Source organism: Rhopalosiphum maidis, chromosome 3 (assembly GCF_003676215.2).
Source record: "Rhopalosiphum maidis isolate BTI-1 chromosome 3, ASM367621v3, whole genome shotgun sequence".
Taxonomy (NCBI): domain Eukaryota; kingdom Metazoa; phylum Arthropoda; class Insecta; order Hemiptera; family Aphididae; genus Rhopalosiphum; species Rhopalosiphum maidis.
In genome coordinates, this window is record NC_040879.1 from 5,498,201 (window position 1) to 5,570,289 (window position 72,089).

A 72,089-nucleotide genomic window follows, 5' to 3' on the forward strand; every position below is an offset into this window, starting at 1 on the left:
TTGGGTAATAAATTAAAATGGATGTATCATATTAATAATTTGATTTCTAATTTCCATACATTTTTCAATTTCTTTAAAGATGTAAAACAATATTTTAATATTAAAATAAAGAGAATCATTGACATTGATTTGATGCAAAATATTTTTAGTTATGGAATAATGTTTTAGAGTTGTGCTTATAATATACATTTTTAAAAATTAAAAATCACAATTAAAAGTATAATTAAACTTTTGTTGCAAAAACCAAAGTTTTATAGTACAAATCTTATTTTTAAATATTTGATGAACTTAATGTACCTGAGGTATTTTAGACTAATGTATTATTACTAGAGCCGACAATTAAATACCCTAAAAATCTATTTTAATATGTATGCAGTTATGTTTTAATAATAATTGCCAAAATATGATCTAACAAAAATAAAATAAACTAAAATAAATTCTAAAATTGTACTTTCAATTAAATGATTACTTATTTTTTATATATTACACTGCTAATGATTTAAATTATTAATTATAAAAAAGGGCGTATATTTCGGTTTTTAAATTTCTGTTCATCTGAAAACTAAACAAAAGTATTAAAAACCTTGAAAAATTTATTATTTTGTGAAGATTTTCGATTCATTGAGTTAAAAATTTACGAAATCCTAAATATACTCTATAAATACACAAAATCATAAAATATGCCAAAAAAATTCAAAAACTTCAAAATATGAATAATAAAATGTACCTATACAGGACCTTTAGGCCACAAAGTAGATTTTGGTGCAAACTAGTTATTTTTGGACCAATAACAACACGCAAATGCATACAAATTTAAGCCCTAATTATTACTATTTATAAACATTAATAGTAATATCAAAAAAACATAATATTATGAAATGTACTTAGTGATATAGACTGACAGACCATCATTGCTCAAAATTGTTTTTTTGTGTATAGCAATGATATATCATTGAATTCAAATTCACAGTGGACTCACTCAATACCTTTTGTAAAGTATAGTAGTACCCACTTTTCTACCTTTTGTAATTCCTGATTATTAAAAAAAAAGTACAGATGGATTTTCAATTTTTACCTATCAAAAGTTCTAACTACGATATTCGTATATTCAACTGCTACCAGAGACTCCTTTCAAAGTTTATGATTGGAGCACTTTTTTTACTATACAAAGTATTGTTAAGTTCAAAAATGAATAAAAAACACACATCACCAGTGGTGCAACTAGAAAACAATTTCGGGAGGAGGGTAAAGGGTTACATTATTAGAATATATATACATAAAATAAGTACCTAGGTTAATATACTAGGCCTCGGATAAATTTCGGGAGGGGTTACAACCCCTTAACCCCCCTCCCCTGGTTGCGCCACTGTATATCACAGTAAAATAAATATTACATATCAATACAAACAAAATAATATATTTCTAAAAGTGAAAAAGAAGATCAAAATTAATTTTCTTATTAAGATTTAAAAAAGAAATTAATTGAATTTTCATAGATAATTATTTATTAGAAAAAAAAAAATTTCCCAAGTTTTTGTAACAACCAAAACCAGTTAATTTTATACTATTTTTAGTAGAGCTCAAACGCCTCAAACTTATGAAAATCCTTGATATAGAGTAAAGACTAAATGTCTAGTCTACTATTATTACATATGAAGTGTTGTCAACCACTATGAGGTAGGTGATATAAGTCATGGGCGGATAGGCAAGTTTTGGCCTACCAGAAAATATTTATAATGGCCTCATAGTAAATATAATGAAAAAAATATATATAGAGGTATTTTTTTTAAATATATTGTTTTTAAGCAAACAATCCTTTCTTACTTCTGTTGGAAAATAAATTTAAAAAAATCTATTAAAATATTATATTACAGTATTTATAATGTACAATTTTTTACCTAAGCCTTAAGGTAGTCCAAATAACACTTTATTCTTATATCGATAAACCCTTTGGAAAATGGACCGATTCCATCACCATAACAGATACAAATACAACAAAATGAAGCTTTATGTTTGAAACTATAAGATACCCATTTACGATTCTCACCATCATGTCGATTAAAAGCTTTTGTTGGTGCAAAAGGAACATTAATCTTCGGTTGAATATGATGGAACAACCAAAATTTTGAAAAATTTGACAGTGTTGGTTTTTTATAATAGTTACCTCTTTTAAATAGGGCCTCAACATTAAGCATAGGCGAGGACCTAACCTACCGGGAAAATCCCGATTTCCCGGAGGGCCTATCCGCCCATGGGTATAACTGGTATGTTACGTAATTAAAATTACAAGTATAATTTATGTTAGATGTACCTATATATTTTACAAAATTTGTTTTTTTTTAGAAAGTTATTTATAGCTACTGGTTAATTATTTGATACATTTTCTTTTGGTTTTGAATGTAGATACATTAAGATAAGATGACATTAGGTTATAAAACTAAATTTATTATATACCAGAAAGGCAGAAAAAAAAGTTAATGAAATGTTAAAAAAATGAAGATAATTATTTTCATTTGAACAGATTTTCTATTAATATATTTTGTTATAACACTTATAACAATTAAAATTATAATTTAAATAAAAAAATAAAATAAAATTGAGAAACAATTTAAACACAATGCAATTTTTCTACTTACAGCCAAATAACTTTGAAACTAGGATTTAAAATACAAAACAAAACATAGTTAGTGATATTAATATTTTTAATATTTCATAGTTTCTCTTATAAACGACGAATAGTACAATATAAAATCAAAGAGTAATTAAGTATTTATAACTTCATATTTAGACTAAACCTTACGACATAGGTAATTTTAGCGTATAGGTAGTTTGTAGTTTCACGTTCAAATGTTATTTCACATAAATATAATAATTAATACAATATAAATACGTTATAAATTTAAATTATGCAACCTTAGGTACTACTTATTTTTAACTCAATAGAAATAATAATATAACTGTGGATAATTTATTATTTTCTAAATATCAGACCGAATCATATTAACGTCTAACGGATAAAGTGATAACTACTATACATGTCAATATCAATATTGTGCCATGTATACAAATGGATTATATAGGGCACACAATATCTTATATTAAATGAATGAGGCCTATCAAAACTGCAGAGTCTTGCGGCAGAGTATTCTAATTAGATTTTTGACTATTTTGAAAGGTATAGTGTTTAAAATAATTATAATATTATATTGCGATTTACTTGTTTTATTTTCTAAAATCGGGTTTCTACGGATGTACAATTAATTACATATTACAATTTCAAATAGATCATGCGCGAATTACAAGTCATTATACGACATTTTTTGTTCGGTATAGTATAATAAGTAATTGTAATAATTATAATAATGATGCTAATGAAAAATACACTTGACACATCGATTTACTCCAACACGATTGTACTCTATAGTCAATCTTAGCTTCATTCGACGGGTTGCGTGGTGGCAGAGAAGATATAAAAAGTCGAGAGAGAATGAGAGCGGGAGGTTATATGAGTGTCTGTAAAGGAGAGAGACATAGAGACAATTTAATTCCCCGGTTTGAAGCTCGGATCATAGTAGCTCGTTTCGAAATTCTCCTTAGCCATCTGCTCATCGATCCAGTTTCTGAACAGAGCCACGTTCACGTATATTCCGGGTGTCTCGTCTCCGCATCCGATTCCCCATGCTACTATTCCAGCCTGTTGATACTGTTCGGGATTATTATCAAGTGGACACGCCAGAGGACTACCGCCATCGCCCTGAAAATATATTTTATTATAATATTTTATATTTATAAATAGTATATTAGACACTATTTTATAAATTAGTTGTTAGGAATATACATAGAAAATAAACTCGAAACTACGAGTATTTAATAGTATTAAATATAATAATTTGTATTATTAAAATATAAACGGTAACATGTTTGATGTTTCACATGATTAGGTACATTTCTTATTCTGTACATGAAATATTAAGTAATTTAGAGGTTAGGTAGAACTCAAAATGGCTGAAGACCTGCAGATGATCACTTGTCGGGAGGGAGGACCTAGTATTGTAACGCAAAATTTATTGATTAATGTTTTTCGATTATTCATATATTTTATAGTTTTTAAGTGTCATCTAAAAAATCTATTTTTTAATATAATCTACATGCCATCCTATACGTAATAATGTCTTATGTAGGTATTTACAGATTTTATTTATTACTTAGGTTGGTAGAATACTGGCAAAATAAAAAAAACTATTTTAAAGATTCGCTTTTTAATGGTTTGAATGATTTGATGAAGAAAATTGAAATGACATTTTGAGAATCTTAAATGTATTTAAATATTTATTTAAAGTATTTTAAAAGTGATCCAATGTAATTGCCATTGTTTAATGTTGTGTAATGTATAGAAAAACTTTTTCGAAAATTAACCACTTAAGCTACAGTCGTAGTTAAGAAACCAAATTTTTACACTACAAGGAAGGAAATAATATTAGCTGTGACATGTTTTTTTTTTAAGTAATTGTTTTAAAACCCATCAACGATGTATACGCACATAAATACTCGCACATATAAAAATATATAAAACAAATATTGTCATCTGTATCGACTGTATCATGTATACATATTTTTGTTTCTCCTCTATGACTATAACATAATAAAATATTAAAATAATACGCATGGCTTGCAGTGTGGGAGAAATAGGTTAAGTACAACTCAATAAATATAACTGTGTACTGTGTAAACCTATTGATGAGTTTTAAAAAAAAAAGATAAGAAAAAACTTAAGCTCAAACAGCTACATTTTTTAAATACAAGTAGGTATCAAATATTGAAAAAAACCATTCAAAAAATTACATAATCAAATAAAACTAATGATTTGAAAGATTTGAAAAATTTGATATGTTTAATGCTAAGCCCTATAGTAATTAGTTTTAATCATAATTAAATAGTTTGTTTGATAATAAAAAAACGAATTATAATTAAAGAACAAAAATCTCAATGCACTTAGTATTATTTTTCAATACGAAGAATAATTATAAGAAATATTGAAGAGTAAAAAGTATACAGATGTATTTACCTACAACATATCTAATCTAACCTACTTACCTAAAACATTTTACTTTAATTATTTTTTTTTAATTTCTTGAGAATTTTTAATTTTTTAAGATTTTTTAATTAAATATGTTTATTTATATTAACGTATTTTTTATTTTAGGCAATAAAATACTAAATATATTATAATTATTAAATATATACTAACCGTGAATTTGTTGTAATTTATAACACAATTATAGGGAGAAAATGATTGAGACACACACTTACCTGGCAAGTATCTCTGCCTTTTTCCCCGCCGGCACAAATGAAACTTTCATGCAATTTGTATTTCATTCCCAACCTGGTTTTTCTTAACAGTTCCAAGCATGGATCATATGGTACGATCGGCAAATCTATGCTTTTCAAAATGACTTGATACTCGCCGGTTTTACCTAACGACGAATCAAAAAGAAATATTTTAAAATAATTAACTATACGTAAATAATACATGTTTTTTAATTCGTTATCAATGTATATATCTTATTAGTTTATTATTATTCAAGTTCAAGTTTATATGTTTAAACATAAAACAAATATATATCATTATACTAACCACTATTGTCTACTCTGTTACATCGCTGTAAGTAGATCATCTAATATCAGCGAAATTACTAGTTTAGCAAAGTTTTACACGAAAGTCAACTTTTAGATATTGGCATTTCAATTTATTTGTGGTAAGTTCCAACATAATGATAAAATAGTTTACACAGTTAAGTTCCCACAAAACAGATATGTTATTTTATTTACTTTGTGATTCATAACAAGTCGTCGGACATTGATTATTTTGGAAATATCCACACTAGTTATGAGAATAAATGAAATTGTATATGAACACTAAAATGTGTCCAAAACTTCAGTCTTTTCTTAACTCTAACATGACTATTATGAAAAATTCAACAAATTAATAAATCGATCTTTGAAGTTTTAATTGATTTAAATAATTTAGAAAGTTCTACTATTAGTATTTAGTACTATATTAATACATGTTATTTATACATATTTTTTAAGACAATTGCAAATTGGAATATAAAATAAATTTAAATACGAAATATATTTAGCGTATATATTGTTATAGCCTATAATTATATAATATTTAGAAATTAATGAGAAATAATAAATGTATTCTCTATTCTATATAATATATATATATCATAATACATTATTCACAATATTGAATATATTATATAGACTAGGAGGTAGTGAGGTTCCTACCATACTACATACCTATTGTATGTTTATTAAATCGCCTTATTGGAACTTAAATATGTATATTTTTACCTGTTATCTCTAATGTAGGAACTTACCTAGGTTGGCCCGTCCACCACAGATGAAAACCCTTATCCCTTATCTGTTACTACATATACCGATAATTCTATAAATTAAAACAAAAAATGTATTGATTCGTTAAAAATAGTAACTGAAAAAAATCATAAATAGACCATAGAAAAAATCAAATTTTAATAAAAATACACTTTTTTATTCAATTAAAACTAACAAACTATTAATTAGTTATAATTGCCATTTGGCTTTATACGTCGTATACGGGGGTAATTATAATAGTGTTAAATGCTTATAATGTAATATTACGAGTATATACAACCAAAAATTTGTATAATATGAATTCTAAAAATGTTTTATCAAAACGCTTTATCGTTCAAAAACCAAACTTATAACAAATATTTGTACAAAATGTCTCAAGTAATCATTTCTTTTTTTCTTAAAATATTTAAGCACTAAAATTATCCTACAATTTACGATGAACACATGAGAACACCTCTTATTGTAGCTTTTTATGTTCAATTAATGTATTATACACGTTTTATTATATAGTAATCCTTTTTAAATGGCATCCTTTAAATTTTACTTCAATATCTGCGAAAAATATGAATTAGAAATTGGGATATGAAATCATCTTTTTTTTAAAGTTCTTATTGCATAGATGATAGATGACATAATTCATACTTACATTAAATTATTGCTTATCGTAGTAATTTTAGACCAACACCCTTTTTTTTAGTAAGTAGTAGGCAGTACTACGCACCCCTATTTAAGTTGGATACCAACAATTTGGCGTCTAAATTAAAACATTAAATTATATAATAATTTTGACTTTTTTTGAACTGCATATTTGTGAACAATTAAAATTTTTATTTTTATGGAATTTTTTTCTTATATTATTTTATAAATGCCTACAAGAAATTTATAAATAGGTGAAAATGCTTAACAATTTAATACACAGAGCTCTCAATAAGTTGTTCATTTTCTAATTAAAAAATTAAAATTTTTAAAATTTAAAGCCTTATAAGTATCTTTTTGAAATTAGACAAAATTCGTTAACATTTCGGAAATTTCAATCAAAATACAAGTCTATCAATAATTTAAGTTTTCTCTAAATTTTTATACCTATCATCATTTTCTATACAGAGTATAATTTTAAAAATATTTTTAAACTTTTTGAGCGATTTGAGATATTTATAGCTATAGGTATAAGAAAATTTCGATTTTTTTTTTATGAATGCCAATAAAAAAATATTTGATGGATCAAAATTTTTGAACATTTAATACAAAATCACACATAAATTATAAAAGATTATTGAAAATACATTTATAAATATAATTTTTTTTTATTCATTTTAACTTTAAACTTTGAATTCTTACAAACATTTTTCAAAATTACAAACTATAGTTTGTTGTAAGAAATGTATAAAATTTTTAATTTTATAGTTTAAGTTTAAAAATATAATATATCCTCAAAAGTATTTTATACTGGAACTAAAAAATCTAAAAAATGGACAAACAAATATAATATTATTATGAATTTCACTATAAAACCACATAATGACATTTTTATTTATTTTAAAATATTATCTATTTATATTATGAAACTATATTTTACTGGTTTACTGATTTTACAGAAAGATGTTATTATATTTTTTAGTTATATAAGTCAAACAAATATTATTATATTAATAAAATATTAATAATGTAATAAATGTAATATTTTCGGAAAAAATTGGTAAAATAGATTACTTTAATAGATGATATATAAAAAAGCATAATATTATGAAATATACATAGTGATGAAGACTGGCAGACCGTCTTCGCTCAGAATTATAATTTGTATACAATGATACATTATTGAATTCAAATTTAACATACTTATACATTGGCTCACTTAACATCTAATATTCTAATGCATACAGCAGAGCGGTACCCATTTGCTCGACTTTTTTTTATATTTCAACTACATTAATTTTAGCGATTGCAAAGTTAAAACATATCATGTGATTCTTTTAATGAACCACACATTAAATTAAAACAATTGTAAGAAAATAAAAAATTTGTCTCACAATTCAATGGCTCCCTGTAAAAAATATTGAAAACCCTACCAATAATTTTTTGTATAATTAGCTATTAGTTAATGATATTGGGATTAATGTCATAGACATTTTTCGCAGATACACCTTTACACAATTATTCTGAACGATCAAACATATACTAATGATTGTAACAATATTTTACAAATAAAAAACGGAATGCTTACCGAATACATTTTTGCCCCAACCACTAGCAATGCATCTTTCTTTAGAAAACACGTAACTCTGGCTAGGCAAACAGAGTGTACCCACATTTTCTCTGAGTATGAACGGCTGGGTGATAATGATCAGTGCCACGTCGTTGTAAAGTGCACCACCGTAATATTGTTCGTGTTTGATTATTTTCAAAACCTGACCGTCTTGTGACGGTAACAGTTCGTTTTCCGTTTGTGTATCCCATTCACCAGCACGAATTACTAATTCGTTTGGGTCTTTGCTTTTATGAGAAAAAGAACATTTGATTACTATCAATAATAGTTTAACGTTGTAAAAGTATAAGTAAAAACAAGAGTCATGCAATGAAGTCCCAAATTTGGAATAATATTTTTAACCAGAACCTCTAATACCTAATACAGTAATATACTAATAGGCTTGATTATTAATTCTCATACTGATATAAATCAATTATCATTGATTACCGTCCATTATAGGTGCTCGATAGTGATATTTGAAATTAATAATAATGATTAAAAAAAATTTAATTGCAATAAAATACATGTATATCATCTCTTTTATTGATATCATTAATTACTAATAAAATTATATTAATATTTTAGCATTTGATATTCTGACAATAATCTGCTTACTAACAGTCCAAAATCTGTAAAATATTTTGTAGACTCAATTACGTTATTTTTTGGATCAAATTACAGAAATATAGTTTTTTTTTTTAATATTATAACGAAATATTTATGTTTTATTAAATTTTTCAACAGTAACTCTTTTAAAAAAATAATTTTATTGTCTGGTTTAAGAAATATGTTTTAAATCGACTGAATATTAGGGTATGACACAAGTGATCTCAATTTGTATAATCAATAACAACTATTTTATAGTTGTAAACTTGTAAATTACAATTACAATACTATTTTTAGTTTACAGAATGTTGACTGATGAAAATTAAACATTAATCGACTAATATAGTCATGAATGTACTTAACCAAGTACCATGTATTAAACAACTGTAAAAATACAATTTTCAATTGTAATACATAATATTAATATTATAGATATCGATATTATTTTTATGATAAAATGAATCATTAGAATAATCATTAATTTTAAACTATTTAACAATTTTATACTATGACATATTAATAGCAATCAATTAATTAATAATAGCAATATTAGTAGTAACCAGAAGATTATCTGTAAAATATAGTTTTCTGAATGTTCGTTAAAGATTTATTTTGTAAAGGTGTGAATAAATTATAGAACATTTTGACAGAAACTATGCCGATTCTTGTTAATGTACTTATACTTGAAAGGTAAAAATCAATTTGAAAAATATATGTATTAATAATATCTAATATAATATGGTATTTGGAAGTTGCCGTATAACTTTTTAAATACAATAAATATTAATAATTGATTAAATTTTTACCCGTGTATGCAATGGACTGCAGTCAACACGACTTGTGGGTGAATCAATGAACCACCGCACAGGTAAGTTTTCGATTGGTTGTATGAATGTAATTTGAGGATCGCCACCATCCAGGGGAACTCGCCAAATTGCGCTTCGTTGTGGTAGTGTCCAGTTATTCTGAATCCTACACCAGAAGGATTCCGATGGCCACAGGTCGTGCGCTTTTCTTCGTAAGAAATATTTGTAGTCTCTGACGATTTCATAGGTTCCCGGCAGCACACCTTCAAGTAGTCAGGACATGGGCCTTCTTTAAACCTGTAGATTAAATGTGAAGATGGTTATTTATGAGTTTATGGCTAACATAATAAAGATAATATAAAAACATATTCACTCCTCATTTGTCTATTTTCCGCGAGGAACAATATTTGTTATTAATTAAAATATTTGTATTTATTACATATAATTCAGGCGTAAAATTTTGAAAAATTTACGCCTACTTAGAATAATCGGATTGAAATATAATATTTAAACATATTTGAGTTATTACTACTTACTTATTAGTAGTGTTGGCCAACGATATCGATAATTCGATACGATATCGATATCGTGGGTATTTTTTCAATGATTTCGATATCGATATCTAAAAATAATTATCGAAAATATCGCAATATCGGTGTGATTAAACACTAAACTGAGTATATAATAAATTATTATATCTGATAGATATAATAAAGATAAAAACGTAGATTATGATAGATTAACTCAAAGTCCTACGATGAAACAACTTGAAGAGTATAAAAATTTGAAAATCAAAGTTCCCTACGATCAAGATCTTTTAAATTGGTGGAAAGAAAACGAATCTAAATACTCAGCTGTATCATTACTAGCCAAAAAATACTTAAGTATAGTGGCCACTAGTGTTCCCTGTGAACGGTTATTTAGCGAAGCTGGAACAATCATTTCCAAGAAAAGAAATAGATTATCTCCTGAACGACTCAATCAACTGTTATTTTTGAATTCATATTTCAAATCGAACCCAAGTTCTGAAACATTGATGGAAAAACTGCTCGAAGAAGAAATTTTTTGATTAAATACATTGGATACTTTTCAGCTTATACAAAATAATATATAATTGTTAATTAATAATTAATTTACACTCATAATATAATATTAAAACAATATGTATTCTATACTTTTAATATACTTTCAATACACTCATAATATAATATGCATTCTATACTTTTAATGTTTTAAATTTTTAATATGCTTCGATATCGATATCGGTATTTTTCCGATATCGCAATACGATATCGGGGGGAAAAATACGATATCGATATTGAAAATTATATCGTTGGCCAACACTACTTATTAGTTATATTATAATCCTTATTTCTTATTGGCTTACTATAGAAGTAGATTTTAGATTCGAAGTAATAATAAAATTATAATATTATAATAAAATATTTTAGAGCTGAGCGAACTTTTTTTTTTTTTTTGTAAATGAGTATGCACGATTTTTGATTTTCATTTTTATAGTGATTTTGAATAGAAAATTGTATCTAATTTTTACTTTGAAAAGGTAAAAATTTCAAATTTTTTTTTTTAAATAACCAGGAAAAAAATAATATTCTTACGCAATTCAATTTTAAAAAGTATTAAAGAATACATTTTTACTTCCTTGATTTTTAATCAAGTAAGTATGGTAATTGAAATGAAAAAAATCTAAATTCTTAAAACTTCAAGAATTTTTGTTAAATAGGAAAATAATAAAAATGTTACTCAGTTGTAATGAGTAGTTGGATAATTAAGCTAGTTTTAACATAAAATATTAACGAGAGAGATCCGATATCACACCCAAGCGGTAAACCGATTTAAATTCACAAAAACGTCGGCGTGAACAGTCCCAAAATTTCTATTTTTTAACTTTTCTCCAAAACTATTATATCTAAAACATTGGTTGATAACTCATTAAAAAGGGATTTTCTCAAGTAGATACAAAATATAAGATTAAAAATGTTCAAAAAAAAATTATTTGATTTTTTACAATTAAAAAAATAGCTATATCTTGCTAGATTCTCATTTAGCGTGGTAGATTACCGAAACTGGAGAACGGATTTTGTTATTTGGGTTCTTGTTAGATTCACATTGGCTAGGAGAAGTGTTGTGAAGATTTTCAGAACTTTATCTTCAATCGTTAACTCACTACAAAGCTATAAAGTATAAAAACATAAAAAAATCGTGTTTTAATTTTTTTGAAGCTCTGCAGTAAATTCAACTATAAAAGATAAAGTTCTGAAAATCTTCACTGCACTTTTCCTAGCCAATGTAATCTAACAAAACCCCAAACAACAAAATCCGTTCTCCGATTTCAGAGATCTATCTCACTAAATGAAAATGAAAATAAAATACATTATACATACATATTGCACACAATTAATACATTTCTAAAAATTAAAAATCAAGAATGTTTACATGGTGATCTTTAACTTGACAAGGGTTTTTTATAGACATTTGACGTTACAATTTAAACTATAAATAATGATAGTTATTTATTATTATTTTTTTATTAATTCAAAAATATTATTTGTGAAGACATATAACTTGTATGTATAAAGTTTATTATTATATTTTATATACATAATAATATTTTAAAATTTAGTGTTTTTGGCAAAAATTAATCGAATCTATTACTATATTACTGATAATAGTAAAATAAATTACTTTATACTTAATAGCAATATCAAAAAAACATGAAATATATTTATAGTGATAAAGGCTGATAGACCGTCTCCGCTCAAAATTGTTTTTCGTATCTATACAATGATCATTATAGTACGGTATAGTATCATTAAATTCAAATTTAACCATAACAGTATCTAACTCGACCCCTATCCTATCGTAGCAGAATAGTATTCATATTTGTCCACTTTTTTGACAATTTTGATTGTGTTAAAATCCAAACATTTCTTATTTTTATTTATCAAAAAATTCTTAAATTCTGGATTCTTACTTCAGACTTATTTTTTTTTTTAATGAAAAATATATATAAAAACTAACTTTCACAATACCCTAGAATATAGGCTAACGAATATTTTTACACCTCAGTTTGAACGTGCTACATCGTTTAAATAATTGTTTTCGTATCTAATGGTCACAGTGTCCCACACACAGCGATCACTACAAAATTCAAAATATTTTCCAAGTACTTTATTAAAAATATACGCATGCCTTTAGTTGTTGTCCTCACACTAATGAATAATATAGCAGATCTTACGTTTATCTATTTTACTCAATTACTCTATTATTTTTAATATTAGAATGGATTTACTTATTATACAATATACTAAATATACTTAGTATTTTTATATTTAAATAGTACAAAAAAGGTCAAAAGTGTTATTAAAGTATATCATGTATCAAAAATGCTAATATACACATTTGGTGCAGGACATATCGAATATCTATTTTAATCTGTTTATTCGTTTTTGAATTATAAAAAATTTAACAAAATCAATTTTCTCGAAAACTGATTTTGCATAACAATGCATTTTTTACTTTGTCTTATCTAAACGACTACACAAATTGCGTGCGTCTTTAACTAAACTACTACATGAATTGCGTCCGGTTTTTAAATTTTTAAGTGAAGTTGATTCAATATTTGAGGATGGAATTTTTAAAAGTTGCCCAAAATTGTGTAAACAATTTTTTATAATCCTGACTTGAAAAATAATAATTATATACCATTGGTATTTTTTTACTTTTCAGGTTTGAGATGTGTAAATGTTTTAGTATTAATATCGATATTTTTACTAAAACATTTACACATCTAAAATCTGAATTTTTATAAAAATATCAATTTTTCACTTAAAATAATAATTGCTGAATTTCAAAAGCAATTCACTCATCATTATTAATCATGTGGCTATCAGTTTAAATGAAAGGATGCCGGTTTCATTTATAAGTCAAAGTTGATGGTATTAAAATAAATTCAAACCGTTATAGTTTGAGCCAAGAATACAAAAAAAAGTTTAGGTTTTCCATTCCAAGTTTTTAATTTTATATTTATTTTTAATTTTAATTATTATTATATTACATTCCTATGTATAATTTAAAAGTACACATTTTCATTTTACTTACTTCTAATTGCATAGCAACAACAAAAATCAATATTTTTAACCTACCGACAATAATAATTTGTTATTGACAATCTCAAGTCTGTGTAAAATGGAAGAAAAATAATCGTTTTACATTAAGTTTCAATTCGTGTATATGTATTCGTTAAATATCACCGTAACGTAATTTATGTGGAAAACGGATTTCGGACGCAATTCGTGTGCAGCGATGAAGAGTAGTCACGCAATATACATTTATTTGAACTGTATATTAAAAATAAAAAAAATCATTTAATAATTATTAATTTAAATATTGTATTTTGTATAGTATGCGTGAACGCTTAAACAATACTTATGTATGTGCTACTCAGTAGTCAGTACCACACTGTCACACTCGAAAACGTTTTTTTTTCACTAAAAATATCTACTTTAGTTCGTCATAGCAATGTATTATCAAATACAACTTTAGAAAACAGATTTTAATTTGTCACTAACTTTACTTTAGAACGATTTTCCTTTTTCATTTAATGTCCTAACTCATATTACAATTTCAACGTTTTAGTCATTCTAGTTATAATAAACGATAAACGTATTATGGTTAAAAAATGATAAAACATACCTAATGTCTATTAATCCTTCACCATCTGTATTAATCGTGTTGTTTTTGCACAAATAATATGGTACACATACACATTGATCCGCTGGTAGTGGAAACAATTTATCAATTACTACATCAATATTTGTCGTTGATGATGGTGGTGGAAACACTTCCGAAATTACGTCATCAATGCTTGTCGTTGATGATACGTCCTCTTGGCCAGAAACGCTAATCATTGTCACTTGAAACAACAGCGTGACAAACATCAATACAGATAACTACAAATAAGGAACAAATTAAAAAAATATATATTATTATTATGTATTATGTATTAGTTATTAGGTATCAAAACAAAATACTCTCCTAGAATTTAGTTTGCACTTTTGTAGCAAATATGTTTCTCGATATATACATGTATTATAGGTAATCATCATTTATTACTATAACTGTTATTAAGTATAATACAGTTCTTAAATTGTAATAGTTTCTATAATGTAATGCTTATAACCAGGGCTAAGATTTATATGCAACAGCGTGTTTTTTTTTTTTGTGACTTCTGATTATTGATTTTGTCAGTAATGTCCACGAATCACCTAATGATGAGATAAAAGGTGGTGTTTTTATTTTGCATGTTTTTACATATTTTAGATAAAATGCGTATTATTGCATATATTGAATAAAATGAATATTATTGTATATTTCTATTTTAAGAATGCGAAAAATGCATGTTATATAGTATATTTCTACATTATAACTACAGATAAAAAATGATGTAAAAAAATATAAGCTCCAAGTCAAATACTTAAATTACGTGAAATGTTTCCAAATTTACCTTAACCTACAAAACCGGTGTTGATACGATGGACAACGTGGTTGACTGCAATAACGTATTATGTAGATAATTTCAATTTATTTAAATCTATGATCTCAGAATTAGATGACGAATCAGATTCGATAAAAAAAGAGCTAAAGAATTGTTTAATAATCAAAGTTTAAAAAAAATGATTTAGCATATATTAAAAGTAATTTTTGCTTTTTATCCTAAGTCTGAAGTCATAATCAAACTACAAAACAAAAATGTAACACTTCATGAAAGTCTATAGATTATAATAAATGCTATGGATCGACTTCTTGAGTGTAACGGAAGAGTCGCAGATAAAGTTAAAAACAAAATATCCTTGGTTCTACAAACAAATAAAGGATATAAAAAAACTGTAGCTACAATTAATAAATAAAATATTAAATGGCAAATCAGAAACAATATTTCAGTAATAATTTAACACCAGGAAAAATTTCTTTTTTTAAATTGCGACAACTACATCATGTGACGTTGAACGGAGCTTCAGTCAATATAAATGATTAATTACTACGATCCAATCGCCGATCATTTATATTCGAAAATTAAAAAAATATGTGGTCATAGCATGTTATGTTTGAATAATATTGAATGAGTATTGAAATTTGGTTAAATTCTAAATTTAAATATTTATAAAAAAAATACTATGACTATATAAATTTTCAATATTTTTTTTAATTTGAGAATGAACCACTTATTAGGAACCTTGTATTAAATATAGCGTAAAAATTCGCGTTTTTCTTTAATTTTCATTTGTTTTTCCCGATTAAATGAAAAAATACTGGTAATTTTATTTTTGGCCTCTACCTATAAAGTACAAATTAGTTAAAATTTTCTATCTAAACCATCCTCAATGTTAGGAATCTAAAGATTTTATCAAGAACTTATAGTGTACTCAAAAAACAAAAAAAAACACATCATTGTAAAAAATTGATCTTCTCGCTTAGAATCCAAAACGTTTCTAACAAATTATAATCGATAATTTATATTTTTTTATATATTATATTACAGTAGGTACCTACATCTTAAAAACAATCTGTGGTTGAAAATTTCTAAATAAAAAACACGATAATCGGGTTATTTATGATTTGCAATTCATTTAAAATGTATATATATATATACGGATATAAGTATATACACCACATTCCGTCATTTCAAGGCCAAAACAAGTATAATAACATAATTATCTTATTATTGTTATTTGTAAGCATTAAATTTTTATATATTGATTATTATTGTAAATTATTTTTAAAATTAAAAATAGTAAAGTTTTATAGAAACATGTTTTATAATTTTATTAAACACAAATTACTGTACAATATATTACCTACAGATAAATATTTCAGTTTATTATGACTGATTAAGAAGTGATGAGTATAAAATGATTTGATAACAATTTAGCTATAGAAATTTATTTTTATGTAAATTATCCCTTTCTATAAAAATAATGAATTTAATATTACTAACTAAATGTTAATACTTTTGATATTTAATTCGAAGTATGTATACAGAATGATTTTCTGATTTTCAATATTATTTCTTTTCAAATAATACATATGTATTCATACGTTAAACTGTGTTCCAACTTAAAAGAGTTTGAGTATATATAGTTGCTAATACCGCTCATTTTCTAATAAAACCCACGTAGCATTAATTTACTCACAATTTTGAATCCAAGTACCTACATAACATACATATTACATATATAAATCATGTACTATTACATTAGATTTAAATACCTATACCAATTTAATGATTAGTAATTTAGTATATTAAATAATTAATTAGTAATTATGTAATAATAAACTAGGAAATTATGTTGTATACAAACAGGAAATACGGTCTGATACTATTCAATTATTAAAAGTTCATTGAAAATAAACTATGTAAAAAAAAAAAATATCTAAGAAATCACACTTGTTAACATTTATTGAAGTTCTGTAGTTTTCCCTTACACTTGAAGAAACTACGATAAACTTATAATGTAATAATTGAACAATGACAACTTTCAAATTGATAGACTACCATATAAACAAATATTACACAGTAAATAATATAAATTATTAAGTTTGACGCATTCAAGTATATAATAGTAAAATAATTTTAGAAACTTTAAGTTGAAAAAGTTGACATACACTGCACATTGGCAGTTCAAACATATTACGAACAGGATGGATAAATGCTCTTATCTAATTTTTAGTACCCCACTAGGCCAGTTATAAAAACATTGTGTTTTGAGTATCAATAAAATTAAATTCACTGTAGTACCCGGGTTGCATAAAAAATTGATTAATTTAATATAATTCAATAAAATGTAATAGTTCAATCACGGGTCACTAAACTATGTCTAAAGAATTATTATTGATTCATTAAATATTTAGTGATAGTTCATACAATCCAAAATAGATATGTTTATTTAACAAAAGATTTTTGCTTAATATGAATTATATTTATTTCATATTTTACTATTTAGATAAACTAAATATAGTTATGATATAACTATATATTAAATATAGTAGTTGATTTAATTCCATTTTGTTTTAAAACAGCAATCCGTGTATGAAAAGTATCAGAAAAGTTAATTCAAATAAAAAAGTATATCATTCATGACAATTATTAGTAACATACACAATTCATTTAAGTATATTATGTATATATTTGAAAGTGGGAATGAAATCGGTACGACTTCATCAGTAACTCGATCAGTACGAGTGATATTGGTTTTATCAAGGCTCTTATACAGTTTATTTCTTAGGATATATACGAAAAACATGTGATAGTGGTATACAAGATTATGTTTATCATTTAATTTCGCCTCCAGAACGAGCGTGGACATAATACATATTTCAATAGACTGTCTTTCCATTTTAAATTAAAATTCAATACCTATGCATTAATATTATACAGGGTTTACATCTAGTTTATGTCCACACGCTACGCAGTAAAAAATATCACAAATTTAGTTTTATATGCTTTCAAGTAGGTATACTTTGCAGTTTTTAAATATATAACCATTCGTATTCTAAATACCGAGTGGAATAATTTTAGTTAAAATTTTTTTAATAGAATATTAATGCGATACTGCCGATACTTGATACCAAGTTTAGTATTTTGACATACATTTTTTTTATTAGATTTCACAAAATATTATGCTGAGGCGTCGGTAAATTGGTTAATAACCTACGATATTCTGAACAAATTCAAAAATGTAGTTAGTTTTTATAATCATACAATGTATGACAACGTCGAATTTTTATTTCGTATATCATTATAAAAAAAATGAAAACATTTTAAATACAAATTGTAATATAATCTATTTAGAATTAATATTGTAATTTTAAATTTTTTATTTCTTACATATCCTTTATTAAATCTTAACATTTTGAAATTTCAAATTAAGGTAACAGTCCAATGCATGACGATTTTTAGTCTAATACTAAATTTATTATAAACAAGTATAAAAATTTTACAATATAATAAAATTCTACAATTTTAGAAGCCATAAAAATATAGTTAAATATTATTACTACTTAAATTAGAACCATATTTTCAGTATGTCGAAAGCATAATTGAGTAATTCATCAACCAATAATTCAAAATAAAATAAATTCAACTCGGGACAATAAAATATTCGCATACTCAATACTAAAAAAGTAGGCAAATAGCTGAAATGGATATTGCTCTGTTGTACATTAGGTGTCGAGTATAGCCGCATAGGTCACTATTATAGGTGTGTTAAATTTGAATTCAATGGTAGATTGTTGTATATGAAAAACGATTCTGTGCGGATCTAAAAATTCTAAATCGTCTTATTTTAATTAATTTTTTTATAAAAAATTGCATTTATAATACTATAAGTATTTAATTATTATAATTTATAATAATGTACCTATATTTTTAACAAATTATATCAATTTATACAACTCAAAATTTAATAAAAATCTTTCTGTAAATAGCGTAAAGCTGCAAAAATATAGATTCATTTAGTATCAATTACATAGATATCATACAGATATCTTAAAATTAATTAAAAAATGCCATTGCGTTTGCGTTTTATTAATTTCATAATTAAATAATTTATCTAAATGTTTTAGGTTCTCACGAATGATGTTTTTAAATTATATCAAAATAATCAACATGTTTATCGGTATAAATAAGAAATTTCACTCAAATTTTAACTTAAAAAGTCTATAAAAAATAATTATCTTCATGTATTTTTTTAGATTTTATAGTTTTAGTACATATACGTAAACTACTTATGAGGGAATCTTGTATTAAATTTCCAAAATGTTGGCATAAAAATTAAAAAGAATAGTTGTCATGAATTTCTAACTACAAACAATTGGTACATTTTCGTAATTTTGACAAATTTTATCAAACTTTGAATTTGAAATGGTTACAATAAAAAATGAGACTATGTATTGTTAATATTTTTATACAGATAGAAAAACGACTTTAATAGTTTTTGAACTTAATATTTTAAGAAAAAAACAAGACCTTAAATTATATTTTCTAAAAATGATTTTACTTTTACTTACACGATAATTTTCAGAGCCCAACAATTTTAATAACCATCATTTGATCATCCAAAGTCAGTTTTAAAAGTGTCAACAAGGCATAAATGAAATCACCAATATTTCTATACTTCTAATTTGTATAGACACCAAGCACAAATGTATTTATAATTTTAACTTTTCAAACACCAGTTAGGTAGTACTGTTATTATTAAATATTATTATAAGTAGTAAAAAATATTATATCACTATAATAGTTTACTAGACAAACAAAACCAACAATGGTATTTCAATGTGCCATTAAAACTAATACATGAATAACATTTTTTTTTTGTCTGTCTGCTGTTAAAAGTAAATACTATATTATAATATATTAATATATAATTAAAAACTATTTTAATTCTTAGTAACAAAAGAAATATGAGTATATACACTGATGAATATACAAAAATAAATTATTATAAGTCATAAATTCATAGTAATTAATAATAATTAATAATAATTAATAAATAATAAGTATAGAGCGTAAGTAATAGAAAATCGATAATGACATAATAGAAAATTAAAAAACAACCAGTTTTATGTTGAATGTGAATATAGTTATATTAACCTATACAAGTTAGAGTTAATATACACTCGTATTAGTCGTACTAGTAACTATATTTATCTGTATATAAAATATATAAACATATAATTATTATATTTAATACCTATGATATTGCTTTATATAAAAAATAAATTCATAAGCATAACCAATGATGAGTATGATCTGTAATATTATTAGTCCAATTAATATACAAATCAGTACAAATTATTTTTATTAAATATAGTCATACAAAATAAAAATTTTAATGTGAAACAAAATATATAAAATCCTTTAATGATTTAAAGTTATTATTTATAAAATAATTCAACAGTCAAACATTAAACATTGGTCAAGGTGTGTATAATAATATATTAATATTAAGACTCAAGTAACATAATACCTATCTAATAATTTTAGTACAGTTTTAAATTATAAAGTTAATGTTACGAACTTATCACTTTATTATGGAGTATATCAATTTTATATTTATGAATATGAAAATGATTTGTTCTTAAGGCAATTAGGCGATACACTATTATGTAAATAAGTAGTCAAGTAAGTTGTAGGTTACTTATGGTTTAAAGGGTGAAATGATTGACGTCTGTCAGTTATAAAAAAGTAAAAATAAATTAATATAGAACCGTTTTTCGTATGAAATGGTTGAACACTGAATAAAAATTTAATACATCCATGACAGTAAATTATTTGACATCTATTATAAAACAGAACGTAACTTTCGGTTTTTTTTTTTGCGTTGTAAATCTACTATTAATTATGTAATAGGTTTCGTTTAATAGTTATAACATTATATAGAAATATAAAATCACTTGAACTGCTCTGTATACATGGATCGTGGGATATATTGGTTATATTTTTATTTTACATATTCATTTATTTTCTATGAATAAGTACATTATCATCATTACCTGTAATTTACTTTTGATAAAATATTATCCACCCTGCTAAACGCCTCGAAAGGATACTCAAGAGTCAAAGATCAAAATGATAATGTATTATAACTGATATCATTATATCAATGATAATAATTAATATTTTTTTCATGTATAAACTGATTTTAAATTTAATCGATTTTAGTTAAAGATCTACTTCTAAGTTTTTAATGATAAGACATATAAGTACGTACATGGAGGTATATTAAAAAAAAAATGAATGAATGTGAAAATGTAAATAAGATGACACATCAGTCAGGTGAAGAGTAAAAAAAAAAAAATTGACCGCTATTAAAATTAGATATATTTATGACGTAAATAGCAAATGTAGTATCCACATGATTAGTACTATGCTTTACCTATTAAAATTAAAAATTGTAAGAACTAAAAAATAATTAATCAAATTTTTATGATCTTAGATAATTTTGACAACATCTTAACTCCGAACTTATAAAAAGTTAAACATTTACATTTTTGATATTTTAAAATACCATAAATGCAGTTGAAAGTTACTTTCAGTATAGAAAACTATAATTTAAGTATTTATAAAATGTTTCAAGTTTCTTCAATAAATATTTTTGAATAATAGAAAGAAATAACAAAAATCGCTAAAGTATAAATTATTATTATACATTTTAATTTCCAATATTCTCAAAATTCGAACTTCTAATGTTTATAAAAATAACGTACCTATAATGTGGCTTTGGCTTTACACCATTATTATTTTTTTTTTAATCCCCAGAAAAAAAATATAAGAAAACTTGCATTACCGTAAGTGTAAAAGTTAGAAATTGTATGCATTTTTAACTACATAATAGTTTTTAAATTTTTGAGATATTCATGAACTAAGTAAGCTTTTGAATAAAAAATATCACTGTAATTTAAATATTTTTTAATTGAAGGAACCAAAAATTAAATTGAATTTAAATTGTCAATTTTTAGCTACAATAATTGAAAATTTGAACTATATGTAATTAAACTACAAAATAATTAATACATTTTTGCATGTTTATCAAAATTTTAATTTCAAACATTCGTTAAGGAAAACCTTTAAAGCTTTTAACTGCAGCTATAACTAATTTCATCAGATAATAAAATCATAATTCATTTGATCAAACAAACTAATTGCTACACTCAGAATCTAAGACATTTTAAATTGTATTACTTATATTAAGGTTAAATCTATTTAATGATTATCATATAAACATTATTTGAATATTCTAGGTATGAACTCATCTAAAATTTATTTTACTATATGAAATTTAAAAACTAATTATAAATATATAAAAACTACATATACTTAAAATTAAATGTTTTTATTTCTCTAGAACATATTGTATTTAATGTGTTAATGTGAACTACGAAAGACGCGTAATCGGTGCACATAATATACTTATAAGTTATAACACATTTAGGTAAAATATACATTAATGTATTTTTAATTTTAGTTGGTTCCGTAATTAAACAATCACAACATTCAGTGGACTTCGGAATACTTCATTAATTGGACTTACTTAATTTATACCACATTACCATTATTATTTTAATATTGTTTATGCTGGCTGTAGATCATATTCAGTGTTTAATTTAATTATTGTTATGTTCAAGATAAATATTTAATTTTTTAAAATGCATTGTATAAATTTATTATTTTCCTCTACAAACATGTAATTAAAATAATAAACGTTATTATAAGATTTCGCTTCTTGAACCAATGCACACGCTATGTATGAATATTAGAAAATAATTTAGCAATAAATATTCGACTTCAAACTAAAAAGTGGTAACTATATAAAACTAGATTTATAACACGTCGTAACAGTTACATTTGTCAATGTTCTTGTGGTTTTATAATTTTGGTAACTCGATTGGAAAATTGTATGTAATCGTATTATTTCAAGTTTTTATTTATTGACCGTAAAATAAAACGTAACATCAACTTCAAAGGCCATTAGTTACAAAGAAATATTACATATTAATCAATTAAACAACTAGATAACAACTACTTTTTTTTTTAATATGATTATTGATTATATAATTTTTATTTCAAGTTTTGTATATGATATAATTGTATACAAATATATAATATATTTTTTTGAACTAGTTCTTATAAATTATAATAAAGAATTTACTAAACTAGGCGCGATTATTAAAAATAAAAACTATGTAAACAAATGGCATATAGGTATTCCTTAACTTGATTGCAATTTGTAATATAATACATTTTAAACTTGTTCAAGTATAGTAAATATTAATATCTTATTATAAATAATTGTATATACGAAACCCAAATAATCACTTTATAGATATCAGTTTGATACATAAGTATCGGATATACCTATACCTAGCTGCTATACCTGTTTTATAGACATTTGATTGCATTAATGTTCTTGAATGTACCTAATGTATTATTTACATTCCACTCATTTAATTATATTATTGTGAATACTCAGTAAAAATAATGAGTATTTTAGAAGTATAGTACACTTGATGTGATTTAACAATAAAAAACTCTCTTATTTTTTAAAATTAATTTCAGCGTGTACCTATTGAATATTACAATATTGCTGTAGGTGGTACAACATGTCAGCTATCAATAAGTATCTTTAAATATTAATATCACATTATCACTTATATTATTATTTTATTATTATTATATATCAATATCCATTGTTTATCAAAACTTTACGATTTATCTACGACTTTTTTAGACATCTAGTTTAAATTGTTTTTTTTTCTACGGTCATCCTTAGACTACACATTTAACTTCTAAAGATAACTTGAAAATCAATTTTTTTTTTTGTCACCATATTTCTAAAGCTACCTTACTGTCTATATATTTTTTGGAAAGTAAAGGATATTTTCAATTTTTGATGCATGTTAACGATCGCTAAAAGAATAATAAGCAAAGGTTTTTGAAATGATTAGTAAGTTTGACGAATGATGGCGATCAATTTTTAAAATGGCATGTATTATGTTCAAATTCACTGGTAAAAAGCAATTATATGCTGCCTGCGTAGTTATGATCCATACTGACAATAAGACATCAAACCTTGAACTGCCGACTTTTTAGTATTTATTCAACAAAATGCCGAGTGCTTATCAAATTTTAGTTCCTTAAGTCAGCAGTAAGTGCGATAAGCGCTATCATTAATATATTATATATGTGTGCGTGATTTTTGTTAGTTTGAATTTAAGATGGATTTTCCTAAATTATAATACATGCTTTTTCTTTTTTTTTAACACCGTTCCTCACGTTTTTTATCATCCAAATCGTTTACCATAAACCATAAACAGTCGAAATACATCAGCATTAAACAATAATTCACTATATAGTTCTTGCAGTACTAACATAAAGCCACTACCCACTTGCAACGACCGGTTGCAGTCTATTAAGCACTGTAAACTACAACAAATAACAACCGACGACTATATACCGCCCTCTTAAACCAAACGGTAATGAGCAACAAAATTTGAAAAATTAGTTTATTATATCAAAATATTCTTTATTTTACGAGGCATTTTTTGATTCCTTAGCAAAAATACCGTAAATGCAATAGATTTCATACAATGAGCGTGGTTAAACATAAAAATATTTACAAATTTATAAATATATACTAAGCAAAAAAGCAGTAACTGACCACATCATATATGGTAATTTTACTTAGTATCGACTCGAATACGGTATTTTCGTTTTGTATTTATAATAATTTTATAGCCGTATCACACAATGTCATGTAATCATAATTTACAAAGATACCGTTAACATTACGAGTTATATAATTAATACTGTGATTGTGATTTGGCCCATCGACCATGGTACATTATTATATCATTATCTCCAAGCTCCCAATGTTTTATACGTAACATGTTTAAATATGCATAATATATTGCTTTTCCCTCTGTAAACAATAATATTTATGTCATACGTCCCTAAGTACGTATTATATGTTTTTTAAGGTAGGTATTAAGACTAGGTATCTCAGAATTTATCTATGAATGTTATTGGGTTCTATACAGGAAAAGTTATTTATGCATCGTTAACATATTATTATATTTTGATAATGTGACAAAAAACGACGAGACGATTCAGAAAAAGTTATTTTTCTCAAAACTACTACAACTGTTGCTTACTGCCTTGGGAACTGGGAAGGCAGTAGAGGTGGTGTTTACAATATATATTTATATGTATTTCTCGACAGACGATCCGTATATTCGCTCTGTATATTGTATTATTCGGTCTCGCAGAATAACCGTCGCGCATAACGACTACCTATACAATATATCACTCACCGGCAGCGCCGAAGGTCTCTTGAGAGTCGGGCCCGACATGTCAACCAGAAACGACGTCGATCCTGTTTGGAAATGTTCGGCGCGCCTGCCGCTCGGAGTAACGGAAAACCAGGCAACCAGCGTGACGACGCAAACGCGACGGACGGACAGAGCGTAATGTTATAATATTGTAATGACACCGCGTAATGGTAAAACGGTGCGTGCCGGATCGAGAGAAATGTGAAAACAATAATAATTTTTATCTTCGTTTTCGGCAGTGGTCAACGAAAAACACCGTCACTGTGTCCGAGGGATGTAGTGGGGCGCGATGCCGTCCTACGGGAACGCTCGGCGGAACGGGTGTGATGGGCGCGAACGGTCGGGAGCGTATAGAGAACACGCGAAAACCGCGGAAAACCGGTGATGGCGACGGTCCGGTGCGCGTACAGCGTTTCGGGGAGACCGTGCGCGCGCCGCTGGTCGCCCCCACCCCCTCTCGCTGGCAGACCGGTGACCGTCGGCGCCCGCGGAATGTATTATTATTAATAAAATATGGAATTTTTTTTATCTTCATTATTATATGCACGTATAACAGGATTTGTAAAGGTCATCCAAGCACATCATCATTATTATTAGTGTATTAAAAATATTAATACACACGAGCAATAATAACACGATATTATTATGTACTGTGTGTTATACGTCATGACGTCGTATGCCATCCGCGGCGATTTTGTGGGATCGCAAAAGATAATATGATAATATTATTCCACAATTCAATATAATATATTATGCTCGTGACGAGCAAAAATATAAATTATTGTTATTATCGTGAAACCGGTCCCGGATCGGCGGCGGTACGAAAAACCACTCGCCGCCGCCGAAGGAGACCTTGCTCGGAGTGCGGCGAGTGTGGCGATCGGTACGCACAGAGCGTCACCTCAGGCAATCTACGTCACGAGTCGCCGTTCCAATACGTCTTTTCAACTTTCAAGGTAGAAAACAGAGCGATCCATAATACCCACCTACTAAGAGTGTTCGCCGCAGATACCAATTCCGCCAATACGTACTAACGAGACGCGCATTCGCTATTTAAAGATCTGTGTTTTTTTTTTTGTATATATATTTAAGTATACCTGTACCTATCAATTATATTTGATTTTTACACAGCTGTAATCGAAATTTTACACGTACAAACTGTGCATCGTAAACAAGGAAAAACGTACCAAACAGTGTACCACTGCACAGCACGACATATTAACTCATCAACGATAATGTTATTAATCTCCATCACACGAATTCCTTGTCTTCGCCACAATTATTTGTATTAAGGAGTGTGCGACTATGTTTACTACCTCTAAGGATTCCGACGAAAGAACGCTGTCTTTTACTAAAAACAACAGGAAAACGGGAATCTAATATTTATGTACTATTGTACTCAATACCAGTTTTAAATTAAATTGGAAACCTCTTTTTTTTATATATAAACATTAAATTATAGGCTTGAAACTATTTTCCTTTATGGGGAATTTATAATTTTCAAAATATTTTAACTGTCGACTGTTTATAAATATATTTTTTTATTTTTTTACAATTTATTTATATGGTATTTTTGTTTTTTGGTTTAAAAGTTTGAAAATGTAATGCTGCAAGGTTCCCTATTAGACATATATATAATTTATAGATTATAGACCATAGGCGCAATTTGAGGAGGGCTTGGGTGTGCTTAGCACCTCCAATTTTGAAATTAGCACCATCAAATTGTTTCGTGTTAATTTAGATTTTATTAGTAACAGGTATCCATAAGCTCAAGATAATATTATAAAAAAAGATAGAGGAGCTTCAGCACCCTCAGTTTTTTCATTGAAATTGCGCCCTGTTATAAACATTTAGTCGACAACAGTCTCTGAGAATGCATTTGCAACCGACGGATAATCAACAAATTGTTAAAAATATCGAAAATATATAAACACAAATGGCACCCATCACATAGGACACAGACTTGTTCAATGAGGCCCATTATCTTTTTAAGCCCTTACGTATTTTTTTCCATTTTCCACAATTGAATTTTCAAAGTACTATTGTTGTTTATACATAACGAGAAGGCATAAAATTATTCATACTATTCTACGGTACGTCGCCACTTCGGTAAAAATGTAATGTAACTATGTAAGTGTATATGATTTTTTCTAAGTACCAATGTAGTATAATAATAGACAGTCGATGGAAGTAATCCTCCTCCCCCCCGCCGGCGCCATTTAACTTAAGCTAAGATTTTTTTTTAATATACATTATAAAATTTAAAAATTGTATTTCTTAAAACCCTGTTTTTTAGTTGTGGATCTTAAACCAAGCCATCAAGATGAGTTATGTGTAATGTGTGTGTGTATAGTAGGACGGAATGAAACAGTTTAAATAATTGATTTAATTCTAACTTATGAACAAGAGGATCCACGAGGTCATTATTTCTTAATGAAAACCAATTGATGAATAATAGGATTTTAACAAAAAAATAAGGTATCTTTAAAAAAAATGTTTGTTAATGAGTGACTCCTTACTACACATTTTTTTTATTTCTTAAAATATTTACAATCTAAAAAAACATATTCTATCAATAACAATTTAAAGCGTTAAATATAAAATTTAACTAGTCGAATGTTTTAATTTCAACCTCTCACCTTCCAATCATTCGAATAATGGAGTTTGATAAAATCTGTCCCTGATATAAAATGTAGTATATTGTTTAGTAACAATAAGATATTACAAATAATAATATAGGTACCAAAATAATTGTACAATAAAAACTAGGAGAAATACTTGGAAATAGATATATTATCTATCTTTATCCATCGCTCAAAATCATTTTTTACGTATTTAATTATTTATCATTAAATTCAATAATATTTTATCTATAAAAATTTACAATGGTGAAGTAGGTACACAAATCAAAATCTATAGATTTATGAAGTATATATACCTACTTTATATAGAAAAAGTGAATTTTCTTTAATTTTTATTCTAAAATATGTTTTACCGACAGATTAAATTAATTTGAATATGAAAAAAAATAATATTACTACATACAAAATACAAGCATCTATTAAAACACTTAGTAGATATATGTAACTAGTTTTTTTTCCAGGATTCTTTCTCCTACGCGGGTTATTCCGCTAAAAATTATAATAGCTGTTAAAAATAAATAAGGTTAATAAACTAAACTTTTAAAACGATATAATTATACATATGTATTAGTGAAGACTTAGTGAAATTGTGCACTATATATTGACCTATTCACAGTAACGTATACAAAGGGGACGTGTGGTCAGATCCCCCCCATTGGCTTTTTGTTATTTTTGTTTTTGCTTACATTATGCAGTATGCACTATAATGTAATATTTTATGATATTATTATGATCTATCGAGCTATTGAATTTTGACAATTTTGTCAATACTGAATACCATTATAATTTTATTTTATTTGTAGCAAAGCAATAATTATTTAGTCGAAATGGTCAATGACGACTATGATTATACTTTATTATAGCTTACCTTATTATTTAAAGAAACAATACTTTTTTTTTTTAATGAATATTTACAATCTGTATACACATATAATACAATAAGTAAATTTTGAGGGTTTATATTACAATACAATACTCGTAGACTTGAGTGAAGGAGGCGTCTAGTGACACCACAAAACAATATTTTATATTATATAGTTATATGTATACTATATAATATATATACTATGCATGTAAGCTCGACTAAAAGGGCTATGTTTCCATTTTTTACACTTATTACGGCAGTTCATAGAAATATTCAATTACAGCAGAAGTTTTAAACTAACTAGCAAAAAAAAAATAAAAGAGCAAACTAAATTTGCCAATTTAATTATTATTTATTTTATTTATATATTTAATGATGTAGCATTTTATAGTGCAGTAGTTTTGACTTTATGGAGTATTGGAGTGGATAATCGTCCATATTGTGTTTAATATACATATTATTTGAATCAAAAAAACAAATTAGTTATTATATTTTATACTTTTATAGTAATAATAACTTATGTAATATTACTATAGCTATTATTAAGTATTCACTTATAAAGTTTTAAATCAATACCATCGTTTTGTGTAAAGACATTTGACTATAGTCAATTATAAATATACCTTATACACGTAGAAATTAAAAAAACATTGACATAATTTTAGAAATAAATTGGCAACAAATAAACATTCAATAGTGATAAAATATCCATAACCAGTTTCATGCATATTAAATTTAAAACAAACAGTAATAATTTCCCTTTATGTTAATTTTAATGTGAGTTCAAGAAATAAAATTTATAAATGTTCATGGTAAACCATATTGCACGAACAAGTTGTCCTGATTGGATTACGATCTACGGCTAATGGAACCACTTAAAAAATTATAACAACTAGTACTTATAACAAATCATAAAATAAAATACCAACTAACCAACTATAAGTGAAAATTTAAAACAGAAAACATTAATACGAAATTACAATCGTGCCACAAAGATATTACTTACCATGAATCCATGAGTTACCTATATTAAGTTTTGTGTTTGATTTAAGATCAATTGCATCATCATTATTATTATGATTGTGATTATTGTTACATAGTATCATTATTCATCTAAAAATATTAGAATGAATTATACAGATATACAATATGAGATAAAACTTATGAAAGTAACTAGAAGGAAAGGAAATTCAACCATTCGGTATTTATTTTTGTTACCAATATTACCATACAAATCGTAAAACTATTTACCCTTTACTGATTTTAATAGATGATAATAATTTACGATAGGTTATATAGACGTTTTCTGTAATCACTATAATAGATAGATTATGTAATATATGTGTGTTTTATACTGATGTATCATTCATTCCCATTGTTACGAATATATTTCGTTTTATCAACTCATACAACATAAACATAATGTTTTGATTTAACTTTTCAATATCTAATTACACTAAATAGAACATAATTAAGTGACAATATAAATTATGATACAAGTTCATTATGTTAAAGGATACAAACAGACTTGAGCAACATTATTCTTAAAACTTATTATATGCATTATATTCTTATTATTCTTATTAGGACAAAGGTAATCATTAAGTTACTCGACAAAGCAGAAAAATAGATACAACTTTTTTCTTTACAAAACCTAAATTTATTTTATATAATTATTATACAAAATATTATTATAATATACAATATTGAAAATAATATAAATAAATATTATTAAGTACTTTTTTTCAATGATATGTATTTTTTCTAACAAAGTAACAAATATTTATAAGTATTAAGTATGTATATGCATTTGTATAAATAATAATTTAATTAATACAGTAACCAATTGCTTATTAGAAACAATCAGAAATGTATATATTATATTTGAAATATTTCATCTTGGTACAAGATACAAGAATTGTCCTATTAGGTGGCTTTTACTGTTTAGCCTTACTCAAAATAAAACAGAATGTTTAGATATTATTATAGTAATAAACTAATAAGTAATAACCAAAATTTTGTTTCGTAAATAAATAATAAGTATTTTATTGTTTTATTTGTTATTTAAAAATGCGTAATTGCTGGTAAATAAAGAAACGGTAAGCCGGTAAGCGTATTTCGTATATAAGTAAGTATATAACATCATAACCACAAACGCTTGCAGGTTTTAGCAGAATATTATGATTTACAAAAAATATAATTTTTTGATTTTTAAAATGCCATAATTTTGTTTTGTTTTTTTTGTTTTTGTAATATTAGTTACAGCCAAACGAGATGAATTGTCAAAAAATAGCGTCGGATATTAACGCGTTTTTGTCGAATCTAATGGACAACGAAAATCTTCCGGATACGCGTTCGTTAAGCGCGCACGGACGTTCTTATCAAGCGATTTTCTTTCGTATTCACGTTCTGAGCGTACCACTACCACATTGTCCAGTTTTCGGATGTTTGGCAAAAAATGGATAACTGTGCTCCGATAACACGAAATTTCGCACATAGGATTGTTATGTAATGTCAATGTCCGCAATTTCTTCAGATTCCGTAGTTTGTATGTGTCCACAAAGTCTTGAATGTCGTTCCTGTGTAAGTACAACATCGACAGATTTGGAAAAAGCAGAAATTCCTGGAACCATTTATACCACGAAGGGCATTAATACAATTGTATAGTATACGTCATGAATAATCTATAAAACAAAATATAAGGGAGCTGGGGATCTAGAGCTCGACCTTTAGTACGTAATCATTTTCAACTTAAATTTTTTCATAGCCATCATGTTGGGTAATTTAGAAAGTTCAAATATTTCAGAAGTTTTACAAGAAAATTACATAATAATTCATAATATCGGTAAATGGTAAATGATAATAAAATATATATAAACAATTATTATCTTAATTTAATAAAAAATAATTACATACAAGTACCATTCGGATAATATTTACTTAAATATAGAACTATATGTAACAAAAAAGAAAAAACAATTGATAAAAACATTCTTCTAAGTATTACAATACCAAAAAAAACTTTTTAATTATAAATAAAATTCAATAACATTTTGGAATTATAAGATCTAACTTTATAATTTAAGTATCTAATAATATAATATGATATTTAAATATAATATTTAATTTTAAAAATCAATTTAATTTGTTTGATAAATGATAGATTTACTAAAACATGTTTAATAAAATTAAAAGTACCAAACTACAAACAAATCAATCAAAAATTCAAAACTAGAAATAATTAATTTACATAGACAGGAATACAGTTTATCTTAGATGACATTTAGATACTGAGATAGCTAATATCTTATTTATCTAGATGAGATAAAGATGCTGCAGTTTTATCTATATACTACTCAGTGCTCAACACTGATTGTAGTACACATACTTACGTCACTGATTGATGTTAGATTATTGTCGGACAAATCTAACCACGAAAGGTAATCAGCCATTTCGAATAGACGATCAGCCAAGTTCCGTAGACCATTGACGTTTTTCAAATAGTTTTTGTTCAGCCAAAATGAACCTGTTTTGTAGCGGTTGCTCTTTGGGTTTTTCTTTGGCGCTCCCCGTACTCTCAATGGCAATGGCTTTTCGTTTCCGTTCAACTCTGAAACGATACATAATTTGACGAATGTTTAGAATTGTTTTCTATTACTATTTATATATTAGCTTATATATATATTTATGTCTTAGCATAATTATAAAATAATATAGGTATAAAAGCTGTTTAGTGTAAACAACGCAATTTATATTATTGTTAAGATATAAATAAATATGTGTATTGTGTAAGTTTAATAGAATATAAACTAATTATCTTTTGTTATGAGTAAAAAAAACTTTTCTTTCGTTTATTGTTTTGATTTTGTTTATTATTTATACTCAATTAACTCAATAAATTTATATAATTAATTAAATATTTTTTTTTAGTATTAAACGCGATCACAGAAATCAAAAACTCTACATTTCCGATGCAGTTCTTCACTAATGAAAAAATACTCTGGTCATTTATTCAACATCTACCGAGTTGGTGTCGGTTTGCACACATTTGGTTTTTACACTCGAATTACGCGCTCACAGCTTCCTCTTGACCATTATTCTAGTCATTTAGGTATTTTATATTAATTATTATTATTTTGTAATTCAACCTGAAATGATCATTAATATGAATTGTTAATAATCTAAAAACGGTATACATTTTCTGTATTTAAATGTTAAATTGACCAATATTGAAGTGAAGAGGAAACCCTATATGGTATAGAGGAATGACATATATTATAAGTAACTATTTCCGGATGGGACAAACTTTTTCAGGTATTAGATATTCACGCCATTGACATGAATATATAATTACATCTGTATTCTATACTTAACATATTTTCATATAATACTGTAATACTAATCAAAAAGAACTTGGTCAAATTAATAAGGCGTACCTACCTACGATATGGTTAATTATTGTTACGATTTGAAAATATACATAAGTACATACCTAGTGCCTACACAACTACCATCAATACGAACAATACAAATAAGTATGGGTAGCTCTTAGCTATGTATACCTTCAAGTGAAACAAGATTCCTGTAAGAAAAATCCAATGGTTTTGCGCATTTAAAATATTGATAAGACGTGTTACACTTAGAATCGTCATCCTGTGACATTTGATAACACTTGTGTAAGTAATATACGTTGTATTTCGTTAAAAGTTAATATGTTTATCAAAATGTGTATATGTATGATTTGCAGCGTAGTCGATTGTGTTTTTTTTGATCACGATGCACACGGGTAATTATACAAAAACTAGTCACCATCGCTATGGTTACCCCATTGGCCGTTGGGTTTGAATTTTGTAACTAATGAATTTTAAAATACTATGAACCAAAGGCTCAACTAGATCGTCCATTGTGTGAATATGTCACTTATCAGCTATTTATTTGCATCTTAAATTCTCAAGTATACTTTCGCTGGAAAATATAGGAAAAAGATTTACTATGGATACAAATGTTACCTACCTACAATAAGGAAGTGTAATGTGTCGGTACCTATTAGTCTTAGTGTCTACTGTCTAATTATGCTCCATCAAAATGTTATACTATTGATACAAACCATAAAATGCATTATGATTTCAAAATCCTATTCATGTTTACATGAAGGGAAATGTATTAGCACTTTCTAATTTTTTTTAGGCCATGTAATAGTATTTTTTTCTATAAAGGGTTCGTTAATACACGTATACTGTCACGCCTGAATATTTTATTAGGTGTGACTAGTTAGTTAAATTTTTCTACTCAAGACTGCCGCGCCCGTAAATCACCTGGTAATTCAATTACTTAAGTTATATTCTTAATTTTAAATTATTTTAAGAACACAAATTTTATTTTAAAAAAGGTGGGCAAGTGAGTATCGTTCTGTCCGTTCTACTATACGGTAAGGTTTTTTCATTTAAGTATAAATTACCTTGAGGAACTTTGTATTCAGTTTTCAAGCTTTAGCAGTAGTATGAAAAAGAAAGTTCATTACCACCCCACTTGCTCCATTCCCCCGCCACCTCTACCACTTCGTCGCCGCTGAACTGATATCACCTTTCTTATACCCCGCTACAGTTTCAATAGAAATGTATACTATTTTATTACCTATAAAATACAAAAATCTCATAGTTTTGTTTACGTATTTTTCAATTCAGCATTTCCATACTTACTGTTACTAATACTTATAACTTATACCTCCCATTCCACCGTAATTAAATTATTGGATAATGCATATTATTTTACTATATGGGTACGGTGGTGTTCATCCCACGAAAGCATGGGCGTAGCGAGGGTGGGGCAGCGGGGGCAAGTGCCCTCCCCTTGCATTTCAAACTAAATTATATTTCTTACACCATATAAATTGAGTTTTAATGATTTAAAATTGGCTATGCCACAGCCCTCCAGTGGCGCAACTACGGAGGTGCTGAAGCACCCCCAGCTTTACTTTAAGCACCCCCAAGTTTCACGTCTTTGTAATTTCAAAAATTTATAGTTTTAACAATGTAGTTTATTCTATGATTTTATAACATAATAAATTTAAACACATAGTTCTTAAAAACAGAAATGCAAAGAACAGTTAAAAAAACAGGTTAGATGACATAAAAAAAAATTCTAAATAAAGAAGTATTTCCAAATTTATACAAGTTAATGCAATTTGCATTTACCATACCTCTTGTCTGTTCTGCAACATGCGAACGAAGTTTTTTCTCAATGAGGGAGTTGGAAAATTGGTTGCGAAGCAACATGTTACAGCAGTGCTTTTATGTATTTATGTATGCAAATATACGCTAAATATGTATTTTGTTTTTTTTTACATTAAGATTTTTCGTTTTTGATAAAAATAATATTTAAAAGATAGGGGAAAATATGTACAATTTCAATATGATATAATATATTAGGTATATTTACTTCAAGAATTAAAATTTACAACTTTATGGATTTTGAATATTTTGATAGGTTTTCAATTACAAATTCACGAAAATTATCAGCCCAACCAAGCAAAGATCTTTAATTTTTATCAGGTATTTATTTTATATTGGCAACATTTTTATAAGGACATATTTTTCAAGAAATGAATTTTGAAATATACTCAAAGTTCGAAATTATCGTGAAATATTAATAAAAAAAATAACACTAAAATGTAATAAAATGCAATTTTATTTTAGAGTATACATAATATTATTAAAAAACCTCAAAATATGCGAAAATATGTACATTCAAATTTAATTTTTTAATTCGTTAGATTGTGATTTGTTATCTCATACAGCGACTTTTTGATGCACTCAGTAAAAACATGCAAATGCATGATCTTGAAGGCTCTAATCATAAATATTGAGAGAGACCTCACAAATGACATTGTTACAAAAGAAATATTAAACAAATTGACAAATATTTCTAGAAAATTATGTTTGACACTTTATTCTAAAGTATGTATTATAATCAAAATAATATAATAAAAAAAAAATGAATTGTGTTATATTTTTTTTTCCAAAAATAATATTTCGAATATAATACCAGTATAATCTAAATACTGAGATTATATAAAATTGGGGGGGTGTTGGGGGCAAAGCCCCCACGACTTTGTAAAAAATTCATAATTGTAGCACCCCCAAGATTTGAACTCTAGTTGCACCACTACTGCCCCCCCTGATTGAAATTCTAGCTACGCCCATGCACGAAAGTATTCTATGTGACTCGTAACACATTTTTAAAATAAAACTAAATATTCAAAAACAGTAAAAATATTATACAAAATACAATTTTTTATTAATTTATGAATTCTTTTAAATAATTCCAAAAATACAATAATAATAATAATAATAATAACAAAATAAAAAATATATAAAAATATACTTACGTTTTTTTTTTTGTCGGATGTTTTCAAATAAAAATTTTACAATTTAATATTGATATCACCCATGCTCATATAAGTACATATTGATAAAACTATTGTGTACCATGTACCTCATCTCGAATCTTTTCAGTAGTCAATAAAAGATGAGAAAACAAATTCAATGTGGTAACAAAATTATATTATTAGATTAAGATTGAGATTGAGATTATATTTAGTAGGCCACCAAAGGCCGCTCGAAGATAATTGTTTACCAAAGTGACAAATCAAAGAAAAAACGTTGGGCATTACTGACATAGTAGTATATACTAAATAGTAAATAGTATACATATAATATAACTGCTTACTACGAATAATATTATCAACACTATCATTATATTATACATATATTATATATTACTTCGAACAGATTATGGCGATTATGCCTCCCACAACAATATATAATATATAGCTTACTATATAGTATATATAGTTTTTTAGAGTTTATACATATTTATAATAACATCTAAGCCAAAATTAATTTAGTACGTTTTCAATCTTAAACCGTTAAATACGCTCATTTATCGTTCGATTCAACTTAAAAATATCTAATTAGGTAATTTTAATTTTCAGCTATGCTGAAAGTTGTGAACTAAGTCGATAATTCACTGAGTTAATTATTATTATTATTTTTTTTTTTTAAACAAGTTTTTATTATTAATTTTTTAAATGGCAGCAACTTTTGTCTGCGATTAGTGATTATAGGATTTTTACTTCCATCGTCGTGGGGAGTAAGAAATAAATATGAAGAACAACTTCTCAGTACTACGTGTCGTATTAATAATAATTAGTGCTAGGATTTCTACGCATTTGCATGTTTTTTTACTTAAGAACAAATTTATTGGTATCAGATATGTCCACGATTTGGCCTATTCTTGATTAAATAGTATAATTTTTATTGAATATTTTGGACATAATGCATATAATAGCATATGTATAAATTGTTGAGAATCTTGTTAATTTTAAATAGTATTTATTTAATAAACGTCTATAATTATTGGTTTATTTTTCGAATTATCGTAAATATACCTATTTAAACTAAAATTAACTTAATACTAAAGAAGAATAAAAGATTCAAAACATTTCTAGAAATGTGTAAAATTATAAACGGTCATTATAAAACGGAAAGAAAAGCTGTTAATATTACTTTAACTCCGGGATCAGATTATGTCATTTAAATATGCTCCAATAAAATCGTGTGATGTGGAAAACAGTTTAAGCCAATATAAATCTTCGATTTAATCGCCTGTCGTTCACATTTGAAAATTTAATAAAACATAATTTAATAATAGTATGTAATAATATTAACTAATATTTAAAAAAAAATTGTTCTTGCATATTTTTGCATATTTTGGTAAATAAAATGCATAGGTATTTTACAATTTTTTACTACATATAAATATTAGCCCTAACAATAATAATTACAATGAGTCTATACAGTCAAGCACTCGTATAAAATCGAGTGTTGAGTACATTTTACTGTTATTTTTGGTTTTGTTATTAATACTAAACATTTTTAAAATGTGTGCTGTTTGCAAGCATCATCTACGCGGGGCTATAGACAGGTTAAAAAAATACAAAAAGTGTTTCAGCTATCTCGGTAGGGAAATAAATTACTCAGATAACTGAAAACATACTTGATTTACTACACCCTGTATTTCTAATAATACAAATTTATTAAATGTAATTTTTTTAATTATTGAGTGTATTTTATACATATATATATATTTTAATTATTGGATATATATTTTATGATTTGTAGTATAAATTGTTAATAAATAATGTAACAGCTTAGTACAATACTATTTCTCAAATATGGATACTTTAATATACTAAACTATACTCATAGTATTATAACTATAATAACACATACTATGTTATTTTACTATATTCATACTTATATAGTTATATATAATATAATAATAAATAATAATAGTAATTATATATTATATATACTTTATAATAGTATAATTGTTTATTATACGATTTTTTATTTAAAGAAACCTAATATAATTATAATATTTAATAATGATATTAAAATTTCCAATAACAAATTTTTATTTTATACCTAATAAATCTTTTTTGTTAGTTAATATTTATTCATTTTTAAGTTTATCGGCTTATATATATTAAAAGTACATAAATAGTAAATACTATATGTGTATATTATATAAACGCATATTTTAGTTGTATTTAGTACTAGAAGTCCCGAACCCTGATTATAATATTATTAATTATTATATTATAATAACTCTAGACATCACAAAAAAAATAAACTTAACATAAACAAATTGTATACAGTATACTATATAAATATATCTAATTATTAACATAGATTATTATTGTTATATCGATGAATTACCTATAAACACATTAAAATTGTTTGTATATCAAATATAATACATGTATTATGTACATTTTTTATTTAACAAATAATTCTTTTCAGAACTATATAATCATAGCGTGTGGTCAAAACATTTATTTTAATACTTAAAATATAATATCACCCACGGTCATATTAGGTAATATAACGTATAATATACCGTGTGTTCATCAATTTAGGGAACACTGAATTTCTCGGCCGGATTATATAGGAATAAATCGAATTTTTTTTATACAAGCTAGTGGTATATAAATATACATTTTCAGATAAATTTCAAATGTTTAATCCTCTCGGTACGTGCATGCGCAATACAACTTGCATTTTTTAAATGGAAACCGGTGTTTTGATATACCAAATACGGATAGACTGAATTTTTAAGTCATTTTGTCATATTAACCATGATTTTAAAAACAAAATTACCTGATTAACGGAATAAGAGTCATTTCAATTTAAATAAAATTTAATTTAATTGGTTATTTTTTGAATATTTTTACGTATTTTTTTTTATTTTTTTTTTTTTATATACATATGCGCGTGTTATAAACTAGTTTAACATAATATGGATGTAAAATTATATTTTATTAAAAAAATATGTAGAAATATTCAAAAAGTAACTAATAATAAATAATTATATATATAGTATATATATTATATAGTTTTATGCATTTTATGAATCGTATAAATGTATTATTTATTAAAACTGAAGTGACTCTTATTCGGTGAATTTTGGTATCGAAAACACCGATTACCATTTAAAATAATGAAATTTATATTGTGTATGCGTGTACCGAGAGGGTTAACAATATGAAATTTGTCCAAAATAAATATGTATTTATATACACTAGCATGTAGAAATAATCGATTTATTCCAATATAATCCGGCCGAGAAATTTAGTGTTCCCTAAATAAGTGAACACATTGTATATTATAAATTATAATAAAATAATTATAAAACGTGCTATATAGTAGTATTAATGTATTATAATCTATAAAAAGTGCATATCGTGTAATTACTAATTATTGAAATCATGAATTGTTTTCTTCTGTCGGTGACTCGGTGTTATATATAACAAACTGTAATAACAGTAAGTCAGTACTTATATCTAAATGCAAATTGATTTTTTTGGCTGATCTATTGTCATTGTATTAACACTTTTTTGTAAAATCTTATCAGTAGGTATGTTTTTTTAACATATATGATAATGATTTTATGATCCAGCATTTCCATTACTTAGTATCATGCAGTAGTCGTAATTACAGTGGACATTCCCATTACTTATAACTTATAAGTTATAACCGATACTTTTCGATATTATGATGCCGTTTGTATTACAAAAGGTGTATGTGTATCCCTAAATACTTTAGTAAAATATAAAATTATATAATCATAAAAACGGCTCTGCCGTTCTTATGCTGGTAGACCAATGATTGGAAAGAACGACGTTCATGAACTCACGTTCATATTTAGTGAAATACACGCAAACGTCACTCATTTTTTTCAAATAGAACGTAAACATGAACGATGTCAATATTTTTAAAGCAATTTTAGGACATTCAGATTTATTTACTATTTTATAAACATTTTATTAATATTGATTATTAATTAATATTTAATAATAATATTTTTCAATTTAAGTGGACGCCGCTTAAAAGACTTACGGATACAAGGTTCAGTTGCTTATTAGACTCAAATCGTCTGGAACGGTTTAGACGTATCCAAATACATTATAAAAATTCGATTAGAAGACTCAAATTTCGTAAAAATAAATATTTTTGGTTAAAATTTAGAAATAAGTTAGAAATAAGTACAACAAATTTTATCGCATATATTATAATTTATAGTACGAGTTATAATAATTTTATTGTACAATATAAGTACGAGTAGTAACAAACCAAAATTACAATTTTTTTCATAAATAATAAGTATATACATACATATTTTATAATTTTTTATTAATATGTAATAATTTTTATAATAATTAATAATATAATTTTTAATCATATTTTTTACATTTATTCACTAATAAGTGATATGTAATTTATTTAGATTAAATTAGATTAAAATAAAAGCAAGTACGTAATAAAATAAAATTCATAAATATGTAATTAAAATGTTTATTTTTTTTCCTAAAGATTCATTTGGTTATAAGACTTGCTTTGTGCTAGTCTCTAAGTGAGTCGTATAAGTGGCGTCCACTGTATATTTATTATATTTATTTTATTACAAATTATTATAAAAATTAAATTTGTGAAATTCCAGTGAACCTAGACATACATCAATATTATGAATTTTAACTAATTAGTAATTTGTAATAAATTAGTGTACCTATTCGGCTAATTGTAATGAAAAAGGTTTTAGGTACAGCGTATACACCTATAGTGGTGTATGCCGTATGGGGCATGAGCGATTAGGCTTTATCATTAATCATCTGTCAAATTTAAATTTAATTACCGGGAATTTTAACGATGGCGATGCATATAAAACACAAAGAATACAGTTGTAAAATGAACCGACAACTGAGTTGGGCATTATTCGAATAATTTTCAGTAATATTATCTCTTAGTAAGTTGCTTATGGTTGGTATTTTTGTAATTAAAACATTACATATTAAAAAACAATAGTTAGCATTGTATTTTAAATTCACGATTGTAAATCTTCTTTTATTTGAAATAAATAGAAAAATACTAGAAATGAAACAAATATAAAAGTATCTAAAGAAGAAACTACAGAGTAAAGAATTTGAATATATTTGTATTTTGTATTAGCGTTACCTATGTTTGAAAATTATTGAATTAAATTTTTATTCGAACAATTATAAAGAAAATCATTTGAATAATTTTGTATTCGAATAATTATAAAGAAAATCATTTGAATAATTTTGTATTCGAATAATTATCTAGGTAATATTTTGCCCAACTCTACCTACAACTGTGGTTTGTGTGACTGCATTATTTTAAGTTATTAAAATAAAATAATAACCTTAGATCAAGAACTTTTAAATTTTTAAATATTTAAAATATTGATTTAAAATGCTTATTTGAATTTCCTAAGTATTATCCAAATTAATTTTGTTTATTACAAGGTAATGACATCAAAACGTCATAGACCGGTGCTCGGCGTATTCCGTCGTGTGTAATTGCTGTAGCCTCGCCCCCGGCTATACTCATACACTAAGTGATGATATTTTTGAAAATTTAATTGTATTAAAACAAAATAAGATGTCTTGAAGTGGTAAGTGGTTTTTTTTCATTTCTAAGTTTATAATATGATATATATATGTGTCTATAGCTGTATTTTATTTCATATTATAATTACACGAGGATGCAAGTTGTTTTTATTTTTATTCAACAAAGTTATAAAAACGTATTAAATTAAAATATAAATTATTTATTTAACATGCACCTATTTAATGTTTTTGTTTTAATATTTGAATAGTCTCGGTTGGGTATATTACGAATTACACTTGCGTTTTTTTCAATTTAATCTAAACTGGTCTCTTCATCCGAAAAGTTATTATTTTGATTTTAACACGTTCGTACTACACGTTCGACACGTAGTCGGCACATTAGTTATTGACTTGAGTTTAATATCTCATCATTTTTGCTGGTATATTTGATTATTTTGATTTTTTCTTCTGACTATTAGTGATTAGTTATTACATTAGTAATTGAATGGTGTATTTGCTTATAAAAATACATCTGTTATTTTAATTTTTCCCGGAATGTACGAAGCTGATTTTATTAGTATAATACTAACTTAATATACCATATATATTATATATATACTGCATATTATCGTCTTATAAATTTAATTAAATCTAGAAGTTTTTAATTAAAATATTATTTATAAATTATAAGAAAATATATGTATGGGTTCAAATTATATTCATGTATACAGAGTGTAACAGAAAGATATGATAAATTGTAGTCTGGTAGTCGAATGTATGCAATACTCGAATGGGGTGGTGCACAGGGGGACGGAGCTCCACTATTTTTTTTTTTTGCGTATTCCAACTTTATTTTTTTACAGGAACGAGGGGACAGCACCAACTTATATCCAAAATAATTTTTATTAAAATGTAAATTTTAATTTATAATGTTACGAATTTTACAATTTTTAAGTATCAAAATTATTTTTTATAATAGTTTATTAATTTATTATTATTAACACTTCATAGTCCCTTTTTTTTTTAGTTTGCTTATCAATTAATTATAATAACACACTGTTCTTTGGCTATAATTTATAGCACCGAATGTACATAAAAATAATATTAAAGCAGAACCAATGTTGACAATGACGCATTAGGTTTTCGACTGGGTAGAAATTCGCTGCAGGGAACGGTAACGGCATGCCCGGCATGGCAAATGTGCCACGGCATTGAACGACGAACATGTTTTCAAAAAATTGAAGTTATAGCTAAAGACCGGATTTATATGCATTTAAATGTTTCAAATATACCATATGCGCATAAAAAGCATAAAATATGCAAAATAATTTTTGATTATTAGTTATTAGAGCTAGGTATGTATTTATTTATTTATTCGATAATGTTAGACAAAAAAGATAACATAAAAATATTGGATATGAAAATCAATATGCAATGAATAAGGTACCTATTTACCAACTAATAAGTAATAATTAATAATGACCAACAGAAACGTAATATTATATTTTTTTAAATATTTTCAATTTTTGTTTTGTCACCAAATGTATAGATAATAATTATAAATAAAATTATAAAACAAAATTAAAACATTTAAATGTATACGTAATATACAAAAACATGCGTTTTTATAGAAAATATATATATATATTTTTTCACTTGTACCCAAAATATGTATAAATATGCATAATAAAAATGTATATTATTTATTTAGATATGGTTGATTAAAATCCATTTACTGCATGTAATTGCTTATAAAAATATGAACATGCTATTATATGCAAAATCCGGTCTAATTATAGCTAACTTTTCTAACTTGGGCCCCGTTTCTCGGATGTGTCGCCTGTATCTGTGTGCCTAGTATATGCTTAATTTAACCAATAGAAAATCCATTGATCATTGACTACAATTGGCAGATGTTGAGTATTTATAAACTTATATTATTATCAGTAAGTATACTCATATATATTATTTTATATATTTATAAATGTTTACAACTGTATTCTTTTGTATTGAAGATTTATTATTCATAATTATTTTTTTATAAAACGGGGGAAACTATAAAAATACAATACGTAGAATTGATAAATAAACAAATTTATGTGTAGGACGAGTAAAAATATGGCGAGAGTATGAGACTATAATAATTAAAATATTAATATTATTTATAAGATATTAATAACTTTAATAATGTAATACAATAATAAATTATAAAAATAACTCATATTTTAGTGTTTAAGTTCAATCGTTATTTATATTCCATTGAATTATTGGAATTTATTGTTTAAAATGTCAATTTATATATACATGCGACATGCCCTCGTCCTACAATATGTTTTGAAATAGCAACCAAACGCTTATTAGTGTTATTACTATTAGAAACATGATATTATGATAATAGCCGGATGTTTATTTATAATAATGACCATTGACGACATTTTACGATTTACAATACCAATTGTTTTCAATCATTTTAGGCATTTAGCAGTTGGTAGAATATGGACTATACCTTAGTATTTCTAAATGCTTAACATATCAATATTAAATATTATAATAAAGTGTAGGTTTTCAATAATTTTATTCTATATTACTGTAATATATAGATACGACATTATTACACCTATAAGTAAAAAAAAAATACCAAGGAGGATTTATCTCTCATCCCTCCCTATAAATACGCCACAGCATAGGTACGCTTAAAATAAAAAGTATATGGATACGTCACGTCGTCGCTATAGATGAATGAACAATACCGACAAATATATTTTAAAAACATTAAAACTTTGAATGTCGGCAAAAAAAATACTAACACGAATACACAAATTTGGGAAAAAACTACCAAGCCAAGTGTGCGTAACCATTTCGTGGATATTTATTTGTCTATGTTGACGACGATAAAGCGCACAAAATTGGAAATCCTTATTAGTTATGTTAAAATTACTGGTTCGTTTCGTTTGTTTCTTAAACATGTCAACATTTGATTTCAATTCTAGAGCGATTTGCAATAATTATATTTTTTTAGCACATCGGTTTTTAGCAGCATCACTCATTTATTTTTTTTGTATACATATTTTGTCCATATTATAAAATTAATGTAAGCACATGACACGAAAGAATTTAATTTTAATGCAAGTATTCAACTAAATCAACACAATATAGTATAATACAGTATACAGTATAAGTATACTATGTACAGAATAGTTTACCATTACAGGAAGTCTGAAATCAATGATAATTAATAAGAGTGCCGATTTGTTGTTTACAGAATATGTATTAATTTTAAATTTTAGAAATAAAACTGTAGGATTATAATATTAATTATTATTATTGTGCACACAACAATATTATGTTTCTTTTCCTTCTTAAAACACACATACATACATACATACATACAATATACACGTCATGTCCCCGCAAGTGTCTAAATATAAATATATTCAAACCTTATCAATAAATTATTAATTAAAAATATAACATTATGACAATAATTTCTTAGTACCTGCACAGTATAATATATTTTTCTGAAAATATTATTAAAATAGGCATGTTTTTTCGTTAATTAAGTATAATAATGGTTAAATAGCAACAACCGGGCATCGGCCCATTAAGCTGCTTTTAAAATCAGACAGGGACAAAATATGCCCTACTTGCTCCCATCCACACCCAAATGACTACTGATTTATGCACATTGGCTATGTTGTTACTAAACCGAGCCATCGTGTATTAGTACAATTATTATCCGTACGTCCGACCGATTCCGACAATTATTGTAGACCGATAAAATGAATAATTACAGTAAAACCAACACTATAGTAGCAGTTAGTAAATGGCAAAATGCCAAATATCGCACAAATTCGTTTAGATATATTAGTTATGTAATCTAATGGTTCAAAAAAAAAACATACAAATGCAACAACTTCCGAGCCCTATAGGGTTATAGTCTATACATAACAGTAGAGAAAGATAAGTATATATCAGCGTTTCCCAACCTTTTTAGTTGTGCACACTACCAATTTAGAAAAAAAAATCTTTGAGGCCCACTAATGACTAATAACACACCTATAAGCCTATATACACGTATGTATATAATATATAATAATATTATTTTAAAATTTTAAATATTATATACGTTGGTAATGTTAATATTATATGGTGTACGGGCCTTCGGCCCAGTTTTATAGAGCATTATCTGTGTTTGACGATTGTTCAGTTTTTAAGTGATTTATGACTTGATGAGCATTTTTAATTTACGCTATATTATGTAATTCGCTAAAAAATTAAATTATCGTAAAAAAACCAACATACAAACACTGAAACACAGATAATATTCTTACCATCAAGTTTCGTAATAGATCCAATTTTTAAACTCACGGAGCTAAACGTTATATTATGCTGTATGTTGAGCGTACATTTGCTGTTACGTACTTGAAAGACGAAGACAACATAATATGCGGATGTGACGCGCTCAAACAATTTTAAATTTGTGGTTGATTGTAAAATGTTAATTTTTTTCTCCAAAGTTTACATATTGACTTATAGAAAATGTGTAATCACAAATGGTATAATTTTGTCGCAGTTTACTTTACCATCTTGCGATAGAGTGACCGTTTCGCCCATGTACACACTGACTGCATTTTCACTCACCATGTGCGGCAACAGTGACACACAGCGTACAGGTGCGCGGAATCGGAAACGTTTAGGTAGACGACGGAATGTTCCCTCGTGGTCCGAAGTATAGTCATTAGTCGGACTGTGTCATTTCCAGGTGGCACACAGAGCATTCCCACGACACTCGCGTTTCTCTGTGCTTTACTGTTTTCTGTGTTTACCGTGTTACGTTTTACGCGTTATTGCATCGTGTTATTTATGCGTTTCATTACTACGCATTTTCGATTCACCACAACTAATTGTGCTCCTGTGCGTCCACATTATTAGCTGTTTCTTGTTTTAACGTGAGTATTGTCCGCGCTGACTGAAGGTTTTCAACGTGTATGTCGTTCGCGTGTAGCGGATACTTCATTATCTGTCGATATTAACTAGAAAAAAAAATACAACTACTAGTAGTAACAAATGACAATAAATAATGAGGTATCCGCGATAGTGTGGATGAAATCGATACTGCGAAAGTTGACATTTTTCGGTCGGAAGTCTTGACAAAGAGTGTTAGCGCCTTTCTTATTGCTTTTAAGTACCTAGTTGTAGTTGTTTTATTTTTGATTTTCAAAGTTTCTAAATAGTAAACAGTAAACACAATTTAGTATTGTCACATGTTGAGTAACACGGTCAAAGAGTAGTTGATAAATACTAATGTATCAAATAATTATTTAGGTATAATAACTGATTTCACTATACAAGATCTTTTATTAATTATAGTTCATGTTTAGATGCACATTTTCCTTAAAAATAGTAATTTAAATGATATTGAATCATATATGTATAAATAAGTGTGACATAACTCATTATTTTGCTACTGATATTCAATTTTAAATTTTTTTAATTTAATTTAATTTAATATATTTGGATACTTGGATCCAAAAATAAAAATGTTGAAAATATTAAGACGCATAAATGTAGGTTATTATGATTTTAATTATTTAAATAATATCAACTGAACATTACTAAATGCATTTCCAGTTATGTAAATATAACTTGATATTAAATCAATAATAAAATACATGCATTTTTATTAACATATCTATAATGATTGTTACATCAAAGTAAAAAAAAAACAAATAAAAACCTTAAATTACAAAACTTGATAACAAATGGTATTGTAATGACTATAAAAAGTAAAGAAAATTATCTACACTTTTTTTAAAATTGACCATTTCATTTTACCTTAAAAAAAATAATTTTCTGTTCACAGAAACATTCTAATAATTATTAGTTAAGCTAAAGAGTTATGTAGGTAAACTCCAAAAATTAAATAAACTTGGAAATAATATTGTCACAGAAATTAAGTTGATATTTGCAATGAATTAAATTCTTTTTTTAAAAGTTTGTAAAAATGATATTATTTCTAAAATATATGAGTATAAAGAATAAAGATATTTAAACAAAAATTATTTTGTGAAGGATATCATTTTCTTAAATCAAATTGATGAATTAGAAGTTCAAAAATATATTCTAAAATTTAAAACACATTCCTAAATATTTTGAAAATATTCTGAAAAGCTTAATCCTAAAAAATATTTTAAATACTATTTTCTATCTGTTGAAACTAATTTTTGATTTAGCTTTGTCATCAAGTGGTCCACTTTTTAAAAATAAAACAATAACTGAATTTAATATTATCGTTCTATTTCATTATTTTTATTACTTTCTAAACTTTTGAAAAAATGTCTTAAAGATTTGTTAGTTTTTTTGGAAAAAAAAAGACTGATAAGTCTACTAGAGACACACATTTCATTGTTAATGATTCTGTAAACTAGATGAAAAATAAAGTTTTAGAAATTTTTCTGGATATAAAATAGTATTTGATACAATAAACCATATTTTATTATTTAAAAAAAAACTTAAAAAATGCAGGAATTTGTGGCACTTTAATAAACATATTAACTCCTACATATCAAATAGAACACAAAGAATTAAAACTGATGATATTTAAAGTAATATTCTACACTTTTAAAATAGTACGGTTACTCGAAAATTATTTTTCCAATGTCATATGACATACATAATATATTATAATATTATATAAATATAATTTTTTTTAATTTTAAATAAGACTTATTGCAACTACCGATTGAAGGTTGCTGTTCTAATACGTAATATAATAATAGCCGTGTTAATTATGGTTTTTGTCCACCAAACACAAAAACAAAATAAAAAGTAATTAAAAATAATCTGTCTCCAAAAAAAAAAAATTAAATAATTTAATTTAATTAAATAATAATAATTATTATAATATTATATTATTATTATTATTATTATTATTTTTATTATTAATATTATTATTTTTATAATTTTAATTATTTAATTTCTTTTACTTTTTACTCATATTTTTTTTCACCCTCATACAGACTGATAAGAATGGACAAACTTTTCAGAAAATTTCCAATTGATAATACAATTAACCGGCAAAGTGAGTAACTATTTTATAGATATATTTTTATGTTGTATTATGTACTAGTACTATTACTTTTCTGGAAACATAAGGTTCCAAATTTCTCTGTCGAAAAATAGTATGTTAATTTGGTAAATTTAATTTATAATCTTGTATTTTAATATTATTTAAAAATGTAATTTTTAGATTCTTATGGATTTGTGGACAATAATACAGTGAGTATTTAATTATATAATTATTATATTTTATTAAATACATTAAATGTTATTTTCCTTTGCACGTTAATTCGATGATAACATATATGGACGTTATATTTATATATCCGATAATGACATTGTGCGTATTTGCAGTGTTATGATTTTTATTATTAAATAATCTTAGGTTTTTTTTTTTCATTCAACAGGTCCCAGGATCCATGAAAAATAGTAAGTGTTCAGTTTTTCTTAAACATAATTATTTTATTAGGCTGGGTCCAGATATTTTATTTTTTAAATAAAATTTTGTATCACTACTTATCATGCATTTATTATTGTTTAATAATAACACATTTTTGAATTTTCTTTGTTAACTTACAACGTCGACGCCGATGATTTTATTTTATGAAATATGGTCGTATTTACCTATATTTTAGGATATACTTACAACCCATAAGGCAGCACGCTACTCAATATTTTTAAAATATAGTAGAACCTTCGTTATACAAACCCTCTATTATCCAAACTGCAATATTAGCGTATTCGAACATTCTGTTATCTGAATGTTTGCGAGACTTGGCTGCAGAAAAGCGCATTGCCAACTCGTCTTTAAATAAAAATCAATAATTTTGTTAATAAAATATAATAAATATTATATGTTCCTATGTATGTAACGTATTTCTAATAATTTAATGTATATATTTCTAATAAAATATTAATAATAATAATAATAAATATATATGTATCTACATCATATAAAATATTTAACTGTTCAAAAAAAAAAATTTTTTTTAATTTCCAATGTACAAACTTTTGCGTATCCTAACTAGGTGTAGTCCCAATTAATTCAGATAATCGAGGTTCTACTGTAACGCGAAAAACCATAAAAAGCCATAATTATGAATAATTTCTAATTCTCAAATTTTCCTTGAAGTGGAAATTATTGAGTAGCGTGCTATGTTTTAAAAAAATATGATTGTTTTTAAATGTTTTGATTGTTTTTAGTGCATTTAAATTGTTTTTTTGTTTTTCTCATCATTAAACATTAAACCATACATACTATTCCTTTGTCTTTACCTGAACCTAATATAGATGTATGTAGGCAATGAAAATAGTCATTATAACTTTTTTAAGCCTTCAAATCTTGAATTTTTAAATTGAATCTTTAAATGTTTACATTAATTATTATGATCATTCAAAACATACCTTTGATAAATTCAGTGTTTCCTTAAAAGACCTAGATTTTCATTAGATGTTACTAAATCATGTGATTTTTGTTTTATAAAATTGACACTTATAATTTTTTAAGTACATTTTGTTGAATTTGAATGTTTGTTTTGATACCTTACATCAGGGTTCTCCAATTTTTTTATTTAATCACGATTTACTAAAAATATAATTCACCTTTGAGGACCAACTTCCATACAAACATTTTTTATTATTGAATAACTATAATTATTAAGAAACATACTTACATAAAGTGTATATAAACATACAACAAGTATTATAAATTAATTACTAATTACTAAAAATAATATAATATACTACAACCTCATGCGCATGTCCCTAAAAATAAATTTTAACATGTTCAACTTTGAAATTGTCCGCGATCAGTTTGGCTACCCCTGCCTTACACAAATATTTAAGTTAAAATCCATTTAGTTTTTAATTGCAAAAATAAATCAAATTTCAAAGTAAAGAAATAAACGAAAATTTTAAATATTTTTAATAAATATAAAACAAAATATTTAAGCACCTATAACTAGGTTTATGAATTTAATGCAATAAATTATGCACTTAAAATGCAAAAATGCATTTAAACTGCACTAAAATGGTTTTCAATTTAATTTTTATATTTATATTGATATTACTATATTAGTATTTATATGCATATAAATTTATTTATTTAATAAAAAAAAAAAATTATAAAATGCTGATTTTGAGATTGATTGATTTTTTAATAATGTGATTTGCTTGAAACAATTTTTAATAGGTTTGAAAAGATGTTAAGTAATGGAATTTAATTAAAAATATCAAAAATGAACTAGAAAAGTAAAACATATCTTAAAAAGACACAAAATTGCAAAATAAAAGTTTCGTAAATGAATTTATGTTATATAATTTAAACTATGTACTTACACTGCTACGTTTCACAATCATCAAAAAAAGAAAATGAACTTTCCCACAAATGCACAGCCCTACCTATTATAACCAATAAGTAATAAATGGATATAGTAATATTCTCTATCTCAATACATAATATTATCAGGTCGGAATAGGATGGTTTTGTTTGACCGTTTTTCATACTTTTTTAAAAAAAAAAAAAAAAACATTTTGCTTATAATTTAGGTATAAAAATGAGGGTGAAAAGGACGAAAACGAAAAGCAGTAGGAAGAAAAAGAGGAAGAAGAAGAAAGCTATTATCAAAAAAGTGAATATTAGATACTTAGATAATACATAATATATAGCTTATAAAATAATATATAATAGTATATTATATCATACAAATTAGATAAGTTTTTCAACTAGTTATATTAATCTCGTATATTTTTATTCGTAGATCTTAGCGGATCAGAAAAGAGAGAATGGTATGCTTTAAATTTTTTTTTTAAACTATAGTTTATAAATATAATTTGTATTATTTTAGTTTTTAAGACAGTACCATTTAACGTTAGTTCTATTCCACTACTTGAAATATCAGGAGAAGAAAATGTAAGTTTCATTTATAATATTTTATGATTTGTTTAATTTATAGCGTATATTATCTGTACCATTTATAGATCTTTCCTGATCTGCAAGAAGAGGAAGGTATGTTTTGGCGTTTTTCAATTTTTTTTTTTTTTTTATTTATGGTTTTTAATTTTATTTTAGTTTCCAACAGCGAGAATTTATTGGAGGTTTCCTCAATTTCCGAACTTTCCACGCTATCCGAAGTTCCCGAAGACGACTATGTGGGTGTAACATACAATATTTTTTGATTTTTTTTAATTTACAAATTTTTTTGTCCTTTTAGATGTTTGCAGATGAAATTGTAGTAAATTATGGTAGTATCTATAGTATTTCAAACTTTGGTTTATATTTAGCATTTTATTTGCAATTTAATTTTTTGTATTATAGGTTTGAACTTGGAAACCGAAAATCTGGACGATGGTGGAAAGAAAGAGTATACTAGTATGTTATAATTTGTTGTTTTGTATGCATAAGATTTTAAATTTTTGTTTTTTTAGTTACCAAGGTTGTTTCATCACCAAATAATGAAGATACATCTGATGACTGTGTGCGTATTACATCAAACAGTTCTGGTTTAGAATTTTTTTTGTAATTAAATTTTGTTGTTAGATGTCAAGTGTACAAATGAGCATGACCGTTCAACAAAACTTAATGATGGGATTGAAAATCAACAGAGTAATCAAACAAAATATAGGTTTAACTTTGTTTCATATTTATTAAATTAACTACTTATCAGCCCCTTAGATATTGTCCTTTTTGTGAATACATAACAATTGAAGGGCTTGAAAGCCACATAATGCAAATGCATTATTATATTATGAATGAGCCAATTGAAAAAAACATAAATCAACTGCTGTCGATTCAAACAGAAAGCTGCAAGTTAATCCGTCTCAACACTGTCCGTGATATAGTGGGCCGAAAGCTGTGGCAAGATCTAACAATTAGGAAAACACTGCACACGTAAGTTAATACTATTTATAGTTTATAACAAACTTAAACCAAATCACTTGCATATTTATTTTTCTCAGTCTCTTAAAAATGCTTCAAGTAGAACTGTGGCTAGGGAATTGGGCATTACCTAATGCGCCATTTGTTAATCATTTGGCACCATATGTCAAAGCTTCATATATCAATGATTGGTTTGAAAATGAGAAGAGAGAAGAGATTGATGATCCTCCATCATCTCCCTCATCAGTCATAACAAAATCAACCTCCATCTATTCGGAAGGCAGTGAACAAAACTTTAACTACAGTAGTCATTTTTCTCATGACAATGTCGATAATATATCAGAAGGCATTCCGAACGTTCCTAATTAGTAATTTTATTTATTTTTATGCATTACTATTAAAATTAATTCCAACATTTATGTGTAGTTTCGAATCATTAACTGAACGACTCCGGAATGCTGGTTTGCTGAAGAAGCTGAATGTGGATCATCCACTTATATCACTTTGTCGTAATATATTTAGGAAGAAACAACCCAACAAGCCTTTAGCTATCAATATGAAATTGGCCATTACCAGCAGGGTGTTGCGTTATGTACAAGATAAATGCATTCAAAATGAATTACCTGTACACCATTGGCTAGTGCTACTTCAGAAGCCAAATTACATTATTGAGTACCTGAGACTGTAAGAGTACCGAAACACTGATGAATAAAATTATAATATTGTTTTATGATTTAATATACATTTTACAGTCGCGAAAAACTTGGCCAAGCTACAAGTACCACCATGAACTATTTACAAGTTTTAATGCCTATGTTTGCCTATGCCATGACATCTTTTCCATATGATGATCCAACGTTTCCTATGGTCGACGGGTTCCCAGACGATAAAGTGATCAATGGGTTCAAGTATACTCTTGATCAACTTCTGGAAGTGTTTCCTGATTCCATAGATTTTTTTTCAAATATTTAATAAAAATAAATAAAAACAAACTTGTAGTTTTATACCATATATATTCATTATTAAATCATCAGCGCTTTAGTGGGCCAACAACTGGATGTTGATAAGGTATAATGTAGTCGTGTCGAATGAAAAAAAATGATAAAAATATTTCTAAGTGTTTTTTTAATTGAAAATATTTCTAAGTACAAATGACAAGATTCTGATGTAGACTGATGTGACTACTGACTCTGGTAAAATCATGTCTGCCGGAGTCCTCTACACTCTACAGGACTCCAGGACAGTTAATTTTTAATGTCTTTATTAATTTGGTGACTTTCCTTTAGTGTTTATTTATTTATTTATTTATGAACGGGTTTGGAGCCTAATAGTACAAACAATACAATTTATAGTAATGAATATAAACAATATAAAATAATAATTAAAGTGACCAAACAGCAAACAATACAATTGATAAAATAAACAAATGGCACTTATATAGAAAATAGTTATAAAAATAAATTTAAGGTAAAAATAGCAATAGCAGATTGCAGTACTAGATGTAAATTATAAAAGAGTTATTTATTTAGCTTTGGTACAAACTATTTTTTCATGTGTATATGGTTCATCCATTTGGGGAGGAACTTTTAATAGCATTATTTATTTTATAAGCTGAATGTTACAATAACTGTTATTAAATATTTACTAAATCTTCCTTAGCAAACAAATATACTATACTATTTTAATTTATGAAAAACTCAATGTAAATAATTTCAAGGTAATTTATAACCAATCTGTATCAGTAAATTTGTTTAAACACAACAATTTAATACCGGTATTAGATCATGAATATAATACTTTAAGCTAAATATTAACATACGTTTACTGAACTGTCAAAAAATGTCTTGATTTATGTTGCTTGTTAAATAATAATATAAATCAGTTTGATAATTTAAAGTCTTGAGAAACTTATCTTAGGCATATTGATTATTACATAACTATAATAAGATTATTATATGACATTGTATACAATTACCTAATTTAAGTATATTTTATACTATTGCCAAATACACAAAGTACATTTTTCGAAAATCGGTCAAAACCATATTATGAAACAAAAATTAAAAATAAATATCTAAATGTTTATTCGAATTTTTTGAAATAAAAATGTCTGTAATTTAAGTAAAATTTTTCTAAAAAGTATAAAATGGCGTACCTATGAAAGTAATCATGAAACGTATTCGTTTCACAATTTGATATTTTTATGACTATACAAAACAAATATACAAATACTAGTATGTTACAAGTAATATGTTATAGGTACCTCGTAATACTGAAATAAACTTATGTTTTATAATCTGCCTAGCGAGAGAACGCGCCGATTTTGCGCGACCCCCCCCCCCCCCGCGTTCTTTCGCTAGACAAAGTATAGTATATCTAAGTGGCTTAATGCTATACACAGCATACACAATGATCGCACCAGTCTTAGCATTGTATACAAATATATAATGCCCGGTTAATGTTTTCAATGATTAATTTTTCTACTTGGACCGTAACGTGTACCTCTAAAAAACGTAGTAACTACTAACTAATAAGTAAAATATTATCTCTGTCCCCGGCGACAATAAAGTTTCGGGAGCTATAATCTGTTAAAATATGCCTATAATGTGTGTGTGTAGGTACATAGTATATGTATATAAGTATATACGATATAGAAAAGTAATATACATTACACAATTATTTTATTAAAGTGAAATAGTAGGTAATAAGTATGGAAATGCAGTATCAAAAGATGTTTACAATACCTACGAGTTTGTAAGCAAAATCATGGGAATTTTGTGTATTTAGGTTAGTTAATAAAATAGTATATATTTCTATTGCAGCTGTAGCGGAGTTGCGGAGTAAGAACTATGACATAGGTTTATCATAAAGTGACATAAACATATGGTTTTATCGGCGAGGGAGTATAGTAGTAATGGCATCGGCGATATCGGTTATCCGAATTTAATTTACATGATAACGCACAAAACTTTTATTTTAAAAGTTCAAAAAGTTATATAAAACAACTGAATTTAAGATTATTATTAAATTAATTCGAATAAAAATTAGACAAACGTTAGAATTCATATTGATAATTAAGTATATATTCAAAATAGATTAAATCTTCTATTACTTAAAAGTTAAAGTATGTTTGTACAAAAAAAAACTACGTTTTACGTCTACATTATTTATTGACGCATATTTAAAAAATGCAATAAAATAGTTGTTGCACTTGGCACCTAAATTATTATCTGCAGGAGTGCAAGACGACCCTGGGAATCTGGGATACCTAGGTAAAATACGACATTTTTCCTAGGCCCCGTGCTTACATCACGTCAACTACGTAGCTAAATGGTTTAATTGAAAAAAAATAAACATCGTAGAGCTCATGGGCACCCGTATGAAATTTATCAGGAAAGCTTAAAATAAAATCAAACACAAAAAGTTGAATCCTTCCAAACTACAAAATATGTTAGAATTATTTATAAAAACGGAAGTCTTCGCGGTTGTTCTATTGCAAACCTTATTTATTATTTATTATCTGTTCAGTGAATTTTTCTTTTCTTCTAATAACTTTTTCACGATAAACACCTAATAAATCTAACCACTTTAATCCAGGAGAATTGTCATCGCCTAGTTGAAAATCCCATTTTTCAAACACATCATATATATATAAAATAATTAGGGACCGGATTTATATGCACAAAAATCCTCAAAATATACTTCTAAAAATGATGAAATATGTTACAAAATATGTACTTAAATATGTACTTAAAGTTTTGTTTAAAATTATATAAAAATATGTAAAATGTATTAATATGTAAATGTATTATGTAAAAATATTTATTAATTAATACGGTATTAAAAAAGTATAAAAAAGCTTTTAAAGTATTTTGTCGTCTTCGTCGCCATTTAACATTCTGTATCTTTAATCTATAAAGTATTAGCTCAAATTAATAAAAACGGAAAACAAAAATTGAATTATTATAATATTTTTTACCATTTATAATTTTTACCTTATTGCATTGGATGATCATCATTGGCAGTTTTTTAATGACTAATGTGTTTAAACTTATATTGACTGTGAACGTGAAAATACGACGAAAAACGAATATAATATGGGTTATAAATAATAATATGCACTATAAAACTACAAATATGTATTCAATATGCATTTAATAGCAGGGGCGGCGCTACACTGGGGCCAGGGTGGGTAAGTGCCTCCCCAACATTTGATTTTGCTCCTCCTTTGCCCCCCTATAATTTAATGTTGAGCGTTTTAATCTAAAATACATTTTATTAATTTTGTAGTGATAGTTGAAGTACCTATAATTTGTTCTGTTATCGCTGATTTGATAATCATTTGTTGATTGTTATTGGGTTTCGGGCTTAGATCATATTCTATGGATGGAGCCACGGCGTATTTTTTTTTTGTTGTCGATATCATCGACGAGTCTCTTGATTAGGTGTTTGATATGCGCATGCGTGAGGTTAATCGTCGCATATTTACCAGCTGGGGAATCAGATATCAGAATACGGTATTTTATTTTTTTGGGTATTATGCGTGTAATTTGTATTTAAGACATAAGTATGGTATAATAATTTTTTGTAGTATACCGTATTATACACATTTTATACGGTATAAAATCCTGTATTAAAAGATATGTAAATAAGTAAATTTGAAATTGCATATTAAACAAATTAAACTTGATTACTCAACAATTGTCGATTTGAAAATTGAATCTTATTAATAAAAATTAATAAAATTATATAAATAAAAATTGTGTTCACTAAGCAAAATGCATAAAATGTCAAGGTTATACAAATTAAAATACTTAAAATAATTATTTTTAACATTTAACATAACTGTTTTATTTATTATAAAATAATAGGAACAATCGTCGATCGCCAGTCATAATTATAATAATACAATATTAATTCAAAATAACTACTGATTTTTAAATGAAATCAATTTTGTATAATTTCTTCGTATATTTTTGCTAATTATGGATAAGGTAAACATCTTTACGAAATTATTTAATCTCAAAGTTATGTAATAATCAATAATTAGTTTTAGTAACTGACTTCAATGATTATTAAATGGGTCCTGATTAAAAAAATGATTTTTCATTTCAATACTATTAAACAATGTAGGGTCTGAGCATACTTCATTCATTGTTTACAATGAAAACAATGCAAACAATTTTATTTAAAATAATTACTTTCAGTATTTTGAGCTATAAGTACTTCTTCATACGTAGAGTAGAAATTGCTCCACGGTTAATACATTTTTTGTGTTGTCCAGTATAACTGTGCTCTTCAAAATGAAATGAACACAGCTTTCGGTTAGGTAAAATATCTGATTCATTAAATTTACAAGCTTCCAACCATTTTAACCTTATTACTGGATCTTTAGGAAATCTAAATATTTTCAAAAACATTTATTTATTTAGAAATCTTCATTGTAATGATTATGCCTCTATTAATAAATAATTAATGAATTAACTTACACAAGCAAAGTTAATCCAGGATTTAATTTTACAGATTTTAAACAAAACACACATGCATTATAGTTAGCCAAATGTCAAAACTAAAAAGGGAAGTTATTTATTTAATTTGTTTAAGGTTGAATAATTTAATAAGGTATCTTCTATTATAACTTATAAGTGGTAAGCCGTAATAAGTTAGTTAATCCGCAATATAATGCTAAAAATTATAAATTTGATATTATCTTAGATTATATTAATATCCTTAGATCGTATAACTTATGATCTAAGTTAATATCATTAATGATCCAGATAATAAACATGCGACAAGTACAACTTTTTGTATGGACATAATACGCCGTGGGTCCATCCATAGTATATGATCTAAGGTTTCGGGACAATATTTCTATTTTTATCCATGATATTAATATAATTCCTGTTTCGCCCACGACGGCGACGCCTGTCGCCCGACGTGTGTCATAAGAATCATATTGTTTTTCAGCAAGAAGTACCGCAAGCAATTTATACCCACTGTTATAACCATCGATTAAATCTTGTTATTGTGGATGTTTGTAAGAATATTCCAGAAGTGGCTACATTTTTTTCGTTACTCCAAAAAATCTATAATTTTGTTAGTAGATCAACAGTACACACTGAATTTATTGAACTGCAAAAAATGTTAAATCCAAAATATAAATGTGTGGAGCTAAAAAGTATTTCTTAAACTAGGTGGTTGTACCAAATTGTTGCTTGCATAGCCATAAAAAAAACACTATCGTCTATCAATAATTTTAGTTTTACTTATTAAGATTAGCTTAGAATCAAGAAATGACAAAAGTTTAGAAGCTAGTTCACTTTTAAGCCATATTAACTTTGAATTTTTATTTTGCTTACACTTATTCTGTGAAACCTTACATGAGTTAAAAATTGTGTCAGTGTACTTGCAAAGAGCTGATTCTGATATAAGTTCTAGCTGTAGTCTTGTAAATGCATTGATTTCACATTTAAATAAATATAGAAATGAAATTGAAAAATTTAATAAATTGATGAATGAAGTTAATTTAGCTGCTGAAAATAACAACATAAATAGCCTAGAAACGGCAAAGAAAAAAATAACAGTGAAGTTACCTACAAATTTTACTGTATTTTTGACAGAATCAGTAGCAGAAAGCAGAGCCATGCAAAATACTAACGATTTAAAGTTAATGATATTTTATCCTTTAATTGATAGAATGATGAGTAAATTGAACAAAAGATTTAATAACAGCCCAATTTTAAAAGGAATAGGTTCTTTAAATCCAAAAAGTTCAACATTTTTGGATATGAACAATTTACAACCACTTTCCCTTCATTATAGTACCGATTCAGACAGCTTGGTAGCTGAATTAAAACTATTACCAAAACTAATTAAAAGATATGAAGAAGAAAATGATTGTGAAGTAAAAACAGTACTTGATCTTGTATACTTACTAGAAAAACATAAAATGGCTCTGTAACATATACTTTATGTACAATTTCAATTATAATACCACCTTCAATTGCAGGAGCGGAACGGACTTTTTCAAGCTTGAGATAGATCAAAACATATTTAAGAAACCAAATGTCCAATGAAAAATTAAAATCAATTGCAATATTGGGTATTGAAAAAAAAGCTTCTAAGAGTTTAAACTTAGATATGGTTGGTAGATAAATTTAATGTGATTCATAAAAAAAAAAAATAATACTATCGTAATAATTTGTAATTATTTATACCTATTCATTTAATACTAATAACTAACGGTATGTTGATATTTAGATATAATATAATGATAAAATAAAATAAGTAATGCTAACATAATAAATTTCATTTATTGATTTTTATTTTAATAGGTAATACCAATATGTTGCTATTTAGTATTTACTATTTAGATACTTAAAAAGCCCTATCTTTATTTGTTTAATTGCAATGAACATAAAATATGAATGTGTATATAACACATTTTATACATCATAAGTCATATAACCTTATTACTTACAAGTTTATATAAGACATATAAGTACTTTAGGTTATACCTTATACCTACTTTGGATTCCAATATGTTAAAAATATGTAAGTAAACATAGAAATTTTATTAATTAATTATTTAATTATTTTTGGATTATTTAGAAATATATCATATTATACCCAAAACATTTTCAGCAGTACTTTCTGAATATATAATATAAGCAAAATAGTGGGTGATCGAGTAGCAATACATAAATGCCCCACCAGAAAATAATTTTCCCCCGTATCACCCCTCCCAATAAAAAATATCTGACATCGCCACTGTTTAATAGGTAAAAACGTTGAAATATGTTAAATAAAATTAGTATTATTTTAATAAGAATTATCTAAATCGGGAACAACGTTCATTAGATTTCAAAAAGCTTATTCCAATACCTACATATATGCATTTGCATATAAATCCGGTCCCTAATGATAATCATTATCATGTTTTGCCTTATACTCGTATAAAATAAATATAATTATTTGTTTTCAATTTTAGTCAATTATGTCGACAGTATTTATGTTTTAAATCTCTGTATAATATGAATAGTCTAATCTATCATATTAGAAAGCATTTTTTTCTTCGTCAATTTTAAATGAATAAATGATCTACCTATATTTAAGTCAAAATATTAATGAAACGTTTAATTAAATCAAAATAAAGGTAACAATTTTCAAAATTATATTTGAATTCCAGTGGGGGAGGGCAAATGTCCCGTCTTGCCTCGCTCTCCGGACGCCAATGGTAGAGCTAAAGTAGGCTAGTAGCATATGTTGATGAGAGAAATACGATTCATTGTATTTTGTACATTGTATAAATGCATAGCATATTGCATAATAACTAATAACATTTATAAATATCGTCAATAATAGTTATAGTTATAATAGTAGCTGGCCGTATACTTAAATTAATTTTTAAATTTCTTCCTAAGAATAATATTTTATGCACACATATTGCAATGTATACAAAACCGGTACCCCCCTTAATCGTTCATTTATAGTTTCTAATAATTCACGTGACAATATAATTACTAAAATAGACTTCAACGAAAATAATCAAAAATATTTCGCGTTTATTTTAGGAGGCAAAAATAAAATAAAATTACAAAATTTTCACTATAATTTATATTATTGTAATAAATTGTAATAAAATATCAATATTCTAAAACAATTTTTTATACACATTGTTCTATTAAACACGATGCTCCTCTTTAGACTAGTGGTGGCTTTGATGGTGAATTAAGTGCATGTGCCTCACTTAAAAATGTGAATTTCTTGGTTCACTATAGCACATATTTCGCTAATAATTTTTAACGTATTCATGATATCATTTAAGAAAAAATTCTTCTTCATTTCACTTTAATATGAATTATTACTTATTCATTATTGCATTATTGTGTATAATTCCGTGTATATTCCAAAAATATCAATAAACCGATAAGAAATACACAAAATAATTAGTACGTAAACGAACGCTGGTATTTCAGTGATTTCCAATAACGTCAGAGAGGAACAGCTTAACGTCACCTCTCTGTTACTAAAAAATAAAAATAGTTGTAGTATTATAGTCGGCCCGCAGCCACGGCTGTAGCACGCTCAGCAACAAAACAAATAATCAGTTGTTATTGTCATATTATATATATATGTATGTATGTATATGTATATTCGGTATATATAATTATTATTTCTATGTTTTTTAATTCTATTTGAACTGTTTAATTATTGTTATGATAGAGGGGATCTATAATTTTCCTTACTAAAATATACAACTAAAACCGCCAAACAAATTGTAAAATCTAAAAGCAATTACACCTGGCATTATTACTTCTATTAGAAATAGAGAAAACAATTTTTCCTAGCTGGGACATAAGCCCTAAGATTTGAAATTTAAATTATATAGGAATAAGTTAAACTTTTTGATAAGAAAATCAAAATTAATTAAAACAATATAAATCTGACAGTAGACAAATCTGGAATGTTATTAATGAGATCATAGGTAAACTAAGCAAATAAATTAATAAAATTACAAATGAGGATGATATTACCATTGAATCTAAAACTGAAATTTGTAATGAATTTAATGATTGTTTTTTGTAGAATTATTCAAGAATTCTTAATAAGTGTTTATTACCTACTTACTATATTATTTAAATACAATAATATGTAAATAATAAAACAAAAATATGTCAAATAAAAATTAATTAGAAATAAAATTATTTTTTTATATATATAACCCACTCAAAAATAAGACTGAAAATAAAGATCAATCACTAAAACAATAAGAGTGTACAGCATATTATTTTATTTGTACTTATTAATTATTAATGTACCTATGCGGTATTGGCAAAATAAAAATATATTTTTAAATAAGTTTAATAATGATAATGAAATAACAAATCATTATTGTAATAGATAAGACAATGTATTGTATACCATTTGTTTAAATGTGTGTTCAGCAATCTGATAAAATATTATGTAGATAAAAAACAAAATAAATTTTTTGAATACTGCGATTCATAAAAATAAAATAAAAATTTGAAGATATGTACTAGGGGTTACTAATTATTAATAGGTACGTAAAATAACAAGATGATAAATGTAATATTTAAATGTTTTTTTTTATAATTATTTTTATACCTAGTTATTATACCTATATGTTGTCTTGACTTATGTTTCTGAAGTATGCTCTATTCTATATCCAATTTTTTCTCTTTAAGTAATAATCTAATATGTTTTCATGTTATTAATGCTGTCTATATTATATGATAATTTGTAATTAATTTAATCGTTTTGTAACTCTCTATCTCCAACACAAGTATAAGCTTACAGGAGTTAAATAAATCATGTTTTATTTAGCACATTATTGTGTAAAATATATTTGATGAATAAAAAAAAAATTGTAATAAATTATCTTACAATTACTTTTAATAAAAAATTACAAAGTAATAATTGATAACTTTCCTTTAGTGTTTAAAAATTTTATTGTAATTCCACTATTTAAATCAGGTAATAGATCATCATCATGTGGAAATTATAGATCTTTCAAATTCACAGTTTGGATTTTTAGTTAGTTTGTCAAGAACTTATGTGTTTTTTTAAACTGAATAACTTCATTTGTAGATATATTGATGCTATATATATTTATTATATTTAATAAAGTAATCGGTATATTTCTAGGCATTCAAAAAGCCTTTGAATGCGTAAATCATGAGTTATTGCTAAAAAAATTCTAGAATATTCAGGTATTGGTGAAGTTGCTAACAACCTATCTACTAAAATCTTTTTGAAGTGAAAGAACTCAAATAGTTAAAGTAAATTATGTTTATAGTAAAGCTAGAGGCATTACTTGTGGAGTTCAGCAGGGAACAGTTTTAGGTCTCCTGTTTTTTTATCTTTTTTATAAATGATATATTGAATATAAATAGACAATATTAATATAGAATTGATAAGTTTTGCTAATGGTTAGCTATAATATTATCTGAACCAATAATCGATAACTTGTAGTATGAAGCAAATACTATTTTAAATAATGTGAATATTTGGTTTTGAAAGAAAAAGTTAAATTTACTAAAATCTAAATTTATTTGTTTTATTCACCTTTTAATAATGTTTTACATGGACATAATTTGATTGTATATTTTCTATAGTATAATCATATTTTAAATAAAAGTGATCCAAAATGTGTGAAATTTGGAAAAGTAAATGAATTAAAATATTTTGGTTTTATAATAGATTATAGATTTGTATGGGATAGTCGTGTAAGTTATATCAATTGTATTTTATGAAAATTTTTCAATGTATTTAATGAAGCCAGGTATATATGTAAATTATAAGAGTTATTTATTAAATGATGATTATGTGTAAGTGTATAATATAAATTTATATGCATAATTAAATTTCAAAACTAGCTTTATGAAAGTACGTATTTGTTTCATACTTAACTATTTTTGTGATTGTGCAAGACAAATATGCAAATGCACAAGTAATAGGTAACTCGTAGTATCGAATTAAATGTATACGTTTAGTACCTAAGTGTTATACAAAATGATCGAACCACCCACCAGTCTTAGAATTTTATACGGGGGTTTCCGTTTTACCCCAAAGGTTTATAGGTTTATTAATAGTATATTAATTTTTAATATAACTTTCAGATAAACAAATTAACACATAAATACAAATAATAGTTTAGCAGTATTACATTAAATAGTAAATCACAATTTTTTATTTAATGGATTGTCGTGACGTTCCAGGTAAAAATATGAACTAAAATAGAAATTACATATTATACTGACTGTATTGTAATACAGATCTGTCGCATGTTTATATAGTATGACATTCGTTAACTTTTATAAAATCCTGACGTATTATGTTATACATTTAGAAGATTCTACACCCCAATGTGTTATATCAGCCTTATTCATAAACATACAACAGAAATTTTGCTTTCAGTAGAACAGATTTTGTAATGTTAACTACAATAAAATAACAAATTTAAATATTATCAAACTTAAAGGCTAAGTTAAGATCTAGGGCATATATATCGTAAGCTTTCATTGATATCTTAGACTATATACTACATAATGATCCAAGATTGATATTAATATATTAATTTACAGTGAGATATAATAGCTATGTAAATACACAATTTACTTTAAAATTATAATATTAATTAAACTATGAGATATTAATATGATTTACCTTGATACATCGATATCAGTACATAGGTATTTATATAATATGCATAATGTTCAAGATCGAAATTATGACAATCACTCACATTATTAGAAAAACAGAAAAATATTGATATTGATTAAGTACCTAAACTCTAATATACCCGATTAATATTATAATTTATGACATGATTTTCTTTATTTTTATTATTTCTTTTTTAATATTTAATAATATTCGATTAAGATTAAACAAATAAGACTGCATATTATGATAAAAATGTTAGTACTCATTTATTTCCAGGGCCGGATTGGGACCCAGAAATTTACCAAGCTTAATAATTTTACCGGTCCATGTATCAAGCGAGCCTGTTGGTTGAGTAATGAATTATGAAAATTTCTTGATAGGGTGCGTATGAGGTCTACAATTTTAACAATTTGGAGGGTCTTTATGAATATTCTCATTACGAATGAACCACAGAGCATTTTTAATATGTAACTGAACAGTTTCCCCATATAGGACAAGCACAAATAATTAATGGCAGTAGTAGTTGCTTGTTGTATACTAAGATTGAACGTTTTTTGTTTAGAAATGTGGCCCCCGGGTCAGCCTCTTAAAAGAGTGACGACTCCGGTATATAGCACAATCGAAATTAAAAAAAAAGTTATTTCTAGGAAATAACTAAAGGTAAAATGTGTAATAAATGCAGTAGCAAATTTTTCTGTCAAAAGTAGGTAGTACTCGGTAATGCAAATTTTTCGATATTATAGGTATAGTTATATTACATATTAATATGATAGGTACTACTGGGTACTAGGTACACATACAGAAAAAAAGTTCAATTAAAACTCCCTGCGTAGATAACAGTGAATAATTTCAATAAACATTTAATTTATCTAATCAAATAACTAAAAAAATTTTCAGAAAATACTAAGTGCCTGGTAGAAGTTACAAAAACAATTAACATTGGTTTTAAATAAAAACCAAATAAAAAAATTCCACCCGACATGCATTAAAGAGGAAGTTATAATAAGTAAACCTAATTAGACATCAATACATTTAAACACAATGATAACAAAAAAATACCTAATGTAGCAAAATAATACAAAATGACAATAAAGCTTACAGTAAAATTGTTCACACAACTTATTGTTTTCAGACTATAATTAGGCATGAAAATAAACTTATGGTCATGATTTCTATATATTATAACAAATTCGAAAAGCAACTGTAGCAGCCACTCGCTATGATCACGGTGCACTAAACCATGCAAGTATTAAAATTATAATAGTACTGAATGTTAATTAATCAAATTTAAATATTAATAAATTTAAAACCATTATATTTACCAATTGCGAAATTGTTTCAGACAGCAAGAAAATAATCTATATTTCATAAGTATTTGATTTTTTAGTATTTCTGTAATCATAGCATAGATTTAAAATAACTAATGGAAACATCGTAGTTGGTCAGTACATTTGTTGAATGCAATTAATTGCCCTATCAGTTATTAATTAAAAAATTGAAAAAAAAAAAACAAACACTTGAGCATACATGTTTTTACCTTTTTATAAGTCAAATTCACTCTAATAGTAAAATTGATTCTACTGAATACAAATTTAAAAGTCAAGAATTGTAAAACAGACAACAAAAGCAAGTACTTCTTATCTAAATAATATCATCAAAAATAAAACCATAAGTCAATATTATTTTAACTGGTTTGTGTATTTCAAAATAAGTTAGTTATAATTTAAATTTAAACATTTTAACATAATCAACAAGATAATATTATGTTTATAACATTTTAAGAACAGAATGTAAAGAATTATAAAACCAATTTAAGGTGTACATAAATTTAATAATTATTGACCTTAAAATAGTCAAATAACTTAATTTAATCAGTCTATATTTCGAATTAAGTTAAATAATAATACAATCAATTAATCCAATTCACCATTCATCCTCAGCAGCAGCAGCAGCAGCAGCAGGTTGCTATTAACAAAATTTAAATAATAAAATAACTACATATTATTAATAAAGGCCAAAATATGATTACCGAAGTCTGTCTGACATCGTTGCAAGCATTGCTACTTCCACCATAAGAATTTCCTCCATAGAAACCTCTACCATCTAAAAATGATGGCACTTCCTGTTCAGCCTAAAAACCAACAATTGTTAAAATATAAAAGAATAAAAAATATTTTTTAAGTTGACATAACCTGTTTTAGAATCCTAACAAGCTCTGATGATAAGTTATTGTCACTGCTACTGTCATAAAATGAAACAGCTCTACCAGAATTCCCCAATCTTCCTGTTCGGCCAATTCGATGCACATACTCATCAATAGAGCTGGGCATATCAAAATTTATAACACAATTAACACCTTTTATATCTGAAAAAACATTAACAATAAATTAACAAAATTAATAATAATAAAAAATGAGGATTTACAAACCTAGGCCTCTAGCAGCAACTGCAGTAGCAACCAATATTTTCATTTTATTATTTTTAAAATCTCTTAATGCTTGTTCTCTCTCTGGTTGTTCACGATCGCCGTGAATACTAGTAGTAGGATAATCTTTTTCACTTAAAAATGCAGCGATGAAGTCGGCATTTCTTTTCTGTTCTACAAAAACCATGGTTCCTTGACAATCCCCTAAAAATAATAACAATACACAATCAGAACATGCAAATAATTCAGAAACAAATTAATAACAACCTAAGGATTCCAAAACTTTAATTAGTTCTTTCTTTTTTTCGAACTTGGAGACCTCTCTTATTTCTTGTTTAACATCTTTACAAGCACCTCCAATTTCACCCACCGCGACAAACACATAGTTTGGCTTTAAATAAGCTTCAGATAACATTTGAATATCATCTGCCAACGTAGCAGAAAATAAAAGTGTTTGTCTAGTATGCTACAAATTAATAAAAATGTACATTTGTTTACAAAATATATTACTTAATAAATATTCATTATCAAAGTAAATTAATTGATGTTTAAAACCTCATAATAATTTAACTTACAATATCCACCATTGTTTCGTGGTTCAATATTTTTTCAATATCTGGTTTGAAACCCATATCCAACATTCTATCAGCTTCATCTAACACAAAGAACCTTAAAGACTTAAATGATACGTATCCTCGACCCACAAAATCATTCAAACGTCCAGGTGTTGCAACTAATATATGGATACCGTTCTATAAATTCAATCATGAATAAAATATTAACTTCACATATTAAACATAAATTTGAATAAAGATTTACAGCAAGTGTATTCCTCTGATATCCTGTTGCAGTTCCGCCATAGAGAATTGATTGTCTAATACAAGTTCCTTGCGTCAATTTATATACAACATCACGAATTTGTATGGCTAACTCTCTAGTTGGTGACATAATAACACATTGAGGTTCACAGTAATTCCGATCAAAAACTAAATCTTGTGAGTTAGAGAGTAAAGTATGCACAATTGGCAAAACAAATGCGGCCTATAAAGTATTGTTTATTAATTCATTACTTGACATTTAGTTAGTCAAGTTTAACAATACTTACAGTTTTACCAGAACCAGTTTGGGCAGTAGCCATCATGTCTCGTCCACTAATGATAATAGGAATAGCATACTTCTGAATTGGCGTAGGTGTTGTATAATTGCATTTGACCAACTTTTCTATTAATACTTCACGCAAACCTGAACTCTTAAAGGATTCAATATGTTTGGGGACAGAATCACCACTAACTTTTACTTGAATATTTTCATATTTATCGAAATTGCTTCCAACACCAATTCCATATTCATCATTTTCATCAATTTCTGGAGGTACATATGTTGGTCTAGGTTTATCAGAAACTGGTGGTTGCTGGTCATCACCAAAATCACCACCTTCCTCGTCACCATTATTTCTATCCATTCTGCTTCCTCCTCTACCTCCTCTTCCTCTACCCCGTCCACCACGGCCACGTGATCCACCATCGTTGTCACCAGGCCAATCACCACCACCACCACCACCACCACTATTACCCCAACCATCTTCACCTTGTGAATTAGAGTCAAAATCATTATTTCTATTAAAGCTTCCTCTTCCTCTACCTCCTCGGCAACCACCACGACCACGGCCTCTTTGGTTCGAAAAACCAGACTCATCATCCCAACTACCGTCAGACATTGTGATTCTAAATTAAAAATAAAAACAAGAAGAAATTTAGTTGACTTTTTGTGAAAAATATTATTTTTTACAGCAGGTTCATAATCTGTACTCTTTAGCACAATAAGTAGTATATGTGATAACAGAATTAATTGATGCATTTTTAGTACAAGAAATCAACCATTAACAACACTTGACTGGGTTTAGTAATATACTTTATATTCTACAAGTGTCAGTTTCTTTTCAGACAATGCTTAAGGTTTTTATTACATGGTTTGAAGACAATTGTGAATGTTTCTATAGAAACATGCAGCTGACTCAGTGAGGGACATTAACTTCCTAAGTATTAACAGTATTCTACAACTGTTTAAATTTTGTTAGTATTATAAACTTTCACCACATCATGCCATCATAACTGAAGGTCATAGTGGTTTAATTAATGTTTTTTACTTATTACTAAGAATTTTAACTTTTAATTTGGAGTATTAATTGTTAGTGAGTAAGGTAAGTGACACGTATATACAGAAATTAAAGGAAAGTCTCTTGATGCAGATATAATTATATCAAGTTGGATGTTAATTCAAGCTGATTAATAAGTACTAAACTATGTTAAATGTTGGGAAAGAAATATCAATATATAATAGAGCAAAAAAGTGATGTGCTATTACTGGTTTTTATTTGGATCATGTTTAATGTCCCATTTTGTGTACCATTCAGACATCAAAGTTGAGATGAGTCAGACTCAAAGTGACAGTAAGAGTTTTTAAATACAGAATTGATGACATGCTGTCATCTGTGTAATCAGAAACAATAGAATTTATGAGACAGACTAATCAGAAAGAAACAAAAAATTCAATCTTGGGTGAACACCAGTAAAAAATTCTGATTTCTAAAATTCATTTTAAACTGAATTTAAAAATGAAGATTCATAAAACTAAGATTAAAGTAATAAAAATAATGACAGGATGGATTTTTTTTTTTAATTTGAAAGTAATATTTTCATTGTAATTCTACCAAATTTCTAGTTAATATCAAGAAATGTGCAACTGCAATCTTATCTTTGATGTATGAAATTTAAATCAAAATTGAGCAAACCTTATTAATATATATTAAGTGATGAACAATAATTATTTATTTAGATAATATTTTAATATACATGAAGACATTTTAAGTACTTGAATATTTATTATAATCCAGTTATCAAGCTTTGTCCTAGTGACAGATCTGGGGGGAGGATACCATTGTACCAGGTGAGGAAACTCTTAAATATATGAAAAATTATAAGGCCATGGTATATTAAAATGTATAAGTATATTCTGTTTTAATTTTTAACTTTAAACTTTTAACTTTAATATTACATATTAATTAATTAGGAATTTAAATTATAGAGAACTATTTTTGTCTGATTTAGATATCTTTTATAGTTTATTTGTCAAACGTTTTTATTATCTTATTATATATCGTTTTTGGAGAAAAATCAATTGATGGGATTTTGAGTAAATGGTTCATCGTATTGTTGTGTAATAACAATGTATGATAATGATACGACTAACTTCAAGATGCTTATCATATCTAATAATATATCAGGTACAAATGTACCTAACAATGCCAGTTATTTCTGCTTCATATGAATGAAGCTTTAGTTAACTAAAATTAATAAAATTGTATTTACAACCTCATAAAGAGCGAGGAAGATTAATTATGAAGAAATTATTAAAGACATCTGTAAAAAAAGTTGATTTAAAAGATTCAATTTTATTTACATTAGAAATGACTATACATTAAAATAATCAATAGATTTTTAATTTTATGTTTGTATTTTGTTTTTATAATTGTAAAATTTTTTAATATGAAATTTTATGTATGTTAATTATATAACAATAAAAATATTTTAACATCAATTTCTTTATATTTCTTAATAGTTTTAAATTTACGTATCAAGGCAATCCATTTTTCTACAGGGAAGGTCCTTGTAACAGTACCTAAAAACTGTACAGTTAAGAGGATGACAGCATAGTATTTTTCAAACATTTTACATTCATAATAATGACTATAACCATATTAATTTCTTATACTACAATGAAATGACCTCTTATAAAATTTTAAATTAAGAACATTATCTGAGATATCTCTTAAGCGTTCTATTATATTTTAATTCTAAAGCGAGTTATGAATTTTGAACTATTCTAAAGAATTTTTACTCATGTTGCGCGTGGGTGAAAGAGAAAACAAATAGTGCGCTGAAATCATTTTAAAGGCACTGAATTTTTACTACCCTCGAGCATCAAATATCTCAGTTCTAACATTGATTAGATTAGATCCATAGAAGTCACAAGTACTAGCATAACAAAGTACCACTACTCATATCTATTATCTACCACCACATAAGATACTAATA

General features: G+C 26.1%; 4 protein-coding genes and 1 long non-coding RNA gene across 5 annotated transcripts in view; 2 read left to right on the forward strand and 3 right to left on the reverse strand.

The window, feature by feature from the left end:
* Nucleotides 1-2,683: 2,683 nt before the first annotated feature.
* Nucleotides 2,684-26,329, reverse strand: LOC113559618 (phenoloxidase-activating factor 2-like). The gene is made up of 6 exons (XM_026965363.1): nt 25,954-26,329; nt 14,776-15,032; nt 10,063-10,359; nt 8,627-8,895; nt 5,311-5,474; nt 2,684-3,754 (listed from the first exon to the last, which is right to left on the reverse strand). Exons 1-6 carry the CDS (start codon nt 25,990-25,992, stop codon nt 3,542-3,544), a joined length of 1,239 nt encoding a protein of 412 aa, XP_026821164.1. The 5' UTR covers nt 25,993-26,329; the 3' UTR covers nt 2,684-3,541.
* A 5,451-nt stretch (nt 26,330-31,780) lies between these two features.
* Nucleotides 31,781-34,140, reverse strand: LOC113560115 (leucine-rich repeat-containing protein 51-like). Its single transcript, XM_026965884.1, has 3 exons — nt 34,041-34,140; nt 32,871-33,088; nt 31,781-32,101 (listed from the first exon to the last, which is right to left on the reverse strand). The coding sequence occupies exons 1-3, from the start codon at nt 34,138-34,140 to the stop codon at nt 31,781-31,783; spliced, it is 639 nt and encodes a 212-aa protein (XP_026821685.1).
* A 13,068-nt stretch (nt 34,141-47,208) lies between these two features.
* Nucleotides 47,209-52,101, forward strand: LOC113559910. The gene is made up of 5 exons (XR_003406070.1): nt 47,209-47,397; nt 49,468-49,529; nt 49,698-49,726; nt 49,915-49,936; nt 52,055-52,101. It is a non-coding gene; the product is annotated as an uncharacterized LOC113559910 (long non-coding RNA).
* Nucleotides 52,102-52,107: 6 nt separating this feature from the next.
* On the forward strand, nt 52,108-54,356 carry LOC113560116. Its single transcript, XM_026965886.1, has 13 exons — nt 52,108-52,137; nt 52,267-52,294; nt 52,354-52,418; nt 52,487-52,514; nt 52,578-52,657; nt 52,720-52,750; nt 52,824-52,877; nt 52,934-52,983; nt 53,046-53,111; nt 53,173-53,396; nt 53,465-53,752; nt 53,811-54,068; nt 54,137-54,356. Exons 6-13 carry the CDS (start codon nt 52,720-52,722, stop codon nt 54,354-54,356), a joined length of 1,191 nt encoding a protein of 396 aa, XP_026821687.1. The 5' UTR covers nt 52,108-52,137; nt 52,267-52,294; nt 52,354-52,418; nt 52,487-52,514; nt 52,578-52,657.
* A 13,018-nt stretch (nt 54,357-67,374) lies between these two features.
* The window catches only part of LOC113559640 (ATP-dependent RNA helicase vasa-like), a 9,092-nt gene continuing 4,377 nt past the window's right edge, over nt 67,375-72,089 (reverse strand). The window contains exons 2-9 of the mRNA XM_026965391.1: nt 69,101-69,719; nt 68,815-69,036; nt 68,571-68,747; nt 68,263-68,461; nt 67,999-68,199; nt 67,763-67,935; nt 67,600-67,701; nt 67,375-67,535 (exon numbers count right to left, since the gene is read on the reverse strand). Coding sequence (XP_026821192.1) covers nt 67,494-67,535; nt 67,600-67,701; nt 67,763-67,935; nt 67,999-68,199; nt 68,263-68,461; nt 68,571-68,747; nt 68,815-69,036; nt 69,101-69,712 — 1,728 coding nt within the window. The 5' untranslated portion in view covers nt 69,713-69,719 and the 3' untranslated portion in view covers nt 67,375-67,493. The remainder of the gene's footprint in view (nt 67,536-67,599; nt 67,702-67,762; nt 67,936-67,998; nt 68,200-68,262; nt 68,462-68,570; nt 68,748-68,814; nt 69,037-69,100; nt 69,720-72,089) is intronic.

Excerpts from the sequence above, each read along its gene's own strand:
- LOC113559618 (XM_026965363.1), bottom strand. The coding sequence starts at position 25,992 with ATGTCGGGCCCGACTCTCAAGAGACCTTCGGCGCTGCCG. Across the intron at positions 10,360-14,775 it reads GAAGGATTAATAGACATTAG|GTTTAAAGAAGGCCCATGTC; the intron begins GTATGTTTTATC and ends TTTAATCTACAG. Across the intron at positions 5,475-8,626 it reads TTGGGGCAAAAATGTATTCG|GTAAAACCGGCGAGTATCAA; the intron begins GTAAGCATTCCG and ends ATTCGTCGTTAG.
- LOC113560115 (XM_026965884.1), bottom strand. The coding sequence starts at position 34,140 with ATGTCACAGGATGACGATTCTAAGTGTAACACGTCTTATCAATATTTT. Across the intron at positions 33,089-34,040 it reads GAATCTTGTTTCACTTGAAG|AGTTGAACGGAAACGAAAAG; the intron begins GTATACATAGCT and ends GTATCGTTTCAG. Across the intron at positions 32,102-32,870 it reads ATCTAACATCAATCAGTGAC|GAATTTCTGCTTTTTCCAAA; the intron begins GTAAGTATGTGT and ends AAATGGTTCCAG.
- LOC113560116 (XM_026965886.1), top strand. The coding sequence starts at position 52,720 with ATGTTTGCAGATGAAATTGTAGTAAATTATG. Across the intron at positions 52,751-52,823 it reads TGAAATTGTAGTAAATTATG|GTTTGAACTTGGAAACCGAA; the intron begins GTAGTATCTATA and ends TTTGTATTATAG. Across the intron at positions 54,069-54,136 it reads ATTATTGAGTACCTGAGACT|TCGCGAAAAACTTGGCCAAG; the intron begins GTAAGAGTACCG and ends TACATTTTACAG.